Source organism: Diospyros lotus, chromosome 3 (genome assembly GCF_014633365.1).
Source record: "Diospyros lotus cultivar Yz01 chromosome 3, ASM1463336v1, whole genome shotgun sequence".
Lineage (NCBI taxonomy): Eukaryota > Viridiplantae > Streptophyta > Magnoliopsida > Ericales > Ebenaceae > Diospyros > Diospyros lotus.
Window position 1 is genome coordinate 13,333,638 of NC_068340.1, and position 72,089 is coordinate 13,405,726.

Below are 72,089 nucleotides of genomic sequence, written 5' to 3' on the forward strand. Positions count from 1 at the left end.
CCTTTATCGGTCACTTGTGCTAGTAGAGATCGAGTAAAGGTGATGAGAAAATGTCTATAATTTTTATGAGATTAGTGATAATTTTAATTGAAATTAGCTTAAATGTTTATTATTTGGTCTTTTTGAAAAAATTTAGAAACTAATTTGACGAAAAATATATAATCTGTTTATTTAACAATACTAGTAACAAAAGGGTGTTGTGCTTAATATTAAAAAAAATTCAAAAATTGATTAGCTGGATTTTTTATTTAACTTGTTCAAGTCAAATGGTCAAGATTCATAAGGTATATGGTTAATTTACCCCAAGAGAAAACATACACTGAAAAGACAGGGTAAGATGGCTATTTTATTTTTTTCTTTTTACATTAAAGGGATTCTTTGTAATTCTTAAAAATAAAAGAACAATCCTTGTAATTAGACCGTACTCAAGGTAGGTAGTGTAATTTGTCTCAAATTGTAAGAACTATCAACGAAAGAGAAGAAGCAAAATAAAAGACATAAGGGGGCATTCCGAGAATTGAACTCGGGACCTCTTGCACCCTAAGCGAGAATCATACCACTAGACCAAATGCCCTTCGGCTATTTCTTACTATATAATAGTTTCTATCTTAATCTTTCATTCAGTTACCTTATAAACCCTCGGTTTTCCGTCTTCATCTTCACAATCCCGCCTCCTCGTCGCCTGCTGTCATCATCGGATTTCTGAAACTTGAGGAAATGGCTCTACTTCACATGGTTCGATCGCAGGCCTCTCGTCATCTCAAATCCACAAGCTACAGCTCAGGTTTTTCCTCTATACCGACACAAACTTGCGCATGCATTTGGATCTCTTGATCTTTCAAGTTATGCCAAACCTCCCACCTTGCTCTATTCCAACTAAATGGATTATTTCTTTATTCAATTTGAGTATGCTTATGCTTACTTTGCTTGGAATTAGTTGCTCCATGATTTCGTTCAAACCTAGTTCTTTTTGGCTCTGCTGCCTGTATGTTTGACGTGAATGTATCGGAAACTGTTGGTTTACTACAATTGCACTGATCAAGAACATCTAAGTGTTGCAAATGTGATTTTGCATGATTGTTTGGTCTTTTTTTAGCTCTTCAACATTTTGTTTTACTATTTAAGTAAATTTGGATAAATTTAGGGTTTTAGAACATTGCTTCAAATTTCAATCTTTTATTTCAGCGACATGGGTTACTATGATTGGCTTCAGCTGTGCTTCCCCTCCTTGCATTTTGGCCAATTTCAAGCCAAGGATTTTCCGAGTGAGAAATAATTAATAAAAGCAGGCCCTCAATTTTACAGGCAATGTTATTAAATAAATATGTATTCTAGATAGACGAACAGTTGGGGATCATGTCTTTTCCTCATCACTTGTTAGTAATCATGTTTGAACAGATAGTTAGATTTGTCTGAAAACATTTCTCCACTTTCAAGTATTGCTTTGCATGTGTTGCAATGGTATGGTATGTAGTTTTTACAACTGGTCTTATTGTGTTATCACAGTTCTGGAAGTTCTTACTTTATTCTCCAAGAACTTCAAGCCATTTTTCTTTCCTTTAATGAATTGGACTACAAAAATTATATCGTAAGAAATAAGTCTTTCGTCTATGATACTTTATAACTTACAAGGGCATTTGATAAAACTTCAGTTTTAGTTCTTTTATTTATTTGTTTTTTTTTTTGTGTGTTCACGTCTTGTTAGAATAGTGTATATAATGTAGTTTAGCTATTGTACTACATTAGTACTAACTGTACTACACTTGTACTGCATGGCCCATTACTTGTTATTTCTTGTATATAATTGACTCAATAGTATCAATAAGAGAAAATATAAATCATTCACCCATAGGGCTTTTTCCCCTAATTTATCATAGTATCAGAGCCTAAACCCTAGAGTCCCGCTATGTTTCTCTCTCTAGCGGCTTCCATATCCTATCTTCTCTCTCTCTCCCTGCACTTGTCTAGACTTGTTCACCCACTTCCTAGTGTTGTTTGAGAAATCCAACCACACCATTGTGTTAGAAAGTTCCAATTGGCCTGACCTTGGAAGCTCGTTGCAGGAATTGTCGCCACGCACTGCTATGTGCTACCTCTTCTGCTACTGGTGTCGCAACTTCCCACCTTCGATCTCGCTTTTTCGGTGGTTGTTTCAAGACACCAACCACACCACCGGGACTAGCACCTTCCGATCTGCCTAACCCCAGAAGTCCACTGCCAGAAACTGCTGTGCCCCATGTGTCGCCGTGACTGTTCTAGGGAGGTTTCTACACTGTTTTGGGTCCTTTTCGACCTCATTTCACTCAAATTTTGAGAATTGAGAGTTGCCTTCCATCCAAATCATGTATAGCACTGGTTCCTCTATTGATGTGGGCTCCAAATTTGGTATTTTCTCTCAAATTATCACTCCTTCTCCAGTCATTACCTTTGAAAACCTGATTGGTAGTGCCAACTATATGTCTTGGGCTGCATCTATTGAATTATGGCTTTTGGGTCAAGGATGTGAGGATCATTTGACTAAGAAGGTAGATGATATTCCTACAGTTGAACAGGCTACTTGGAGGAAAGTTGACGCTCTCCTTTGCAATTTAGTATGGCAATCTATTGATCCTAAACTTTATGTTATGTATAAAGCTTATAGGACTTGTTGTCAGTTATGGAACAAAGTTAAAACTCTTTACCTAATGATACCCAACGGCTCTATAATATTGTGTTTAACATGGTTCATTGGAAGCAGCATGATCTCGACATGTTTGATTTTATTAGCAGACTTGAATCACTTAAAGAGGAGTTTCATTCCCTCATGCTCATTGGGACTAATGTTGAGGAACAACTACAACAGAGAGACAAGTTCTTTATGGTATTGACATGCATTATACCTGAACTCTCTCTAGTTAGTCCCACCATTCCCTCTCTAGAGGATGTTCTTGCTCGACTACTTCATGTTTCTTCTTCGATCATAGTGCTTGAGGCCCTTCAATAGACTCTTTAGTTTTGGCCTCTCAAATTAGTGTTAGAGGAGAGCAAGAAGGAGGATGAAGTGGTAATTCAAACAGAGGAAACTGCCCCAAATGCAATTATTGTCACTGGTGGGGTCACACTAGATAGAATTGTCATAAATTACATGGCCGACCTTCTCGTGTTACTAATGTGGTTCAAGCCGTTAATCTTGACTCTCAATCTGAAGTATCAGAGGGTTAGTCATCGCCATTTCTTCTCTTGACTGGAGTTGATTATGAGGAATACCTCTAGTATCAAGCCACTAAGTAGTCCACATCCTCTGTTGCTTCAGTAGCTCCTACTGGTAATTCTATTGCTTGCCTTACTCAGTTTTCCTACTTGACTCTTGGGTTTTCGATTCTGGTGCATCTGACCATATCTCTTGTAATCAACATCTTTTCTCACATTTTAATTATTCCACATGTCTTCCTTGTGACATTTTAATCAATGTTTAAAGCAGTTGCCAAGGGTATTGGTTAAGCTCAACCCTTTCTTTAATTAATTATGGATTCTGTTCTTTATGTTTTTGGATGTTCTTATAATCTTGTATCTATTAGTAAATTAATCCGTGCTCTTAATTGTTTTGTTACTTTTGTTGATAATTCTGTTTTTGTGCAAGACTAGGGTACGGGACGGATGATTGGTGTAGGCGTGAGTCACAAGGACTTTACCATCTTTCATGCCTCCATCATCAATTGCCTGCACTTTTATTGAGTCTCTAGCCCTTATCCACAATTGCTTAGGGCATCTTAGCCTTTCCAAACTCCAAAAGATATTTTCAGGCCTTTCTAGTTTGCCTTCTTTAGAGTGTGAGTCGTGTCAGCTTGGTAAATATTGTCATACTTTCTTTTCCAAGCGTCGTCAATAATTGGGTTGCATCCCTCTTTGAATTGGTTCATACCGATGTTTGGGGTCCTAGTCGTGTCATTTTTGTTTTAGGATTTCAATATTTTATAACCTTCATTTATGACTATTCTCCATACACTTGGTTATTTTTAATGAAAAATTGTTTTGAGTTATTCTCTATTTTTCAAGATTTTTGTGCTGAAATTAAGACCCAATTTGTGCTGTGATAATGCCCGTGAATATTTTTCTACTCATTTCACTACATTTATGTCTTCTTAGGGTATTATTCATTAGTCTTCTTGTGCTCACACACCTCAACAAAATGGAGTTATGGAGTGTAAATTGCCATCTCATTGAAATTGTTTGCATTCTTTTGCTCCATAATAATGTCTCTTTTCGCTTTTGGGCTGATACTGTTCTTACTGCTTGTTATTTGATTAATCGTATGTCTTCATATATCTTGCAGCACAAAACTCCACATTCCATTTTTTTCTTGCTTAAACCCCCTATCTTCTTCCCTTTTGTGTCTTTGGTTGTACTTGTTTTATTCATGATCTGATCCCTAGGCGAGACAAACTTTCTGTCAAGTCCATCAAGTGCATCTTCTTTGGTTACGCTTACCTTTAGAAAAGGTATAGGTGTTATTCTCCTGACAGTCAGCATTACTTCATCTCCGTTGATGTTACGTTTTTCGAGTCTTCTCCTTTCTTCCCATCATCTGTGTCTATTTCTAAAACAACTAGTGAGGCATTTTCAGATCCAGGGTGGCACCAAGCAATGGTTGATGAAATGATTGCTTTACATTCTAATGGCACTTGGGAATTTGTTCCCTAACCTCTTGGTAAGTCTATTGTTGGTTGTTGCTGGATTTATAGCGTGAAAATTGGTCTTGATGGACAAATTGATCGCTTTAAAGCTCGTTTAGTTGCAAAAGACTACGCTGAAATTTATGGATGCAGACAACGATGATAGACCTGTAGGGGAGGACCAAGATAAGGAATAGGGAGAACCTCAAAAATGGCATTGCCCTCAATTGTAGAACACAACAGCTGGCATATCTAAGAATGTGAAGCACAGTGTTAGGACCCAATGGTTTACTAGGGCTAAAATAGTAATTAGTTTATTTTACATTTTACGTGTAATTTCCTTTGGTTGTATTTTTCCATTAGTTCGTTATTTTCTGAAGAGTAGCTATATAAAGCTACTCAAATTTGTTGGTAGGCATGTTTTGAATGATAATTGAATTATCTCATTTCCCTCTCATCAATTCTCTCTCAATCTCCCTCTCTCGATCTCCTCTGATTTCTCTAGTCTCTCCCTTTCTCTATTTTGTCCATTATCTCCTCTTTCTGTCCAATTCTCTCCCGATCCTTTCTGTTCTTGATCCTAATTCCCTCATATTCTCCCTAAGTTCCAATCCAAACTCTAGGCTAAACCCTAAGTACATGACACAAAGAATCCCAATGATTGTCACCTGGAGGTAGCAGGAACTAGCTAATTACACCCACAACGAAAGAAATATCTGGCCAAGTGATAGTGAGATAGTTTAGCTTTCCAACAAGTCTTCAGTATCTTCCAAAATCTGCTAAAGGCTCCTTTTGTCCTAGTAAGATTTTAACATTTAGGTCCATGAACGTATCAACAGGTTTGCAATCTAACATTCTAGTTTCTTCAAGAATATCTAAAGCATATTTTCTCTGCGAGATAACAACACCATTATTAGATTGAGCTACCTCAATACCAACAAAATACTAAAGTCTACCCAAATCTTTAATTTGGAAATGATTAAAGATATGCTTATTTAATTACAAAATACCATCCTAATCACTTCCGGTGGTGATGATATCATCTACATACACAACAAAATTGATGCATTTGCCATGTGATGAGTGGCGAAAGAAAACAGAATAGTCTGCCTCATTTTGAATCATGCCAAACTCCCATATAATGGCACTAAATCACCCAAACCAAGCTAATGGAGATTGTTTCAATGCATAAATGGAGCGACAGAGTTGGCGTATCGAACCAGACTCCTCCTGAGCCATAAAGCTTGGCGATTGCTCCATATAGATCTCTTCCTGAAGATCGCTATGAAAAAAAGCAGTTTTGATGTTCAGCTGATAGAGAGGCCAATGACACATAGCAGCCATGGAAAGAAGCAACTGAACATAAGCAATCTTGGCCACATGAGAGAAAGTGTGTCCATAATCCAATTCATAAATTTGAGTGTAGCTTTTTGCAACTAGACGAGCTTTAAGGCAATCAATCTGTTTGTTAGGACTGACTTTCACGATATAAATCTAGCAACAACAAATAGTAGATTTGCTAGGAGGTAAGGGAACCAATTCCCAAGTGCTATTAAAATGTAAAGCAGTTATTTCATCATCAATTGCTTGGCACCACCCTGGATCTAAAAGTGTCTCACTAGTTGTTTAAGGAATAGACACAGAGGATAAAGAAGACACAAATGCATAATAGGGTGAAGACAAATGATGATAACTGAGGAAAGTGTAAATGGGATTAGGATTTCATGTAGAACGATTACCTTTCCTAATGGCATCGGGTTGAGTGTCAATTAGTGGTAGGCCCGTGGTAGGTGAAGATGTTGGAGCAGGAGATGAGCTATCTGGAACATCAATAGTACTTGCAAGAGGGTTAGGATGCAGATAACGATGATAAACTTGTAGTGGAGGACCAAGATAAGGAATAGGGAGAATCTCAGAAATAGCATTGTCGTTAGTAGTAGAAGAGGTGAAGAAGGGAGAAGACTCGAAGAATGTAATAGTGACGGAGATGAAGTAACACTAACTGTCGGGAGAATAACACCTATACCCTTTCTGAAGGCAAGAGTAACCTAAGAAGATGCACTTGATGGACTTGGTGAAAAGTTTTTCTCGCTCGAGGGTTAGATCATGAACGAAACAAGTGCAATCAAAGACATGAAGGGGAAGAAGATATGGGGTTTGAGCAGAAAATAAAATGGAATGTGGAGCTTTATGTTGTAAGATAGATGATGGCATATGATTAATCAAATAACAAATAGTAAGAACTGCATTAGCCCAAAAACAAGAAGGGACATTATTATGGAGTAAAAAGGTATGGGCAGTTTCAATGAGATGACGATTTTTACGCTCTGCAACTCCATTTTGTTAAGGTGTATGAGCAGAAGAAGACTGATGAAAAAAACCCTAAGAAGACATAAACTTAGTGAAATGAGCAGAAAAATATTCACGGGCATTAACACTTTGCAACACACGTATAGAAGCTTGAAATTGGCTCTTGATTTTAGCACAAAAAGCTTGAAAAATAAAGAATAACTCAGAATTATTTTTCATTAAAAATAACTAAGTGCATTAAGATAGTCATCAATGAAGGTTACAAAATATTGAAATCTTAAAATAGAAATGACATGACTAGGACCCCAAATATCGGTATGAACCAATTCAAAGAGGGATGCAGCCTGATTATTGACTTGCTTAGGAAACGAAGTTTGACAATGCTTACCAAGTTGACATGACTCACAGTCTAAAAAAGGCAAACTAGAGAGACTTGAAATCATCTTCTGGAGTTTGGAAAGGTTAGGATGTCCCAAGCGATTGTGGATAAGGGAGACTCAGTAAAAGTGCAGGGAATTAGTGATGGAGGCATGAAAAGATGGTAAAGTCCTTTTGACTTATCCCCTACGACAATCATCCGTCCCATACCCCAATCTTGCATAAGAATAGAATTATCAACAAAAGTAACTTTACAATTAAGAGCATGGGTTAATTTACTAATAGATACAAGGTTAAAAGGACATTTAGAGACAAAGAATAGAATCTAAAGTTAATGAAGGAAGGGGTTGAGCTTAACCAATGCTCTTGGCAACTGCTTTAGAACCATTAACAAGAATGACACAAGGAAGACGTGGAATTATTAAGATGTGAGAAAAGACTTTGATTACCAAAGATATGGTCAGATGCACCAAAATTGAGAACCTAAGGGCCAAGTGAGGAAGGCTGAGTAAGGTAAGCAACAAAATTACTAGTGTGAGCTACTGAAACAACAGAGGATGTCAACTGCTTAGTGACTTGAGGTATTTCTCATAATTAGCTCCAGTCAGGAGAACAAACGGCTATGACTAACCTTTTGATGCTTCAGATCAAGAGTCAAGATTAATGGCTTGAACCACATTAGCAGCATGAGGAGGTCGGCCATGCAATTTATGACAATTCTCTCTGGTGTGACCCCACTGGTGACAATAATTGCATTTGGGGTGGTTTTCTCTGTTTGAATTGCCACTTAGTCCTTTTCCTTGCTCTCCTCCAGCACTAGTTTGATAGGCCAAAACTGAAGAGTCTGTAGAAGGGCTCTCAGGCACTGTGATCAGAGAAGAGACATGAAGCAGTTGAGCAAAAACATCCTCTAGAGAGGGAATGATGGGATCGGCTAGGATCTGATCTTGAATTAGAGAGAGTTCAGGTCTAATGCCTGTCAACCCCATACCATCAAGAACTTGTCTCTTTGTTGCTGTTGTTCCTCAACATTAGTCCCAACGGGCATGCGATAATTAAACTCCTCTTTTAAGTGATTCAAGTTTACCAATAAACTCAAACATGTTGAGATTGTGCTGCTTTAAGTGAACCATGTTGTTGTCAAATTACAACAATTAAATTTATTTGTCTTGGAACAACCACATATAGAACATCTTCTAGAACTACGTGTGGAGTAAGTTTAACACTACCAATAGATTGAACTGAAATCCGAGTATGATCAAGAAGAGTAATATAGGTATTCTGAATAGGCCTCATCTCAACAAAAGAGGAATGGTTAAAGCAGACATGACTTGTGACTCCAGAAGTCCAATATCCATTATCTAGGATAACTAAGTAATGGACTGATAGAAATAGAAAGGTAGGTACCTGACGCTTGATCAGAGGAGGCGGCATTAGGAGATTTTGCACTGTTCTTGGCACTTGTAAAATGGGAGCTCAATATATTCAACAAATGTTGATATTGTAGTGGGTTTAGTGACCGCACAGAACCTTCTACCCCTTAGTTTTGAGGAAGACAAGCACTTAAACTAGACACCTAACTCACAACAACAGATTTTATGTGATTAGAATTAATCTGAGCTTGACTAGGGTTATTGTTCCGCTGTTTAGGTTTATAACTTGGGGGATAACCATGGAGCTTATAATACTTGTTGACCGTCCATCCATTATACCCACGATTAGTGCATATAAGCTTCTCCCTCTTTTGAAATCTACCCTGATTAAGCCTATTTGTATCATGCTTAACAAAGAAAATAATCGCAATAGCAGAATTATGAACATTCCTTTGATTCTCTTCCTGAGTAACTAGGGCAAAAACTTTATTGATTAGTGGTATCGGATCCATTAACAACAACTGGCCCATAACTTGTGCATAGGAGCAGTGTTCGAAAATTCGGCCTAGGTGGCGCGCTTAGGCGCCGCCAAGGCGCTGAGCGGCAACCGGCCGCAACGATTTAGGGCTACTCGATAGCCCTATGCGCCATGGCCGACTAATCGGGCCGCGGCGCCGCCTAGGCGGACCAGGCGGCGCCTAACCGCCTGGGCGGCCGCCTGGGTCACGCACGACCTGGGCCACCTAGGTCGTGCGCGTCTTGGGCCGACCTTTTTTCCCCCTCCCTTTCTCTATTTCCCGATCCCCTTTCCCTTTCTCTCTCTGGTTGTGTTCATTGTGGCTCCTCTCTCTCTCTCGCCTTCGATCTCCTCTTGGTTGTTCGCCGCTGCCATTGATCTCTTCTGTTGGTCTTGCTATCTCGTTGCTGCCGACCTCACCTGTTGCCTGTTGGTCGTTCTCTCTCGTCGCCGATCGCGTCTTGCTGCGGTATGTATCCAACTATCCATCTTCCTCCGCCAACGCAAGCTTGCCTTTCTGCAGCAACTCAGCAACAAGCAGCAACGCAAAGCTGCTCGTTGCTCGCTTGCGTATTGCTTGCTTGCTGCTTCAACGAGCAGCAAGCGGCAGCAACTTGCTGTTTGCTTGCTGCTTGTTGAAGCAACGCGCAGCAGAGCAATGCAAGCAGCAAAGCAACGCAAGCTTGCTGCTTCAACAAGTAGCAAGCAAGCAATACGCAAGCTTGCTGCGTCAGCTTGCTGCTTCAAGCAACAGCTGTTGATTTCATTAAATGAGTTTTAATTAAATTTCAATGTATATTATTCAATACTCAGGGAAAAACAGGAAGTGAAATGAATGATTCGGATAGGACTGCAAGTACGGGAGCATCGTCCGAGGCCTCCTCAATTCTTAAAAGGAAGTCAAATGATGTCGGATGGGAGTATGGAATGTTAATTGATCCGAAGAATATTGATAAAATTAAATGTAAGTTGTGTGATAAAATTATGTCTGGAGGTGTTTATAGAGTAAAAGAACACATTGGCCACATTTCTGGAAATGTTTCTGCATGTCCAAAATCTTCTCCAACTGATCAAGCCAAATGTAAGAATGCTATTGTCGAGGCAAAGAATAAGAGGAAAAATAAGAAGAAGGAGGAAGATTTGATGAGATCAACTGTTAATATCTCTGAAAGAGTGGAAGGGGATGATGAAGATGAATTGCAAGAGTTAGGTAGCAGAAAAACGTCCCGTACTCTTGGCCCTATGGATAAGTTTGCAAGCTCCATCAGCCTTGAAACTTGTTTGAGTGCGAGAATGACCCAAAGGCAACAAACTATTAGTGAAGCACTATTTAAAGAGAGAACACAGTCTGTTCGTGAATATTGTGCTAGATGGGTGTATGAAGCTGGTATACCTTTCAATGCAATTGACAATGATAGCTTCAAATTGTTTGTTGAGGCGGTTGGTCAATTTGGGCCGGGTTTCAAACCTCCCAGTCAATATCAATTGAAGGAACTGCTATTAAAGGGGGAAGTTGACAGAATAAAAGAGTTATTGAAGAAGCATGAAGAAGAGTGGGCGCGAACTGGGTGCTCCATTATGACAGATGCTTGGACAGATAGAAAAAGAAGGAGCATCATGAACCTATGTGTTAATTCTAATGCAGATACTGCTTTCCTTTCTTCTAGAGAGTCTTCAGAATGAAGCACATACAAGTGAACTTATCTTTGAGTATGTGGATAAATGCATTGAGCAAGTTGGGCCACAAAACGTCATCCAAGTAGTAACCGACAATGCTGCCAATAATATGGGAGCGGCAAAATTATTGAAGGTGAAGAGGCCAAATATCTTTTGGATCTCATGTGCTACTCACACCATCAATTTGATGCTTGAAAGTATTGGAAAATTGCCGAAGTATAAGAAAGTCATTGATCAGGCCAAGAGTTTCACAATCTTCATTTATGCACACCATAAGACCTTGTCCTTAATGAGGTCATTTACGAAGAAGAGGGATATAGTAAGACCAGGAGTCACTAGATTCGCTTCTGCTTTCTTGACTTGACAGAGTTTGATGGAGAAAAAAGCCCAACTGAGGGCAATGTTTACCGGCTCTGAATGGGAGGAGTGCAAATGGTCAAAGATTGTTAAAGGGAAAGTAGCCTATGCTACTGTGATGAGCATTGCTTTTTGGAATGGTGTGACTATATGCTTTAAAGTTTTTGCACCTTTGGTGAAGGTGCTTCGAATTGTTGATGCGGATAGAAAGCCTTCTATGGGCTTTTTATGTGGAGAGATTAAGCAAGCAAAGGAAGATATTAAGGAGGCCTTAAATAATCTTGAAAAGAACTATAAGCCTATTATGGAGATTATTGAAGCAAGGGTAAAAGATAGGCTAGATAGTCCACTACATTTTGCAGCTTATCTTTTGAATCCCTACTACTTTTTCAAGGATATGGATATACAACTTGATAATGAAGTGATGGATGGGCTTTTTAACTGTGTGGAGATGTTTTATCATTATGATGGTGAATTGCAAGGCCATGTTATAAATGTTGAGTTGCCAAAGTATACTCGTAAAGATGGAGCTTTTGGAAAATCGTGGGCAACTCAAGGGTGTGCGAAAAATGATGACAATTATAATCCAGGTATAAAATTCCTTTAATCTTTTCTATTGTGTATTAGTGTATAAATTAAATTTGTTTACTTTATACTTGTTTGACCTATGTAGTTACATGGTGGATGACTTATGGAAATCAAACTCCAAACTTGCAACGAATGGCAAGAAAGATTCTCTCGTTAACTACTAGTTCATCCGGTTGTGAAAGAAATTGGAGCACTTTTGAAGGGGTTAGTGTATATATGAATTATATTTATTTACTATCAATTAGTTATCTTTATTCAGTTATCATTTATATTGATATTGCTTTTATTTTATTCATGTAGATACATACGAAGAAAAGAAATAGATTAAACGTGAGTCGATTGAACAATCTAATCTATGTTCAATTTAATGCGAAATTGATGAACAAGTACAAAAGGGAGAAGGAAATGAATGTTGATGTGCTACTTGCTAGTGATGCTAGTAATGCACAAGGATGGATCGTTGATGGAGAAGATGATGAAGAAGTTGAGCCTGGTACGGGCTCACTTGGGAAGTGGTTGGTGAAGCATTGGGAGCAGACGAGATGCTTCAAGCTCGAAGAAGTTCTAGAATGAGAGAGCTTCATGAAGATGATTTTCAATCAGAAGAAGAAGATGAGCAAGAAATCAATGAATTTGATTTTGAGTTCGATGAAGATCGTGTATTAGAAGAATATGGAGAGGAAGAAGACCAATTAGATAGTTAGACTTAGATTCTTCGGATATGGTTTATGTTGTATTATTGCTACTTCTACCTTCTTGAACTTATAACTAATATAATAGTTTATTTTCTGAGTTTTAATTCCATTATTTCACTTGTTTTTTCAATTTTGATTTACTTGAAAATAATATCAAATTACATCAAAAGGTTTTTAGAAAAAAAAAAAAAATCATTTTTCCTAGTCGTTGCCTAGGCCCCGCCTAGGCGCCCTAGGCGCTAGGCCCCAGCCTGGCGCCCGACTAGTGCCTAGCGCGTTTTTGAACACTGCATAGGAGTCATTTAATCCCATCAAAAGGGACATTACGTACTCAGTGTGATAATGACCAGCTAGTGCCTTTGTACCGCCACAAGAACACCTACCATATGAACATGTAGGCCTATAGTTGCTAAGTTCTTTCCAGATGATCTTAAGTTTGGTGAAATATGCCCTTGTGTTAAATTCATCAATTCTTTCCTAAGTTGGAAAATTCGAGGGCCATTACTTTGTTGATATCTCTCCTTAAGGTCAATCCATATATCATGAGCAGAATCAAAAAATATCACACTTGCGAAAATCTCTTTAGAAATAGAATTCAATATCCAAGATATCACGATATTATTGTTTCTGATCTAAGCATTGAGAAGAGGATCATCACTTGATAGCCGAGAAATCGAACCATTAACAAACCCTAGTTTATTCTTTATCCGAGAAGGCAATCAACATCGCACGGCTCCATGAGGCATAGTTGTCTCCCGTCAACAGTTGATTAACGAGCAGCAGCCCCGAGTTATCAGAATGATGCAGAAAGTAAGGGCTTGAGCCGTCATCAATGGCGGAATTGCTCATTGACGAGGAAGACAGATCTGGTGTTATCATCGCCATAGAACAAATATGGATGATTGATTGAAGTAGAAGGAAAGAAATTGATCGCAGTCTTTGAACGAAGAAGAGGGTGAGAAAACGAAATCGCCGGTCACCAGAAAAGGTCGGAACACGATGATGAGAATCGAAGAGAAGAAGGCAAGCCCTAGTGCTCTGATACCATATTGCAATAGGGAGAGAAAAAATAATACCTTGAATATTATTGCAAATGCTGAGAACAGCAGCTTAAATACAAGGAATGCAAAGACCCTGCTTCCTAACTAAACTGTCCTTAATTACATAAATGCCACTACTAATTAACCGACGAGGCAAAATAACAGTAAACAACAACAACAACAACATATTCAGCCTTTGTGGGGTCGGTTGCATAAATTCTAGACTTCCATGTAGCTTCTATAAATTGCAATGTTCCCAAATCCAGATAGATATGCAGCTTCAACCAGAATGCCTAAACCTTTTGGAGGACATGGAGAAGCACCAGTATTATGGAGGGGAGAACCACTTATATTGAACCGAGATGAGGACAGATGAAGCAGGAATAAAAAATAAGAGGGCTTGTAATGGTTTAGGAATTAGGGCTAGATTATGTGGAAATGGAAGAAGAAGATGAAGGAAATAGGGGAAAAAACACAGGAAAGCAGAGAAGCGGACAGGGCAAAGGGATTCATAGAGGAAGATGAGTTGCAACCAAGACTGATTGCAGGGGCAAATCACTGGGGGAAGACTGCACCAGGAGGGTTCCAAAATTCTCTCTACCTAGGGGAAGAGAGAATTTTCTTAATTACTTAAAGAATGCCAATAGTCATTTCCTCTATAGCAAACTCAACTATCTTTTTTCCAACTGCTTGGGTGGGATAGTTTTTCTCAATTTTCTTCACCAAGGAGTACATTTTTGTTATTCCACAATGTGTCAAGCTTTTCTTTATTATCTTAAGCTAAATTTTGGCCTTCTGTGATAGTTAGCCTCCATAAGTATATTCTTGTTTCTCCAACTTTGGCCATTCATTTGTTTACATTGTACACAACCAGACCTTCCACATTCAGTAAATGCTATCCCTGTCGGCTCATGAGTTTATTGGTTTCTAATCCTATATTTCCTTTTCCTTTTTCACATGTCCACCTTAATAGGCTTGCAGATGCTGTCTAATATTATGGCTTAGGGAAAGGAAAGATAGCAGAGGGTGATAACGTGAAGTCATTTTGTATATTTTTTAGATTACCCAACTTCCACGTCTTTGCTTACTTATTCTGGATTATTAAGAGAAAATGGCTAAACAAAGTTACCACAGAACTTTGATGCTTGTGTCCTGTGTCCAAACTGATACCAATTGGATTGTAATTCTTTGGCACCGAACCCAATCCCTTTACCAGTTATCATTGAAGCTTTTAGAAGAACCATTGTCATTCTTCTTCTTCTTCTTCTTTCCCTGTTTTCCCGACTTTTAATTCCATCTTGCTTTGGTACTCCCTTTGTGTATTTGGAGTGCATACACTATTTTGGTTGTTAACAGCTCTTTTTTGTTTTTTTTTTTTTTTCTGCAGGTTATAATTGTCATAGGTTTCAAACATGGTTACAGTCCCCGGCTGTCAAAACCAACCTCACCTCTGCTACACCACTTGCCATTGCACAGAAAAGATGGGCGTCTCAGTCCGCTGCAGCAGAAGATGATGGCAAGATCAGCATAGGACCTCGTGGAGGGGGAGAAGCTGGGGATGATGATAAGGACTCGGGGGTTGTTTACTATGGTCCAATATCAAATACCATAAAGAAAGTGAAACTTCTCTCTCTGTCCACCTGCTGCCTATCTGTTTCTTTAGGCCCCGTCATAACATTCATGACATCTCCAGACATGAATGTGATCCTGAAGGGCGCAGTGGCTTCTTCGGTTATATTTGTAAGTGCTTCTACTACTGCTGCACTTCACTGGTTTGTGAGCCCTTATATTCACAAGCTCAGATGGAAACCTGGTTCAGACAGCTTTGAGGTAGAGATGATGTCGTGGCTGGCAACATATATTCCTAAAACCATAAAGTTCGCCGATATCAGGCCGCCTCAGACGAATAGGCCCTTTGTGACATTTAAAGCTAATGGGAACTTCTATTTTGTCGACAGTGAGCACTGTCATAACAAGGCTTTGTTAGCGAGGCTCAATCCACAGAAATTAAATCAGGGGTCGGCGTTTAAGAATTTATGATGGGAAAATTTTTGACGGGAAAGTGGCTGAACTATATTATGCACCATAGTTTTTCCTTAATTTTGACAATCCTATGTTTATGTTTGTGTTGACAAGATGAACTCAACCCTGTGAGGAAGAGGCTCTCCTGCATGTTATCTTGTTGAGCTTAGTTTCTGCCTTGGCTTTTCAGGTATTTTTTTGTTATATATGCATACTTGTTTCTGTTCTTTCATTTTAGAAATTTGCTAAGCATGACAAATTTTTTTTTATCTTCAAATGCCTCTCTCTCTCTTCCTCTTCTGGGTGGATGGGGAAGTAATTTAAATTGGATTCAAGGAACAAACCCTAAGCACTACAGGTGCTCGTAAGTTTGAGTAGACAGGATCAATCCAAAACAAAGTGATTTGAGTTGGGTGGGGTTTCTTGTGAAGTTGGTTTAGATTTAGGTTTAGAATGATGGGACCCACGATAGAATGATGATGGGTTTGGACCCTTCGGTTATGAAGCTAGCTGAACCCAATGAACTTATGAAAAAGCATGACCAAACTCCCCCCCCCCCCCCCCCCCCCCCCCCCCCGCCCCCACTCTTTTAACGGTAATGATAATCTTTACTATTGTTTGCGTTGTATTCTTTAAGAGCAACGGTTTTTTTTTTTTATGATTTTTTGTTTAAAAAAATGGTGTTTGGTAAAATATAACTTTGCGGCTCACAAACATTAATAATTTACTTTTATAACTATTATTTCTTTTTTCTTTTCATAATTATGTCACTTTTTAAAATAGTTATTTGATATTTTGGTGCTTTTTTGTTTATTTAATAATAAATTTACAATGCAACAATAAAAAAATATTAATCAAACAAGAAACAATAAGTTATAATATAACACAAAACATCAAGAATAACAAACAAACCCTAAGCCAAATTTATCCAGTAAATTGCTGTTAAGAGTTTGATTTTTATGTTTATTCTTTTGCTCTGCAATTATTATGGTACGTTTGGTAGGACATTAATTTTGACTTGTTAGATTTTGTTCACTATTTTGATGACAAAAGTAGAAAATGTTAATTTGGTACGTTTTCATTTTTAAATTTTTTTAAAAACAATAAAAAGGTATTTTCACAATTTTTATTTCGTTTTTTTAAATTTAAAATTCCACCTAAACATTTATTGTGTACGATACAATTAAAAAAAAGAAACCCCTTGAATGTGGGGATGAGGCGCCGACCCTCCATTCTTTAACTAAACCTCATCTTTTGCTCATCTCTATGCGCATGTGGAGTCCCGACATCTATTCTGCTTAGAGATGAGTGAAGAGGTTTATGTCCTTTTAATTTTGCATTATAATTGAGTTTGAGTTGATCGCTCATCTCTGCTTAGAGATATGGTTCAATCACACCATTAACACAATTTGGTCTGATACTCTTATCAAACCATGTCTGTATGTATGTGTTAATATACCAATGAAAACATCTTCTTATTACGTTTCATAATTGCAATTATTAGCAATAGTACGTATCAACACAAATCACATGTATTAAGTAATAATATCCCTCTTATTACTTGTTGGTCCAACCCAATATCTTTTTTTTTTTAACTAAAATCACTCTAAAAACAAGCGACGAGAAAACATCTTTGAATGCACAAGATTGTCTCTTAACAATTGTTTCATGCATGCCTCTAGAAACCAAATGACCCACCACAAAACTAGCAACCATTGGAGACATAAAATTTTGTCGCATCTCTAGGAATCGAATGAGATATGATGATGAGTTTGCATGTCTCTCTAGCAACCAAATGAAACTTGACAAGCATGAAATCTCTCTCACAAAGAGAGAGAGAGAGACAGAGCCATGACATGAAGTGACAAAATAATATCACAAATGCACATGAAGTAATAATTGAATGATAACTTCAGGAATGTAAAACGTCCGGCGTTACCAAATGCCAGGACGTGGGGGGTCGGGTTGGGTTGGGTTGGGTTGACCTTATCTAACGACCTGGACGTAAAAAGCTGGGGAACTCTGAAGCACCTCCACAAACCTCTTCGCCTAGCCATCCTCCTCTTTTCCCCTCTCCATTTTCTCTCCTTCTCCAGGCAACTGCCAGCCAGATTTCTGGTGATTCGATCGTTGGACTGATGATCTGACACCAAAATTACGTGAAATCTATCCCAATCTCACCAACTGCGGTCTTGAATTCCACGTCCAGCAAGCCCCAAACGCCAATGATTGTCCATTGGAGAATTCCCATGGCTAGGTAAGCTGTTTTTGACCAATTTTTTGGTGTTTTACAGCGGTTTTCATGTGATGTATATATATATATTATATATGCATATATGTAAAATTTTGTTAGCTTAGGAGAGGCGATGAATCAAGCTTTCACTCTTTAAAAAAAATTGAAAAACTTAAAAGTTGAAAGCAAAGACAAATTGAAAGATAGCACACATGATATATTTTAGTTCAGCTACGGCTACTCCACTATCTTGCTCCTCACTAAGGATTTAATCAAACCAATTTACTTGAGTAATTTTTAAAACAGGTTCAATTACAAACCTTTATAACTAATGACTTTTAAACATAATCAATCACAATCAATGCCTTTTATTGGGGTAAGATTTAACCTTTATAATATCATAATAGAAATGTGAATAAAGAATGTAAGAAAAGGTATAGGATGGACAAAATTACATACTCTTCTCTTGGGTTTACAAAAACATAGAAGAATAAAAAAAGTAAACTCAATATCTCTTCTCTTTTTGATGGATGTAAACAGCAAGGCACTTCTTTGAAAGCTCTTTGAACTCTTGAGAGTTTTTCCTTCTTTTCAAGTTTTTCAACATTCTTTTCTTCAGACTTTTTAACTCTTTATATAGGGTTTTGTTCTTTAATACATTTGTTGACTTGCCTTTCAAACAGAAAATATTCTTTGTCTTAATTGTCATTTTTTGTCTCTACAACATCTTAAAATTTAGTTAGAACATCAAAATTTATGTACAATTTATCTAAAGATCATTTAATGTTATGAAAAGTAGAGATTGGTTGCATTTAACGCAATGTAATGGCTATAAATTTCAAATTCTACCAAACATTACTCGAGTACAAAATATTATTTAATCAACTAAGTTGTATCTTTTTACTCGAGTACAAATATTTTTGTAATCGACTATTTTTCTGACTTACTCGATTATAAATTGTTTTTACTCAATTAAATTTTCAAAATAGAAAATTTCATAACATACTCCATTGAAAAACTATATTTACTTGCGTACAAATAAACCTTTACTTGATTAACATTTCAAGTACTCGATTACACTAAGGTTCAGAGACTTAATACAATTTTGGAAGTAATATACTCAATTACAAAGAGAGTTTACTCGAGTTCACTTCGATCATTACTTAATTACAAAATCTAAATACTCAATTAATTTTGTATAGTCAGAAACTTTCACTATCTACTCGAGTATAAAGCTTAGTCAAGCACACTTGGCCTTTACTCGAATTCATTATGACTTGTAATCGATTATTTTTTACACAACTTTTTCTTACTTGATTACAAACATAATTTATTCGGTTGAAATAACATGCCTTATTTGATTTGGTTCTAAGGCTTATCTACTAAGAACATTACTCAAGTATATAAGATTTTTATTCGAATAAAGGAATTAAGATAAGAGGATTACTCGATTATATGAGACATTTTACTCGATTATAAGAACTATTTTTTTTACCTAATGAGATATCACTACATTATTTGAGTAACACATATTTGTACTTGATTAAGAAACTCGATTTATTTGATTATTTTCGCTATCATATATTAATTTTAACACACTGTTTTGATCATCATCATTCATACAAATTATCTTATTTTCTCATCAATTCAAAACTCTAACAAATTAACAAATTACTCAACAATATATAAACAAATTGGACTTTATTTAGGAAAAAAATTAAAACCTAAATCAAATGAAATCTAGTGGTTGGATCATGTTAATTTTTGGGTATGTGGGTCACAATATCAAAGTGATTCCAATGGTAAGTTCCAATCATTGGAATTTGCTATAGATGGTGATTGGTGGTGCCCTTCCAAAAATGTGAGTAGTTTTGACAAAAAATTAATTTTCAAATTTATTAAGATCTAAATGTTGGATCACGTTAATTTTTGGGTATGTAGGTCGAAAAGCCAAGGCGATTTTGATGGTTAGTTTCGATCATCGAAATCTACCAATGGCGGTGATCGACGATACCTTTCTAAAAACACGACGATTTTGATAAAAAAATAATTTTTAAATCTAGTAAAATCTAATTGCTCATGTTAATTTTTGGGTTTGTGGGTCACCAAGACAATTTTGATGCTGAATTGCAATCATTGAAATATGCCATGGACAGTGTCCAGTGATGCCTTTCCGAAAGCAAGAACATTTGGAATCTATCAAAAAAATAATTTTTAGATCTGGTAAGATTTAGTCGTGGATCATGTTCATTTTTGAGTATGGGTCACAAGACCAAGACAATTTCAATTCCATGGACAGTGTTAAGTTATGTTTTGATGGTGAAATCTTAGGAAAATTGTAATAATTTTAATAATGTGTTGTTAATCAAGTAAAGCCTAGTTTCAATTGAGTAACACATTACTTACTCAAGTAAACTTTATTATTAATTGAGTATATGTTTTTGGGAAAGTTAGTTTTAACGAACTTTCAAAATATTACTTAAATACTCAATATTGTTAATTGTGCAAGACAAGTTATTGGCTTAATGGCATTTGAGTAAAGAAAGTAATAATTGAGTAATAAGTAATCATACTCGACTAACTTATTTGCTTAATAATACTTGAATACTCTAAGGATGAATCAAGTATATGCTTAACATATTCGAGTATTGAACTAAAAAAAGGTTTAATTGAGAAATCAGAATGCTAATTAACTAACTATGATATTAGTCAAATAACTAGATTCATTAATCGAGTAAGAATTAAGCCTAAAATAACAAGTCTCTGTAATTGTAACATTAATCAACTAAAAAAAGAATAGCAATAAAGTAATTCTTATCTTAGTTGAGTAATTCTATGCCTTAGTGTAATACCCTAAAACGTTGTGAATAATAATCATAATTTTGGTATTTCGGACCCTAGTGAAATTATTAGAATTTTAGTGTTTATCAGTAAATTTAATAGGGTTAGGTATGTATAATTTTATTTATATTGTATAAAGTATATAATTTAATCATAGTAAAAAATACCATAAATTATAAGGTTTAGGTATTAAAATTAGAATTTTCTTTCAATATTTTAAGTGTTATATAAATTCGTATATATGTATATTATATATAAAAAAAAATCAAGAGAAAATCGAAGCAAGCACAATGGCCATGCTCTGGCCGCGCCTGTAACAAGCTATCAGAGGGAGAGGGGCGGCATTAATGTCGCAATGGCTGACGGGATGGTCTTCTAGGACACGTGGGTGCCGTGATGGGACAAGACACGTCAGTTTTGGGCTATAAATAGCCGCGTTCGGGCGACTCATTTTCATCCAACTTTTGCTTCAAAGATTGGGAGATTAGGGCAGTGTTTGAGAGAGTGGTGAGTGGGATTTGGATCCTTGCGTCGTGGGCAAGATTTCTGGAGCATTTGGGGATTGTCAGAGCAGGAGAAAGCGAGAAATCGAGGTTCGCCAGAAAAGCCGCACATTGTCGGAGCTGAGGCTTCAACCAGCAAATTGAGGTACTTCTTGATGTTTTTTTTTTTTTTAAATTCTAAGGTGATATTGAGGTCAAAAGGTCGGGTTTAGGGGGGGGGGGGAGAGAAGGTCGTTTTGAAGCTCGGAGGCTCGGGGGGGTCGCCGGCGGCAAAGCAGTCGTCGGAGAAGATGACCTAGGGGTTCGGGCGCATGGCCGCACGTGCCAGTGCGTGGGGAGGCGGCGCGTTGCCTGCATGCGGGCGCCAAGTGGAAAATAAAAGAAAAGAAAATAAAAAATAAAATAAAATAACAAAAGTTTTGAAAAAATTTTGAAAAATTTCCAGAAAATCTAGAAACTAATTTATGTTTTGTTTTGAGAAAAATTTCCTGGAAAATGCTAAATTAATTATTTATTTAGTGATTTTTTTATTATGGAAATAAAGGAAAAAATAGGAATTTAACCTGAAAAATTACAAGAAAATTCCAGAAGGCTAGAAATGTTATTTTAAGAATATTAGTGAAGAAAAAATTGGGTTAAATGAGGGTTTAGATATTTGTTATGAATATTTGAGGAAATAAGACTTAGAAAATAAGGAGAAATTGTGGAAATTATGAGAATTATGAGAAAATTAGGAAATTGATATTCTGGAATAAATTTAATGTTTTAGGAACCCTTGAGGCCCGAAGATTGGGAAATAGCTCGTTTGACACATTTATCGAAGTCGTCATGCTTATCGAGGTAGCTTAATTGTGAAACGTAAGTGTATTGTTACAAGTTTGGTACGGTTATAAATGTTTATATTTAAACTCCGATCTTCGGGAATGCTTTCATCATATTAACATGCTCTGATATGTATCCATCATGTAGACTACATACATGACATGCTATAAAATGCATATGTACACGTTGATATCATTGATCACGCGCATTGTGGCCGTAGGGAGTACGAACTGGCACCGCTACTTTACTAAGGGTACCCCCATACACTCTGGCTTCGAAAGAGGTAGCCGTAAAAATGGTAGGTAGCATGAAGGGTGCAGTTGATACCTACGATGAGTAAGACATTACATACACATATGATAAAACATTTTGTACCCTTACTTAGATGGTTCACCATCTAATTTGGGTTTTCGCCCCTGGAATATTCAAACGTTCCAGTTGGGACTTGTAGTGATGGTACAAAAATCAAAGATGCGTAATGACACGAGTTGTCAAAGAATGAGCAAGTTGTACCACGTTTTGTTGTAGCATGAATATTTCAAATATTATGAATAGCAAGAATGTATGTTTTAAAAGCTTTTGTATTGTACTGAGAATTTGGTATTATGAACTATGTTCAGTTATCAATGTATGAGATGCTATGATCAGGTTCGATTTCAGCTTCTGCTTTATAAGATTTTATTTAAATCTAGTGTATGAAATGTTTCGCCTGGCACTAGATAGATCTAGGGGAATTTCAGGAATAATTAATGTAATTCAACATGAAAAAAAAATAAGTCCCAAATTTTCTAAGTTATAACACGCCCTGAGAAAGTGGGGTGTTATAGTTGGTATCAAAGCCCAACTAAGTAGGGTACCTAGAAAGGAGAATTTAGACTGAACATTAGCACTTATATCGAGAATCCGAAAGGTTTAGAAGTATCAACTCGAGATCAATTAGGGGTACTAACGGGGATTATGATGGCAGGATGGAAGGAAACTTCTCAGAACATGTATTAGTTAATCATTGGGCGCATCATCTTAACAACCGGAACCCGGAACAGGACGAAGGCATCATGGACCATCTGGTCCAAATAGAAGAAATCATTGACGACGTACCCCCTAGTTACCAACTCTGGCCTAACTTAGTTCAGTTCCAAATAAATATGTTTGTTGGTGTTTTGGAAGGCGATTTGCAAGACTTCGCCGATTGGGTCCAGTAGGGCAAGGAATTTCTTGAATTCCCTCTTTATTATGAGCGAATTCGCGAACAACTGGCGGAGCTATATGTGCCGGTGCTGGTGGAGGAGTCTGACAAAGAAGTGGAAGACCCGATCGAGGTGGAAGAGGAAGAAGAAGTACCCATGCTCTAGGTCGAGAATAACCCTCTTAAGTTCGAGGACACTGACTCTGAGGACGAGGAGGAAATCGAGGAGGTTAGAGATGATCTTGAGGGACCATCGTATGAGTCTGAGGACGAGGAAAACACCTAGATATGGAAGTCGTCTGGACCAAAGTAGATATAGCTAGAAAATGCTCTAACTATCTCCATGACTTATGTAGTGTGTTACTTATAACATTTTGTAGTCAGATGTATAATATCTGTAAAAATTAATGAAGGGTAAACTTTAACGAATGGTAAGACTTTGTGAACTAATCAAGGATGTTATTTTCTTTCTAGATGGTGAACACCCAAAGGGAGATAGCTGTAGGACCTAGGACACCCAATTAGCGAGTTAACGATGCAGAGGGGAATACAAGTGACAACCCGGGAGACAGCTCTAGCCAGGAGAATGGGAGCAGTCGACTTGACCAAATGGAGCGAATAATGGGAAGTATGATAGGATTTATGCAAGGAACTCACTCCCGAGACGGCCATGCAGTCAACATGCTCGACCTCTACCATCGACAGAATCCTCCCGTCTTTCAAGGGAAACTTGGCGCGGACCCCAGCGAAGGGGATTCTGGATTGAACAAATGGAGAAGTTGCTAAACCACTTACACTGTGGAAAAGAGGAGAAAGTCAACTGTGCCACCTTCATGCTTCAAGACGAGGCAGACAGATGGTGGAAGGGAGTTAAGCGAGCAATGACCCCTCGAGCTAGGGCACCATACGTCACCTGGGATCGATTCAAAGAACTATTCGATGAGAGGTATTTTCCTCTAAGTTTGAGAGTGAAGAAGGAGAGAGAATTTATGGAGTTAAGGCAAATTGGGGACATGACCGTAGCCTAGTATGAAGATGCTTTCAACCGATTGATCAGGTACATGCCCATTTATGAAGGAGATGAAAGGATCAAAGCCCAAAAGTTCTTGGGGGGACTAAATCTGAGGTTTCAGCGAGCCTTGAGCAGCGTAAGTACTCAGTCCTAGGTAGAAATGGTACTACAAGCTGTCACAACTGAGGCTAATCTGAGCTGGATCGAAGCCATTCAGGTAGAAAGTCAGCAAGCAAGTAACCATAGAGCGGGCAAGAAGCTGGATCTCAAGAGGCCTAAGTTCAAGCCTAGTAATCCATGCACCAAATGCCAGAAGCAACACCCCATAAAGCCGTGCCGACTAGGAACAAAAGGTTGCTTCAACTGTGGAGAAAAAGGACATATCAATCTAAACTGCCCCAAGAAAGGAATCACTTGTTTTAACTATCAGTAGACAGGACAATTTGCAAAGGACTGCCCCAAGCCGCGGCAGATGAGTCAACCTCAGGGGTCATCAGGAAATGCTAGGGTGCAATAGGGAAGGGTATTTCATCTGACTCGACAAGATACGGCAGGAGACCCAGCCATAATTGAAGGTACCATGTTTATATCTGGTATTCCTGTGCATGTTTTGATAGATTTAGGAGCAACTCATTCATTCATTTCACATGCATTTACTGAAGTATTAGGAGAAAAATCAAAAAACTTGAACTGTTGTATGATCGTGGCAACCCCGATGGGGAAGTCTCTAGAAACCTCTTCAGGATATAAAAATAGGAAGATTCAGATAGGAGAAGTCGAGTTCCTGGTAGATTTAATCCTTCTGAAATTTCAATATTTTAACGTGATTCTAAGAATGGATTTCCTAATCAAATACAACGCTTCATTGGATTGTAAAGCTAAGACAGTCAGTCTCAAGAGCGGAGACTCGAATGTCAAGTTTCGAGGGAAAAAGAGGGCAAATGAAAGGAAATGGATCTCGACTCTAAAGGCTGAGAAACTATTACGAAAAGGGGCTCAGGGGTACTTGGCTTGTGTCCAAGGGAAGAAAGAGGAACTGTTAAAAATAGAAGAAGTGCAAATCGTTAGGGAATTCGGGGATGAGTTTCCCGAAGAGTTGCCTGGATTTACCACCACAGAGAGAGATTGAGTTTTCAATAGAAATTGTGCCAGGGGCAAGTCCGGTTTCCATACCCCCGTATAAAATGGCTCCCGCAGAATTAAGAGAATTAAATGCCTAACTTCAAGAGCTATTAGATAAAGGATTCATCAGACCGAGCATGTCGCCATGGGGCGCACCAGTGCTCTTTGTTAAGAAAAAGGATGGGAGTTTGAGGATGTGTATAGATTATCGGCAGCTGAACAAGATAACTGTTAAGAATAAGTACCCATTCCCCAGAATAGAGGAGTTGTTTGACCAGTTACAATGAGCCAAAGTCTTCTTGAAGATTGACCTAAGATCAGGATACTACCAATTGAGGATCAAGGCAGAGAACGTGCCTAAGACAACTTTTAGTTGTCAATATGGGCACTACGAATTTATGGTGATGTCGTTCAGGCTAACCAATGCCCCAACAACTTTTATGGATACCATGAATCAAATTTTCGGACCATTTCTGGACAAGTTTGTGATCGTATTTATAGACGACATACTGATATACTCACCATTGGAGAAAGAGCACGAGTCGCATTTAAGAGTGGTATTGCAAACGTTGCAAGAGCATAAGCTGTATGCTAAGTTCTCTAAATGTGAATTTTGGTTAAATTAAGTAGCGTTTTTAGGACATGTCATATAGGCCGAAGGAATATCGGTCGACCCGGCAAAGATAGCGGCCGTGAAGAGTTGGAAACAACCTCAGTCTGTTACAGAAGTTAAAAGCTTCATGGGATTAACTACTTATTATAGAAAATTCGTGGAAGGATTCTCTAGAATCACAATACCCCTCACCAAGTTAACCCAGAAGGGGGTGAAGTTCGATTGGAATGAGCGGTGCGAAGAAAGTTTTCAGATGCTTAAGGATAAACTCACGACCGCTCCAATATTGGCTATGCCAAACGGATCAGGAGGATTTATGGTGTATACCGACGCCTCAAGAAACGGGTTGGGATGTGTGCTGATGCAGCATGGTAAGGTCATTGCCTATGGGTCCCAACAGCTTAAGAACCATGAGCGAAATTACCTGACCCATGATTTGGAGTTGGCAGTGGTAGTGTTTGCCTTAAAGATTTGGAGGCACTATTTATATGGTAAGAGGTTTGAAATTTTTACGGATCACAAGAGCCTACAATACGTATTCTCATAGAAAGATTTGAACATGAGGCAATGGAGATGGATGGAGCTGTTAAAAGATTACGATTGCACTATCCAATACCATCCAGGTAAAGCTAACGTTGTGACTGATGCCCTAAGCAGAAAAGCAACCACGGGTGTGGCTGGAATAATGGTATTCGAGTGGAAGCTAGTTGAGGCTTTTAGTCTGATGACAGTGGGAGTAGTTTCCCGAGGTAACTCTACTTACGCAGCTAGTCTCACTCTACAACCAGAATTAATGGAACAAATACGACATACCTATTCAGAAGATTCCCGAATTAAGTCATGGGTTGACAAGTACGAACGAGCAAAGAGACCAGAATTTGAGGTAAGAGAAAACATTCTTCAGTTTCAAGGAAGAATATACGTGCCTCGCGTAAAGGAGTTACGATAAGAAATTTTGGGAGAATACCACTGATCCAGATACTCGATACACCCTGGTGCCACTAAGATGTACAAAGATTTGAAGGTTGTGTATTGGTGGCTCGGAATGAAGAAAAGTGTGGCAAGGTACGTTAGTCAATATGATACATGCCAGAGGATCAAGATCGAGCACCAAAAACCGGGTGGAAGTCTGCAACCATTAGAAATCCCGGAATGGAAGTGGGAACATGTTACGATGGATTTTGTTACAGGATTACCAAGAAGTATTAAAGGGAATGATGTTATTTGGGCGATTGTTGATAGATTGTCTAAGTCTGCTCATTTTCTGGCTATGAAAGTAAGCTAACTAATCAGCAAGCTAGCTCAGCAGTATCTTAACGAGATTATCAGATTGCATGGAGTACTTGTAAGTATTGTGTCGGACTGCGACCCGAGGTTCACTTCTAGGTTTTGGGGAAGCTTGTAAAAGTGTTTAGGTACTCAGCTTAGGCTAAGTACAACCTATCATCCCTAGACTGATGGTCAATCAGAAAGGACCATTCAGACCTTAGAAGATATGTTGTGAGCCTGTGCTATTGACTTTCCTGGAAGTTGGGAGGAACATTTACCATTGGTAGAATTCGCTTACAATAACAGCTATCACAACAGCATTGGAATGGCTCCATATGAGGCTTTATACGAATGGAAATGTAGGTCCCCGATATGTACGTGAACGCCAAATCTTGGGACCCGAGATAGTTCAGGAGACGTCAGAAAAGATAAAGATAATTCGAGAAAGAATCAAAGAGGCCCAGAATCGTCAAAAATCCTACGCGGATACTAGAAGAAGGAATTTAGAATTCCAAGTTGATGACAAAGTGTATCTAAAGATATCTCCACTAAGAATGGTAACTTGAAGCAACAAGAAAAAGGGTAAGTTAAGTCCTAGGTATATAGGTCCGTATGATATAGTGGAAAGAATTGGACCAGTCGCTTATCGACTCGCTCTACCCATGGCTCTATCCAACCTCCATGATGTATTTCATGTATCGCAACTTCGTAAGCATGAGCCAGATCCCTCCCAGGTAATGCCAATCGAAGCTATCGAGATTCAAGAAAATATTTCGTACTTTGAGAAACTGGTCAAAATTTTGGATCATAGAGATCAAATTTTGAGAACAAGTCAATTCCCTTCGTGTAAGTTCTGTGGAGAAACCCGGTAAGTGAAGAGATAACTTGGGAGCGAGAAGAAGACATGAAGATTAATTTTCCATACCTATTTGAGGACCCTATAATCAGAATGAGCGAAGAATGATCAAATTTCGAGAACGAAATTTTTGTAAGGAGGGGAGAATGTAATACCCTAAAACATCGTGAATAATAATCGTAATTTTGGTATTTCGGACCCTAGTGAAATTATTAGAATTTTAGTGTTTATAAGTAAATTTAATAGGATTAGGTATGTATAAATTTATTTATATTGTATAAAGTATATAGTTTAATCATAGTAAAAAATACCATAAATTATAAGGTTTAGGTATTAAAATTAGAATTTTCTTTCAATATTGTAAGTGTTATATAAATTCGTATATATGTATAATATATATAAAAAAAAAATCAAGAGAAAATCGGAGCAGGTGCAATGGCCATGCTCTGGCTGCGCCTGCAACAAGCTATCAGAGGGAGAGGGGCAGCATTAATGCTGCAATGGTCAACGAGATGGTCTTCTAGGACACATGGGTGCCCTGATGGGACAAGACACGTCCGTTTTGGGCTATAAATAGCCGCATTTGGACGACTCATTTTCATCCAACTTTTACTTCAAAGATTGGGAGATTAGGGCAATGTTTGAGAGAGTGGTGAGTGAGATTTGGATCCTTGCGTCGTGGGCAAGATTTCTGGAGTGTTTGGGGATCGTCGGAGCAGGAGAAAGCGAGAAATCGAGGCTCGCCGGAAAAGCCACACATCGCCGGAGCCGAGGCTTCAACCAGCAAATCAAGGTACTTCTTGATGTTTTTTTTTTTTTTTTTTTTAAATTCTAAGGTGATATTTGAGGTTGGAAGGTCGGGTTTAGGGGGAGAGAAGGTCGTTTCGAAGCTCGGAGGCTCGGGGGGGGGGGGGGGGGGGGGGGGGGTCGCCGGAGAAGACGACCTAGGGGGTCGGGCACGTGGCCGCACGAGCCAGTGTGTGGGGAGGTGGGGCATGGCCTGCACGCGTGCGCCAAGTGGAAAATAAAAAAAAAGAAGAAAAAATAAAATAAAATAGGAAAAGTTTTGAAAAAAATCTGGAAAAATTTCAGAAAATCTAGAAATTAATTTATGGTTTATTTTGAGAAAAAATTCCTGGAAAATGATAAATTAATTATTTATTTAGTGATTTCGTTATTATGGAAATAAAGGAAAAAATAGGAATTTAACTTGAAAAATTACAAGAAAATTTCAGAGAGCTAGAAATGTTATTTTAAGAATATTAGTGAAGAAAAATTGGGTTAAATGAGGGTTTAGATATTTGTTATGAATATTTGAGGAAATAAGACTTAGAAAATAAGGAGAAATTGTGGAAATTATGAGAATTATGAGAAAATTAGGAAATTGATATTCTAGAATAAATTTAATGTTTTAGAAACCCTTGAGGCCCGAGGATTGGGAAATAGCTCGTTTGACACATTTATCGAGGTCGTCACGCTTATCGAGGCAGCTTAATTGTGAAACATAAGTGTATTGTTACAAGTTTGGTATAGTTATAAATATTTATATTTAAACTCCGATCTTCGGAAATGCTTTCATCATATTGACATGATCTGATATGTATCCATCACGTAGACTACATACATGACATGCTATAAAATGCATATGTACACGTTGATATCATTGATCACGCGCATTGTGGCTGTAGGGAGTACGAACTGGCATCGCTATTTTACCAAGAGTGCCCTCATACACCCCGACTTCGAAAGACGTGGTCGTAAAAAGTGATAGGTAGCATGAAGGGTGTAGTTGACACCTACGATAAGTAAGATATTGCATACACACATGAAGAAATATCTCACAAGCCACAATCCACCCAATCGAGCCATCATCCCAAGGCTTGCACTACAAAAAAATTGATTTTTTGCTGTAATTTTAAAAATCGCAACAAAACATGATATTTTGCGACGGTTTCATAAAACCACCGCAAAATTCAGTAAAACATGTTTTTTTGGAACGGTTTCCAAAAAACCATCGCTAAATTTAAAAAATAATTAAATAATAAAAAAATTAAATTCAATTTCACGGCAATTTTTGAGAAACCGCCACTAAATTCAAAAAATTAAATAATTAAAAATTAAAAATAAAATAATATTTACGGCAATTTTTGGAAACCGTTGCTAAATTTAAAAAGAAATAATTTAAAATTAAAATTAAATTAACATTTGCGGTTGTGGCAGTTTTCAAAAATTGTCTCAAAATTAAAAAAAAATTTAAATTTAGCAACAGTTTTTCAAGAACCGCCGGTAAATTTAAAAAAAATTAAATAATTCAAAATTAAAATTAAATTAACATTTGCGGCGGTTTTTGAAAATCGCCGCAAAATTCATTAAAAAATTAAATTTAGTAACGATTTTTGAAAAAATCGTCGCTAAATTCAAAAAATGAAATAATTCAAAATTAAAAATAAAATAATATTTGTGGCGGTTTTCAAAAGTCGTTGCAAAATTCATTAAAAAATTAAATTTAGCGGCGATTTTTAAATCGCCGCTAAATTCAAAAAAAATTTTTAAATTAAAATTAAATAAAAATCTTAAATATTAAAATTCATTATTTTCATTAAAAAAAATTAAATTTTTCTTAAGAAAATAATTAAAAATTAAATTAATAAAAATAAATATAAAATCTTAAAAATAAATTTAAAATTGCATTTAAATTAATAGCAAAATTCATTAAAAATCTAATTTAAAAAAAATAAAAATAAATTTAACAAAATTTTAATATATAAAATTCTAATAATTTTTTAAAATATATATAAAATCTTCTTTTTTATTTTTAATCAGTTAATTTATTTAATTTAACTCAATTAATTTATTTTTAATTTATTTTATTATTCTTTTAAGAAATAATGAATTAATAAATGTTTTTAATATATATTAAAAAATGTAAAATATAATTCTGAAAATTAGTTGTTAGATTAGTATATAATATATATATGTGCATATATGTTAAGGGGTTTTTTGCAGATCAAGCGGTTTGCGTGTGCTCGCGCGCAGTTGGGGTTCTGGGTTTGAAACTTGGGCAAGGCGCGCTGGGATTTAATTTTTAGCATTGCCACGTGGCGTGCAAGGGCAGGGCGGCCGGGCATGGGCTAGGTGGGTCGGGCGCTGGCCGAGCCTACGCCGGCAATAAAAAAAATAAATTTTTAATTTTAGCGGCGATTTTGAAACCGCAGCTAAAATTAAAAATTTATTTATTTTTATTAATTTTCGCGGCAGTTTTGAATCGCCGCTAAAATTAAAATTTTAATTTTTTTATTAATTTTCACGACAGTTTCGAAACTGCCGCTAAAATTAAAAATTTATTTTTTTTAAATTTTTAGCGGCGACTTCAAAACTGCCGCTAAATATTATAGAAACTGCTACTAAATCAGTTATTTAGTGGAAACCGCCGCTAAACGCTCCGCGACGGCTGATTTAGCGGCAATTTTCAAAACCGCCGCTAAATGCAAAAAAAATCACCGCTAAATGTCGATTTTTTTGTAGTGTTGAAACATGCATTCCTTTCTTCAAGGGACCATTCTCCCAAGGGGGTTTCACACAAAAGCCCTTTTCCATGAAACTCTGGGACAACCGTGTGTTACTGGGACAATGCCACGCCTTGCAGTCAAGAGAGCATTGTGTCCTTCGTGCATGCGTGCCACATGTCCTAGTACCTAGGTTGTACAAAAACTGAAATGAGAAACGTTTCCGATAGGAAACAAAAACACGGGATAAACTGTAAATTTTAAAAATATAGGAATTTTTTTTTGCAAATATAATTTTATATATAAAAAATTCTAAAAAATAGTTCAAACATAATACAACCAAACATAAACAATAAACATAAATTCCATAATGCATTCAAACATAACTAAATTGATTTTATACTGTAACAATCACCTCCTAATAATGCAGTGTACTCCTGTTGTTGCCAAAATATAACAATCTATTTTTAATTGTGGGTAGATGTAAAAGTCTTGGGAGTCGTACTTTCAATGATGTGGCAAAAGGCAGAAAAGGAAAGTGGAGTCCCATCTCAAACGAAGCAAAATGAATACCAATGGAACCTTCATCCATTTGGGAGGGGTCCGATTCATCAAGGCGAGGATACCTCACCATATATCCTGAAGGAGTGGCATCGTAAACCTTTTCGAAATCCCCGTAACGGAGCCGAGAGCTTGAATTGATAGGAATGTGGGTGGGGCCGGGGGGTGATGCCGGTCTTCTCCTTGAAATACTAAAAAGATTTGAGAGCGTTACTTTGTTATGTTGAAGACATGGAAAAAGATGGATGATCACAGTAAACAAATACTTGTAGGCAAAGTAAAAACATCAGTACAAGACGAAGAAGAACGAAGCAGCGTAAGGAAGCAATAAACGACCGGGAGCAGATGAAGACGTCGCACGATCATGACTACTTGGTCATGACCGATTAGGTGCCCACTCGATCATAACCAAGTGGGCCTTAGCCGCAAAATAAGGCCACTCGGTCATGACTGAGTGGCCCCCTAGTCGCACAATCATGGCCACTCGGTGACCGAGTGGCCAAATGCCTCGCGCCGAGGGTTGGGAATGTGATGAGGCCTGAAAATACGCCGAGACCTGAGAGAATTTGAGCTCTAAAGACACCCACGACCAATCCTTATGTGGGACAAATGAAGACCTTGAGCCCTATTTATAGGGGCTCAAAAGACAAAAAGCGTCAAAACTATCGGACGAATGCAGAAAATAAAGAGCAAACATGCACAAATGATCTTCTGAAGATAAGTAAAATACGGCATGAGGGGTGCTAAAATTTCATGGTACTGTATGCTCTTCCACTCGACTCCTAGGCTAAAAAAGTAGGGAGCAATTGATGTACCCGGGAAAGTCAAGCCAATACCTGATCAAAGGTGGGCCCCAATATGGCTGAAGAAAGAGAGGGTAAAGCATCATTAGGAAGAAAAAGAAGACCCACTTGGCACAACCGAGTGGGGGGCCACTTGGTTATGCCAAGAGATCCCACTCGGAGCATAATCGAGTGGGGGGCCACTCGGTTATGCCGAGTGACTCCTTAGTTCAGCCATTTTCATAGCCCACTCGATTGTAGCCGAGTGGGCCCCCTCTTGTCATCAGGCACCCAGTCGAATGGGCTTTGGAATCCTTGAAATGGGTAGCGAGATCTCTGGAGCAGGCCGCGAGATCCTCGCCGATATTATCATGAGGCCTCCTTCACCCTCCACTATAAATACAAGGTCATGTCTCCATCACAAGGTACGCACTTTTGAGCTATTCAAGTACAATGTCACACTCTTTCTTGAGATTTGACTTAAGCATCGGAAGGTTTGCACGGGGACCCCCACCCGCGTCCTAACGGTGCTCTTGTTTTGTAGGCGACTCGGTTGCCCCAGGTCACTCGGTTATTGAAGGCCACTCAGTTGCCCCAGGTCACTCAATTGCCCCAGGCCACTCGGTTACCCCAGACCACTCGGTTATCCAAGGGCACTTAGTTATCCAAGATTACTCGGTTATCCAAGGCCACTCAGTTATCTTGGGCCACCTGATCATCAGCTCACCAGATCACCAGATCTACCAGATCCACTAAGTCATTAGCCTACCAGATCATCAGCCCTACCAGACCATCAGCTCTGTTGGATCACCAGATCTGCTTGATTTCCAGATCCAGTTGCTCGTCAAGACTCTCATCATTGAAGGCATGACTCCCAAGACTTTTACATCTGCCTATAATTAAAAATAGATTGTTGTATTTTGGCAACAACAATCGAGCATTGAGGAAAAAGAAGTAGCATGTTTTGAAACATGAATAGATTGGCGAACGCCCTTCTACCGTTACCTAACCAGCAATGAATTACCCTATGATCCACAAGAAGCAGGAAGACTTAAGATACAGTCCGCAAGGTTTACTATTATAGACGGGGTATTATATAAGCGAGCTTACACTACACCCCTTCTTAAGTGTTTAGGCCCCTAAGAGGCCGAATATACTCTCACAGAAACCCATAGCGGAATAAGTGGAGAACATTTGGGAGCAAGAGCCATGGCAACTAAAGTTTTGAGGGCCGGTTTCTTTTGGCCCATGCTACGATCAGACACGTTAAAGAAAGTCAAATCGTGTGACAAATGCCAGCAACATGCCCCAATCCAATCTGCCTCGATATCTCAGCTACAACTTGGGTTCCAGCCGATACCATTCACCAAGTGGGGTTTAGATATTCTGGGTTCGTTCCCACAAGCACCTGGGCAGAGAAAATTTCTAATAGTAGCCACTGACTATTTCACCAAATGGATTGAAGCTAAGGTATTGGCCACCATTACAACAAGAGAAGTAGAAGCAATGGTATGGAAAGACATCGTGTGTCGATTTGGGATACCAAGAATTATCGTTACGGACCATGGAAAGCAGTTTGATTGTGACTCCTTTAGAAAATTCTGTGACAACCTAGGGATTCAACTACGATTTGCTTCAGTGGCGTACCCGCAAGCTAATGGACAAGCTGAGGTTAGCAACCAAACCATACTGCATAGCCTAAAAACCCGACTTGAAAGGGCCAAGGGAACATGGGATGACAAGCTACCCTCGATTTTATGAGCTTACCGAACGACTAGCCGAATTGCTACTGGTGAAACTCCGTTCAATTTGGTATATGGAACAGAGGCCTTAATTCCGATTGAACTTTCAGCTAAGTCCCCAAGGCTGATGGCATATGAGGAAGAGAACGGTGCAAGGAATTCTGAAGCATTGCGAGAGAATTTGGATTTGATTGAAGAGTAGAGGGATAATGCTGCCCATGCGGATAGCTTCTTATCAGAGAAGATCACAAGTTATTTCAATTCTCGAGTAAAGAATAGGCCCATGGAAGAGGGAGATCTAGTACTCCAGAAATCTGTTATGACCAACGAGCTAAAGGATGATGGAAAATTACGAGCAAATTGGGAGGGGCCATACTGCGTTTTAAAGTTGATTGGTCCCAACACGTGCATTTTACAAACCCTTATGGGAGACACCCTGGGAAAAACATGGAATTTGAATTATCTCAAGTTGTATATGAACGTTATACCTGGCCAAGTATCTGCAATAATATAAGCCCTAATTGGGACCGTGGACGTAGGCACATTTGGCTGAACCACGTAAAAATGCTTGTGTGTTCATGGCTTTTATTTTATTTGCATATAGAAAGGAAACTCTAGCCTGTTGCCCCGCTCATGGCCCGGTAACTCGGTAAAATACGCTCACAACTGTTGCCCCGCTCATGGCCCAGCAACAAGGTAAAATGCGCATTAGCCCATTGCCCTGCTCTTAGCCCAACAACGAGGTAAAAAATGCTCTAACTCATTGCCCTGCTTATGGCTCGACAACGAGGTAGAATGCGCTCTAGCCCGTCGCCCTGCTCTTGGCCCGGCAACGCGGTAAAATACGTTCACACCTGTTGCCCCGCTCATGACCTGGTAAAGAGGTAAAATGCGCACTAGCTCGTTGCCTCGCTCATGGCCCCGCAACGCGGTAAAATACGCTCACACCTGTTGCCCTGCTCTTAGCCCGGCAACGAAGTAAAAAATGCTTTAGCCTGTTGCCCCGCTTATGGCCCGACAATGAGGTAAAATGCGCTCTAGCCCGTTGCCCCGCTCATGGCCTGGCAACGAGGTAAAATACACTCAAGCCTGCCATTCCGCACGCGGCCCAACAACGAAAGAAAAGCCCTGACCTTGTATCACTAAGATCAACATTAAAAGAATAAGTCAAATAATAAGGAGCAGAGCATGTTGAGTAGAACAAAGAAGATGAATACCCAGAGATAAAGCGATAACTCTCATTGTAGCAGGAACAACAGGGAGTACTTAAAAAAAAAAAAAACAAACAACAACGAGAAGAAAACAACAATGAGGATCTACTCGCGGGAGCGAGACTTGCGAGATGAGCGCCTAGTAGACCCGAATGATGTAACAGGAATCTCAGGGGACACTGTTGGAAGTTCCTCTTCCTCAGCCTCGTCCGTATGTGGCACATCTTCAACAGCTGTGCCAGGATCCTCTTCAATTGCTTCGGGGTCGTCCACTACGCCTTCCCCCCCGCAGTTGAAAGGAAACGAATTCCATGGGCCCGTCAGATTTTCCAAGTCATCCACCATAAAAGAATCCAAGTAAGAAGAAGGACTCATAGGAGCATTCAGCTCATACTGACGCTAGTCCACTTGAGTAGATTCCTCAACTTCAAGAGTAAGTAGAAGTTCCAAAAAAGTCTCTCCCGGATGCTGAGATTCTAGATAGGTGCGTGCCAGATAAAATCCATACTTCAAAAAGCCTGAAGCATACCTCCCCTTCCTATCTTGGCAGTCGGTCGAAAGACGATATTCCTTCACTGCATCAACCCGAATGGTACTAGCATCCCTACAACTTATCTTCAATTCCGTCAGGCATAGAGAGTGTTCTTGCAAAAGTGCTTCATGCTTCATCATGAACCCAACGTTCTTTCGCTCTTTAGCCTCTAGCTTAGAACCTAAATCTTGGATTTCCCCCTGAAGGCCCGAGGTACCAACAACAACCTCGGACAACTGAGCACGCATACTCTCAATCTCTGCCTCTACATTTCTCTTCCCGACCTCCGCCTGACAAGCGCGACACTTTAGCTCTTGGCGTTCTTCGTTCCAAGAAGATTGGCGATTCCTCCAGTCTGACATCTGTGCATCCACTTGCTCACGATATGCCCTTTCCCTGGCATTTGAAGCAACGATTCCTTGAATCCCTTGCACCAGGAACTGCTTCTCTTCATCCCTAGCCTGGGCATGATTACTTCCAATAAATCACCGTTCATCTTGAGGGAGAATGGTGGAATAGATGAGACGGGCACCAATCCCGGGTTCAGAAACAGAGTCTGTCTCTAGTACCTTAGGGGAAACTTGAAAGTCCCAACCACTAAGCTTCGTACCATCCCTAAGAATCAAAGTATGTCTCACCTCGCCAGGAACGGGAAGTATAGGACGCGGTTTCATTGATTTCTCGCCCTCAAGACGACGGCGGTCCTTCCTGTTGGGAATCACAGGGCAGCGATACTCTTCTTCCACCCGAGCCATGTCACCAGCAAATCGAGAAAATGAACTTCTCCCCTCTCGAGAACTAGGAGTAGGAGATGGAACGTTAATGGTCTCTTCACGGGAGAGAGGGGTCGATGTTGGGCTTTCCATAGGAGAAGGAACTTCTACACTCAAATGGTCAGCTCTCGGGTGACGACGTCTTTCCACCCCGGTAGGAGAAACTCTGGCAGGTCTGCGTGACCGAGGAGGATGAGAATTGGTAGATCCCTCGGCACCACGAGCAGAAACCCTGGTCGTTGATGCAATGCATGCCTCCTCTTCACGATGACATCTACGCAATTCCACCAGTCTACCTAATCCAACCATTGCTGAAAAAATCAATATAAATGTAACGCCCCGCTCCCACTTACGGGTGTTACTCGTGAACAATTACCCGAATTGTCCACCTGCCCGGTCTTTGATGAAGGGCGGACTATGTTTCAAGAAGAAACGCCCTGGGTGGGAACTAGGCTCGTCCTTCCCTTCCCTTAAACCCCAGGATCTACTAGCAGAATTGGGCTTTAAACCACACCGCGTTTGGTTAAAAAGAAATCTCGCGAAGACGCCCAATCATTATTTTCTCATTTGAATTTAATTCTTTTCCGACCAAAATTTTACCGGGCTCCAAAAATCACCATTTAAACCAATCCATTGATGGATCACCAATTTTGGAGGAAAAACTCATCATTTTCAAATTTCCAAAATTTTGGCATTTTCTCCAAAAATACCCGAAAAATCCCTTTATTTTGAAAATTCCTCTGGGCCCAAATTTAATTAAGAAACGCCCCAAAATTTCCCAATTTTTCAAAAAATTTGGCCGGCGGGGCCCACGGCGCGCCCTGGGGCCTCGCTGGGCGCTGGCCGCGCTTGCCTGCGCGCGCGCCCCTGCCCGCGCGAGCAGTCGCGACAGTCCCCGCGCGCGCAGTTGCCCATGCGGCCCTGCCCGCGCGCAAGCTGCAGCCTGCTGCTTCCAACAGCCTCCTGCTGCTCCTTCACTCCTTTTCTCCTTTTTTTTTTCTTTGGGTTATAAAACCCCAAATTTTCCAGAAAAATAGCTTAAATAAAACACTTCACTTTCCATAAAAATTTATCCTCTTTTTCTCCAAAATTAAGGCTTAAATCATCTCTTGAATATTACACAACATACACCAAATACCCACTATTTTTCCAACAAACCCATATGATTTAACTTCTTGGTGTTTCTCACAACACACACCAAAATGAGACCTCACTCAACCTAGGCACCAATGTGCCATAAGCCACTATCTCATTGTAAAAATACAACATACACTTCAACTAGCAACACATTTACATTACATAAATCAAACACATAACTTCCATAAGACAAAATATACACTTGAATCTTCTTCCATGCTTTCCCATGCCATTTCACTTGGCCTTGACTTTATCATGCTTTCACAACCTACATGTGAGGGTAAAAACCTCATGAGCTATTTAGCTCAATAAGGGTGCTTATGCAATAAGTATGAACATAAACATAAATCATGTAATGGTATGTGCATGCAAATGTAGTTAGGTCTTCCATGCTCTCACAACCTTTCAAGGTTTGAAGCCTTAACCTACCCCTTTCCACCATGTATCTTAACAATCCCTATGGCCATAGCTATTATGTACATGAAGAGCATGCTTAATACAACATGAAAAGTTTATAAACATATTTACAACCATGCAAGGCCATCATCCCATGGGGCCATCCCTTACCTTTATTTATTTATTTTTTTTTTAGCTTCCTTCAAGGTTCTTCAAGCTCCATCAAGCTTCCATGGCCACTCTCCCATTTTTCCCAAACCTTCTTAAAGAAAATAAAGAGTGGATTACTCAAAACCCCTTAGAAAGATGAAGAGAATAAGATAAATTCACACCTTACCTCTAGGCTTCTTCTCATTCCTCTCTTCTTCTTCTTCTTCTTCTTCTTCTTCTTCTTCCTTTCTCTCTCTTCATTTGCAATCCATTCAAAATGAAAAATGAAGACTTAGCATCTTCCAAATACCCTTTTATCTCTAACAACTTCAAGGTTAGATCTTAACCCTTGGATCTTCCTTCACTTTATGAGAATAAATCCCCACCTTCCAAACTAGCACAATCCATGTGCTTTTGTCTTCTTTAATCTCCACCATTAGATTTCTTTTACTTTTGAAGACTAGATCTCAACCATTCAAATCCCTTTACATGTGGCAATCCATGTCACTTCTCTTGAATCATCTCAACCATTAGATTTTCAAGACTTAATCTCCTCCCTTGGATCAAGTCTTCCATGCCAAAATAGCTATTTTTCTCATTTATTTTTAAGGGGACTAATTTCATGCCATCACTTGAAAGACCACTTGAGAGACATAATTCATTTCCATAATGAATTAATTAAATGCCACCATTTTCCAACCATTAATGCATGACTATTTTATTTTCCTTTTGCATTTTCTTTTTAAGTAACATTATCATTGCCTTCATTAAATGCTAGAATGACTAATATCATTTCTTTTACATTTATTTGACTCTTCATTTAACTTGGATCACCACTTGCCAAGTGTCACTCCATGACACCATTCTTGGCTTCCAAGCTTTAATCTCATCCATCCATGTGGCATCCCCACATTTATTCACCAAATTTAGGGAAAATTAATTATTTTCTCACATAATTCAATATTCACCATTTTCCCTATTTCCATAATTAAATTCCTATATGGAATTAAATTCCAAATTCCAAAATACCCTTTGTGAATTTATTAATCCCTTATCTCCACATAATTACAAAATTGGGATTTAATTCACCTACTCACCTAATTCCACATAGGAATTATTTCCAATTTACCAAAATACCCTTTATATTGGATTTCACTATCCAAATTACCAAAATACCCCTCTCATAGGGCACCCTCAATCTCAAGGATCCAACACCTTCTCAAGGGCATTTTTGAAATTTTCTTACTTTCTTTCTCATTCTTTTAACACCTGTAACACCGGGTGTTACAATAAAGCATTTAGTATGGAAAATAATGCAATAATGGATTAAAGAAGGAAATAACAAAAGATAATCTACCCCTAAGAGTGATTTCCTCTCGAGGATTGAAAAGAGGATGTGAAGATGGCCCAAGCATTTCCATCTCCTCCTTCTCGACTCCTTCCATTTCTCGGTTGGACAGCATAGAAGATTGAGGAGGAACAGTTGGCATCACAACCCCCCAACTTGCGACTCTGAAATTTTCTAAATTCAAGAGGCTCAGCAAATCAACAGGACCCTGTGCCGTTAGTATCCCCACAAGACGACGATATACGCCCCGAACGTCTTTACAGGGAGGGAACCCTTGGCTGGCATCATGATGATTTCAATGCATGGGAGCATCCCAACCGGGTGGAGGCTCTATCACCAACCATCGCTCTTCGAATCAGTTGATCTTGTTAGGAAGGGCACTAAACAGTTCGAAGCCCGATACCTTTTGGAGCGTATAAAGATGGCGGTCTTTATTAGCCTTTCGTAACCGATAGAAGCAATTGAAAAGCATCAAGGAAGGGACTACATCTCGCTGATGACAAAGTACGGAAAAACCCACCAACTAGGCCCAGCCATTAGGATGAAGCTGAGTCGCCGAGATTATCGCGAGGCCTCCCTCACCCTCCACTATAAATACAAGGTCCTGTCTCTATTCAAGTACAATTTCGCACTTTTTCTCGAGATCTGACTTAAGAATCGGAGGGTTTGCTCGGGGACCCCCACTCGCGTCCTAACAGTGCTCTCGTTTTGTAGGCCACTCGGTTGCCCCAGGTCACTCGGTTATTCAAGGCCACTCGGTTGCCCCAGGTCATTCGGTTGCCCTAGGTCATTCGGTTGCCCCCAAGCCATTCGGTTGCCCTAGGCTACTCGGTTGCCCCAGGCCACTCGGTTATCCAAGGTCACTTGGTTATCTTGGGCCACCTAATCATCAGCTCACCAGATCACCAAATCTACCAGATCCACCAAGTCATCAGCCCGCCAGATCATCAGCCCTACCAGACCATCAGCTCTGTTGGATCACCAGATTTACTTGACTGCCAGATCTAGTTGCTCGTCAAGACTCTCATCATTGAAGGCACGACTCCCAAGACTTTTACATCTGCCCATAATTAAAAATAGATTGTTTTATTTTGGCAACAACAACTCCAAATATTTAGCATCTTGATTAATAGGGTTTTAAATGATAGCTAAATTCATTCTTTTTCAGGCTTCATCTAGTCAAAATGAAAAATAAAATAAATTCATTCTTTTCCATATCTTCTTCTAGATACACTACATGTAAGGCAGTGAAATGAGGGGTTTACTTAGTGTCACCAGTGACGAGGGAGTTGGAAACAGAAGCGAAATGGGTGAGAATAAGAAGCTTGGTTGCATAAAAATGGATCAGAAATGGAAATGTGAAAACAGATTTTTTTCCAAAAAAGTTGCAACCGAAAACGCAGGGTAATCTGTAAATTTAAAAAATATAGGTTTTTTTTTTTTTTTTGCAAATATAATTATATATATAAAAAATAGTTCAAACATAATACAAACAAACATAAACAATAAACATAAATTCCATAATGCATTCAAGCATAACTAAATTGATTTTATACTGTAACAATCACCTCCCAATAATGCAGTGTACTCCAAAAATTTAACATCTTGATTAACATACAATTTTAAATGATAGCTAAGTTCATTCTTTTCCAGACTTCATCTAGTCAAAATAAAAACAAAATAAATTCATTCTTTTCGATATCTTTTTCTAGATACAATGCATGTAAGGCAGTGAGAGGGGGGTTTACTTAGAATGACCGACAACAAGGAAACTGGAAACGAAAGTGAGAAGGGTGAGAAGGAACGACCACGACGAGGGAATTGGAAATTGAAGCATGGGGCCTGATCTTCAGCGAACGACAGCTAGGGAGCACCTGAGTAGTAAGAGGGGATGTGGGATTTGAAAAGTAATCGTTGGAAGAAGAAGAAGACTGAAGAAAGGGAAAAAACATATTGAAAAAGAAGACTGGAAAGAAAAAAGGGAAAAGATGGAAAGTAATTGCTGGGATTCGTGCTTGAGTTGTGCAACACTCGCCGAAAATGCATTTCTGAAAATTTTATATAAATTCTAAAATGGCCCAAAACTTTTTATAAATTACAGAAATAGCCCCAAAAGTGTTTTGGGTCGTTTTCCAATTTTTGAAATGTGAAACAGTTTAAAAACATCAAAAATAGTGTCTCTGGGCCATTTCTGTGCTTTATAACTAGTCACAAAGGCTGTAAATACCCCTTGACTTTTCATGTGAAGGAACTTTTTCCTATTCCAAACACCCTCACAACTCTAGTTTTCCCCAAGAAATCCCTTTCTTTGGGGCCACTCACAATAATAAATAATGCTTGGAAGCATCCTATGATAACTCAAAACTCTATCGGGATAGGCCCTCTAGAGGTTAAGAACTTGCTTCGACAGCTCGCCGTGAGGCCCACCTTCTCCCGGATGACTCCCTAGGCTGTTCAGTCCTTCGGGGAGGATTCCTCTTAAGCCGATCCGAGTGCTTCTGACACACATGTTTTCCCCCGAGCTAGATAATTGGAGACCCCAGCTAGATAATCGGAGACCGGAGCTACCCAACCTACATTTCCACAAGCAGACACCTGTCAGCTGTCCGCCTTGCCCTACCGCGACTTCGGCATTCCTGCAACACAAATTCTAATTGTTGTATTTTTTGCAACAACAAATGCATTGAAGAGCGGTTTAGTAACCATTGAGCTATATTTAATCTTGAAAAACTAGAAATTTTAATTTGTCAGACAAGAAACTGTCGACATATATTAAAATCGATCAACTATTTCTATCAAAACATTCAAAATTTCAAATTAGCTTTTAAAAAACTTTTGACATTTTGGAAAAGAAGTTGACTCATTGAAATAAACAGTCTATAGTTTGAACACAAAGTTGACATTTTGAGATAAAATTCGACACGATATAGTCATTGTTGACTTAATTTGAACTAAAAACACTTGGATCGAGAACTTGAAATTTACTTGTTGACAAATATGGGAATTGTCGACTATTTTTGGCCAAAGACCAAAAGTATTTGACTATTTCTTTAAGAAATTTGACATTTTTTTAACTTTGAGAAAACCCATATTTCAAAAGCATAAAACAGTTGATAGAATACTCTAAGAAGTCAACAGTTTTTCCTTGATCATTTAAAAAAAGTGTATGATTTAAAAAGATTTCCTTGGAATTTTGGCATACACCAAGTTAGTTTATTTTAAAAGAATATATCATGAATTTCATATGATGATTATTCAAGAAATTGTCATTAAAAAGTTTTACATAAATTTAAAATTATTGAGACAAGAATAATTTTCCATTTTCAAGCATATATGTTTATACATTTTGAAAATCCAAATGATATTGAAATATTTTACATTAACAAAACACAATGAAGTTTTTCATCATCAAAATAATATAAAAAACATAACAACAATCTATGGCAGTAGGGCAATTTGAACTGCAATAACAAAATCTTTAGACTTTGGCACCCCATTGAGACCTCCTAATTGCGATAACAATATGGAACCTAGGGCTTTCATCCACTTTGCTAACACCTCATGTGGACATAGGGTTGTTTCCATCGAAGCACAACATCAAAAGCTTACCATGGATGTAGGTTAAGGTGGCCTAATTGCACACCAAAATTTCACTCCACATTAGAATAAACCTCCTCATGGAAGTAGGCACCACACGCCGAACCTCTTGAACAAAACTCTAGTACTCTAGTTGCAGAAGTAGGCATCACATTCCAAATTGCTTGAACAAAACTTTGATATTTTGGTTATGAAAGTAGGCACTACATGTTGAACCACTTGAACAAAACTTTGACATTATGGTTATAAAAGTAGGCACGGAGCCAAATTGCCTCAACAAAACTTGGTTGCAAAAGTAAGCATTATACATTGAACTATCAGACAAAATATTTGGCACTTTCCTTGTGGATGTAAATTGAGTGGAACTACGGAATCAAAAATCTCCTTACGACATTTTGGTTGCAGAGGTAGGCACTGTGTGTTAAATAGCCTTAACAAAACCTCTTCTAGAATTCTATTACAAATGTAGGGAAACCCGAACCATAGAAACAAAATCTTAGAGCTCTCGTAGCATTAACCTCAAAGGTATGCCTGCAAGGCATAATAAATACTTTCTTCTTTCCCTTACATTATGGCAACTAACCTTTTTTTCGCAAAGCAACCGTCGACTTCCCCTAACTCACACTAGGGAATTGTGGTATTTTTGTTTGTTGTTATTGTTGTCATAACAGGGAAAGAATAACAGATGCACCTTCCTACGAATCATGCCCTACCTCGAGGTAAGGCATCGCTCAAACTTGATTCTTCCATTCCTTTTTTCTCTAATCTCTATGGTTTGATAGGATTTGGGAGGATTAAATAGAAAATCATCTGCTAGGTACTCACAACCTTGTCACTTGCATCTTGCATACATGCATACATCAATAGAGCACTAGGGAGCAATTCCTTAACAAAAAAAATCCTATATTCATTAGTTGTGTATTGTTTCAGTATAGTTTACAAAAAGATTTCCCTATCTAAGTCAAAAACTCACCCTCAAGGGGTACCTATTTTAAGTTGTAAAGAGCCCACCAAAGAAATCGACAAGCTCCTTAGGAATTCCAAACTGATTCCTAGACTAGTCTGCTCCGAAAGGTCCCAGCAGTTCTCGAGAAGGGTTAGGCTCTTGCAAGTGCAAAGCCTAGGACCTCGATAGATTTGTTTGGTTATCTTGGGTATCCATCGCCAAAACCTACTCTGGGGGGTGGGGTTCTAGATCGTATCCTTTCCAATCCAGGACCTCCATCCTTGGGACCTCATTGAAATATATCAACTCGAGGAATACCTTCCTACGACGCATAATCTCCAATATACTTTGAGCCTTGTAAAACTTCATTTCTCAAAGCTTTAAGCATATTACTCTTTTCTTCTATGGCATTCCCAGGAAAGCCGATATTCTTTAACAGCTTGAGCATGGGTGCTGGTCATATTCGTCTCCTAGAAAGGGCATTTTGCCTCTCAAAGCCAAGTATATAGATATGCATTTTTCGTCCGTGACTGCTTCAGCTCCTCTAAAATCCAACTATGGTCCTTGGCGAGAGTCAAGTAAGCCTCCCACACCTCTCCCATCACCATTTGTTATGTCTCTTCGACGCCCCTCAATCTTTTCAACTCATCCTCCATGGACAAAATATTTATTTTTAAGTCTTCATTTTTTACCCTAAGGCCTTGGAGTTGGTTCCTATCCTCCTCCAAATTACTGATGTAGGTCTTGAATCGACAATGCTCATGCTTCCAAAATTCCACCTCGTGCTCCCTCGTCCTAATTACAAAGGCTCATTCCTTGAGGCGAGCATGGTTAACCACAGTCGCCACTACCATGACCTGAACCCCCCATAAAATGTAAGCAATAGTGTCAAAACTAGCCTTTAAAAAAGAATCTGAAAAGAAAAACCAAGGAGCATGGAGCTCTTTCCTCAATCAATAGGTGTTCGACTTAGTCCATGTCTTTAGGAGATTGCTTGAAAAATTTTGTTTCATCTCCAGGTAGAATGGTCGAATAAATCAGCCTTGCCTCGACCCCTAGGTCAGTTATCAAATCCGTGTTTAGTAACGCGGGGCTAGTGCGAAAGCTCTCGCCCTGAAAACGATGGCCACTGGATAGAGTTATTTCCCCTACATGAGGGGCAATTCCAATAAAATTAGCAGTAGGTTTGGATCTTCTGACTGCAAAGTCTTCCTCTCGTGACGTTTTGGTTGCCGAGAATGACCCCTCATAGTCTAGAGGAGTCCGTGTTTGCCTAACATTTTAGGGTTGGGTTGCATCCACAGTTCGACAATATTAGCTTCCAATTGCTCTGCAAAGGCAACAATACCCTACGATGATCCCTATGGCTCTCCCTTACTGACTCATAAACCTTATATGCTGGCTGTGGGATCATTGATGGAGGGATTGATGTTGGTTAGTGTGAGGAACCAGCCTTCATCTTCAACAGCTTTTGCTCGTTGCTCATGTGAGCACGTTTTTTTGTAATATGCTCTTTCATAGCATTCTTCAATTGATTCATCTTCCCCTAGTGAAGGACGGTGTGTTATTCGCCAGTTGAGTTAATTTCTTCTTGGAGGAATCGCACTGGATGGCTACTACTCCAGGGAAAAACTTAAGCTCTGTTCAGGGACTGAGGTTTTTCGGGATGAGTCTTATGCATGAAATCTTTATCAGAGTAAAGGGATAGTAAGGAATGATGTTCTACCCTTGTGGTTTAGTTTTGATGATGAAAAACAATACCTTGTTTTATCCCCTAAGTCATGAGTCAAGTCTATGGTTTTCAACAAAAATCAATTTCAAATGCCTTGTTAAAATGAAAACCAAAAAGATTTATCATTTTCTATATTAGTTGGAGATTTGCAAAGTCAAGTATTTAGTCTTAAAAGAATCTCCTAAAATGATTTTCAAATTAGCTTTGAAGTCGTTGGTCAACATAGAGCTAAAATTGTTCTAAGGCAAAAGACCAACTTGAACATAAATGTGTTTGATGAAAATCCAATCTTAAGTATGAAAAATCATTTATGTTAATCTCATTCTTCAGAATAAGCTTTCATATTTTGAAGCATGCATGAAAGGTTTTGGTTTGAAACTTAATCGTATGAAAAATCCTTTAGTTCATGCATTATGTCTTGAAACTCGTTTTGATAACGCTTCAATATTTTTCTAAGTTTGGAAGCCTAGCACCTTATAAGGAGACATATATGAAAATGTTTTCTTTTTAGAAAACTAACTCATGGTAATTCAATAACTAACATTCATTAGTGATAAAATGATTTTTAATGAATTTTTCAAGAAATGAAAAGTGTATATCTTGGAGGTGATAAAATCGCAAAATCCTAAGTTCCTACTAAAATCCAAATTCTACTTTTTTATTCTTATGGATTTTGATTTTTTAGATATTTTTATTGAATTCAAATGGGGGGTATTTTCTTATTTACATTTATGTATTAAAGTAAATGGAAGGTAAAATATGTGGTGATGTTTTGTATTAATCAAGTGTCCTTCTACATGTTATCTGTTAAGTTTCCAGATTTTCCAAGAAGATAGTCGACTATGCTGTTTAGTGCTGTCGACTATGCATAAGGATAGTCGACTATGCTTGTTTAGTCTGTCGACTATTTTTACATCTGTCGACTATTGTGAAAGGATAGTCGACTATGCTATTTCATCTGTCGACTATGTTTGTTCATAAATTTCAAAATTTTCTTTGTAAATTTTGATCTGTCGACTATGTAAAAGGATCTGTCGACTATGGGATTTTTTGTGTTATAAGATAGTCGACTATGCTTTTCTGTCTGTCGACTATGGCTAGTTTTATTTGATAAAATAGTCGACTAACCTATTTTCTCTATCGACTATGTGTTTCGCAGAAAGCTTCCAACGGCTATTTTTTCAAATTCCAACGACTCCAAACGGCTATATTTCTCTTCAACTTTGTGGGACACTTATATATACATGTCATGGATGATCAAGAGAAGAATAATGGACGGAAACGAGATGATCTAAATATTACAAATCATTTTATTTGTGCTTACAATGTTCTCTGTGCTTTCATTGTTATATTTTTCTATGCAAGGCTTTGTTCTATCATTGTAAATCTATTCTTAAGCCTAGTTTTCATAGTGAGAGAACTTGTAACTAAGAATGTTAACTCTTAGCTTCTCTCTTTCATTTGTTTCGTTGTTATTTTCCTAGCTTGTGTAGCTAGAGGGCCCATTTGAATGGGAGGTTGTAATTCCTAATCTCGGACTAGAGGACCTACTCGGGTTGAGTAGGGGGTTAATAGTGGATGGTTTGAAAAATCCTTAGTGAGGAGCTAAGGTAGTGGATTAGGCTTGGGTTAAGCCGAACCACTATAAATTTTTGTGTTCTCTCTTGCTTATGTTTCTTTTTATTTGTTTATCACTGCTAGCATTTCATTATCCTCATGTGCATTGAGTTATTTATTTTCAATCAAAAGGATTTCAAAGTTCTATCAATTAAGTTTTTTTTTTTAAAATAACCAATTCACCCCCCCCTCTTGGTGTGTGCCATAGAACCTACTGTTCTAACAAGGACCTTTAGGGACCACTGGCTATTTATAGACCCCTGTATCCAAAAATCAAATCCACACATTATCATTGCATGCATGCCCCTTCTGGTTCTTCTTCATGCCATTTTCAAAAAGCTATTTGCATTCCCTTTCCCAAGCAATCGCCTTGCATTCTTCTCCCACATAACGCCCATTTCTTCTTCCTTCCTAGTTGAGGTGTGCACTTAGAGTGAGTTCTACTTTGTTTGAAATGACTCCCCTATCTTATCTACTCTTCCGTTTGACTTTCAATCAAAGTAAGTAATAGAGACTCATTATTGTGGCATAGCCTCCTAGGAGAGTCCTTCCAAAGTAGCCAGTGCAATAGAAATCTTGGAGGAAGCCATCCCTTCTATAAAGACCTTATAAAGGTTAGAGCATTCTTCCCCATGTGAAGCCCTTATTCACCCATCATTTCTTCAAGACCAGCTTCCCAAACCTACATAGTTTCCCTTGGTCGAGTCGTGCTCCCAGAGGAACCTAGGGAGACACATCTAATGCCTGCATTACCCTGCAGTAATGCAACTTGCTGTTTTAAGCCCACTTCCTTCTGGGTGGTCTTTCCCCACTAGGGGAGGGGGGGGGGGAGTTTCTCTCGAAGTCCCTTCTTAGCTTAACCCCAGGACAACACCACTAATGAGGGATATGCACTACCGTTTCTCGAGAAAAAGCATCGCACCCTTGCACACTCATGTTACTTGTCTCTATCCTTCCTTGATACCTATAAATAGCCACCAACTCTTCCATTTCAAGGACAATGGAAGATAGGAAATAGAAGCGACACACAACAAAGAACAAGCCCAATACATCTCAATCCAAGCCAATACTGCTAGGAATAGCTAACATCCATGATGCACGACATTTCTACACTTCTACTATTGTGTATCATACATTACATTAAGAACTCATTTGAATTAAGATTTGGAGGGCCCATGCAAGAGGAATCCTTGCGTGCCTCTGATTGCTTTATGTCTTGCAGATTTATCCACAAGGTGAAGGATTTCCCAACACCTCATCGCAACCTCAATTCTTTTGATTCTATAATTCTCCCAACTGTTGGATCAAACCTTTTCTAGGCTAGTAGATTGAGTCCACCTCGAACGACTTCCTTTTCCCTAGGTCTTATAGTCAGGGCAGGAAAGCCAGGGGATGCCTCTCGTTCTTCTGGCTACTCGTTGAGTTTGTTCACAAAAAATAAATTTTAATTGTTGTATTCTAGCAACAACACAAACTACTTCAACAAGAGGGGATAGCTTATGGATTGCCAAGAATTGAGGAGAATCATGAAGTTTGTGAATGACGTGCTCTTGGAAAGCAACATCGACAACCATTTCCAAAAGCAGGTGCATGCGAGCCAAAGAGATTCTAGAGCTTGTCCATGTCGGTGTTCGTCAACCTACGAGGATAGCATCTCATGGAGGTAATAAGTATTTTGTCCTCCTCATTGATGATTTTTCAAGAATGACTTGAGTTTATTTCATGAAAGAAAGGTCACAAGTGTTCTCTGTTTTCAAGAAGTTTAAAAGTTTGGTTGAAAACAAAGTGGTCATTATATAAATATCACTACAAAAAATAGCTATTTAGAGACGAATTTTTGGTTTGAGACGGATTTCGGCCATTGTAAAAATGCTCATCGTAAGACTTGAAACAGATTTTGAGACTAATTTGAGATGAATTTTTCTGTCTCAAATTTGAGAGGGATTTTGAGCATGGTATTTTCATCTCAAATTTGAGACAAATTTTTTCGTCTCAAATTTGAGATGGATTTTTTCGTCTCGAAATCCGTCTCAAATTTGAAAGGGATTTTGAGATGGATTTTCCATATTAAATTTGAGATGGATTTGTTTTGTCTCAAATTTGAGACGGATGTTTCTGTCTCGAAATCCGTCTCAATTTTGAGAGAGGTTTTGAGATGGATTTTTTCATTTTAAATTTGAGAGGGATTTAGAGACAGATTTTTCCGTTTCAAATTTGAGAGGGATTTTTTCGTCTCAAATTTGAGAGAGATTCTGAGACAAATTTTTTCTATTTCAAATTTGAGAGGGATTTTTCGGTCTCTAAATCTGTCTAGAATTTAGAGACAGAAAAATTCCTCTCAAATTTGAGACGAATTTTTTCATTCTGTTAATTTTTAAGAGGGATTTTGAAATAGATTTTTCCATCTCTAAATCTGTCTCAAATTTAAATATAATTAAAAAATTAATTTAATTTTTTAAAAAAAATTTCAAAATTCAACCTGATAAACACATATACGAACTGAAAAAAATCATCCATATCATACAATAAATCTATAGAGTAATACACATTATCCATAAATATTAGAAATACATCGTAAAATCTATCATTCATACTAATAACACGTCCATAAATAGTAAAAATACATAATAAATTCTATCATGCATACAAATAACGGATCTTTTTAATGATCCGAAGGATCCGAGGGTGGTGATGATGAAGACGTCGGCGCGGGAAGCAACCTATTTTCAAGGGCTGACAGGCAATCGTGAAAGTGTTCAATAGCTGTCCTAACAGCTTCTTGAATATGCTCTGCTAATGAGCTCAACGATGGCGGCGACAGCAGTGGTAGGAACCAGGGATGACATATGCCTCTGACCCCATCCCATGTACGCGACCATTTTTCTTGCCACCCGTAACCTCTAACCATATTAATCTCTCGTCAATAGCTGGCTACGAAGGCTAGACATTATCATTATCTTCTGATTGGCTAAATGCCGATGCCTGTGATAATGCCTCGTGTTGTTGCGTTTGAAAGTCAGCCTGCAAGCATCATAGATATATGAAATAAGTTGTATTATCAAAAGGTTAGTTAACCATAATTGAATAATATAAAAAGACACAAATAATGTATACTTACATAAGTATCCTTGGACCTTCTATCAACAAATCCCGAACTGTCTCTCTTTCTATGTGTCGCGAGAAACAACTCAGCTTGTGTGGGTGAGCGACCAAATTGCTTCGACTGCAAAGGAAAAAAAATGTGTTCATGCAAAAATTGTTGTTTCTTAAAAAATAATTAAGTAAAATAAAAATAATAAAAAGCATCAAATATTACTAATTTTTTCTTATGCTCCGACATATGAATGGAACCACAAGTATGCATACTGCCCCCGACATCTGAAGCTCGATTTTTCTTTTCCTTTTCAGACTTGTCTTTGAATTCTGCAGAATTCCAATACTCTTTTAGGTCTTCAAATACAGATGGACACATCCAACTTGGTTTTTTAGTCAAATCTTTATGGACACGAAACAATATGTCTGTCATACGGTCGGAGGCTATCTTTTCAAAATTAATCCTGATTTGATGTTCCAATTCACTATCCCAAGACCAGTTCTTTTGTAATGTTCAGATAAAATAAAAGTTACAAAAAAAAAAAAAAAATTAAAGCAAGAATATGTGACGGCCCGCCTCCCGGAGCTCCCGTTAGCCTAGGGGATCCATGAGAAGGTCATCACTCGTAATATATAGTAACAATCTATACGAGCACTTACCAACTCTTATTACAGGACTAAGTATGGAAACTATACTGCTTAGCTGAATACTTAAATCTCAATTTACGTCGCCACCATATACGGCCAACCAGGACATACATACATAACAGATAAGCATCCAATAAAGATAACATAATAAGCCGTGACCACAAAATATACACAAGTCCCCACAACACAATAGTCCAACCATCACTGGTCATACATACATAAGCCTCCCAAGACTCGGACCTTAGGTGAGCTCTGTACACGTTTAATCCCTCAAAGAACTACCTTTACTGAACCTGTCTTTAGCCTTAGCTTTGACTTTACCTAAAATGATGTAAAACAAGAGAATGAGCCACAAGGCCCAGCAAGTCCATGCATATCCAATAAACAGTAGAATAAGATTCATAACACTGATATAATCAATAGTGATGAGGGAATAACAAATAACTTACCTGTCAAGAGAGAATTAATAGGTAAAAAACTAATAACCCTTGCCTACTAATACTTGCCTCACGCATGGCATCTCATATCATACCGCAACCCATACCACGATTATACTATATCACATTCCCAAATCACTTGTACTTGCATTAGCAGAACACCATCACATGAATAAAGGAAGTGATACATGCACAAGTGCACACAAAACGACATAGCCCTTGGGTCCCCAATGACCTCGCTCAACCCTAGGCCTTTAAATACATATGAAAAAGACGTTGGCTCTTGGGGCCTGATATCTCACTCCAGGTCAACGCCTGAGGATGATCAGCTCCACCCAAGATCTCCGTACCTAACCACTCACACTTGGGGTTAGACAGCTCAACTCCAGGCTAACACCTGAGGCTAGTCAGCTCCACCCAAAGTTTAACGCTTGGGGACAAACAGCTCAACTCCAAGCTAACACCTGAGGCCAGTCAGTTCCACTCAAGGTCTACACCACGCTTATTCTCGGGTCATTGAGGCCAGATAGCTCAACACCTAGGGGCATACTCCCATATGCACCCCACCTTAGAGGCCAATCAGCTCCACTCAATGCCCCGATCCAGCTATATAGCATATCCAAATTATCATACACAAGTAAGTTATAATCTTCTACCGCATTACCCAATTTGTGACCCTCAACTCATACCCGAACCATACCCGAGAATGCCCAAATAATCCCCCAAGAGCATCTTACCATGCTTAGGGATTGTGAAGGAATCATCCCAGCTTAACCTCTCCTGAATCCCGACTCACATAGTGACATGCCAATGAACACATAACAATTTCCAAGAATAACTAGACATGGTGTAGACCCAAGAGGCAACCATTTAAAAACTTGACTAAGTATGCAGTTAACCCCAGATCCCACAAAACTTCCATTTAACCTAAAACTCGAGTAATGAAATGCTAAGAAACGCTCATTGTCACTCGAGGCCATAAATGCATGAGATGCGCCCCAAATATGCATCTCACAACCATCTCTCATAATGGTTATTCACGAGACCCCAAAACTCGAACCAAGTAATGCCATGGAACGTGGATTGACTCTCAATCCCAATAGGTATGACTTTAAACCCTAGGGAGACCCTTCAAATCTTGTCCAAATAATACCCATAATATGTCAAACCATAGAACTAATAATATTGTCGATGCTCAGTGACGACGATGGTTGCCAAACACGATGGGTCTTAGCTCATTGATGTCATCCCGGAGTGGCATCTGGCTACTACTAGTGTCATCAAGGTAAGGTAGAGAAGTGGTTTAAGGGAAAACTAGGGAGCGAGGCATTTTCTCGAATGATGGGAAGTTCAGGGCTCTAGTTTGGGTTTGTATCAAGTTGTGGAATAAGTTGAGGATGTGCAAAATAGTGTGCGAATAGTGAATCCTGCAATTGAGGGTAAGACAAGAGAATGAAGTATCCAAACTGGAATGAATATTATGTTTTGGGTACTTCATTCCCTTGAGTGACCCTCGATTGTATATTGATCATAAAATATCTCAGCCTCTTGCAGCTGTTAATTATTATATAACATTTGTAGCGTTTGTTTATTACCAATTGTGTGGGTAATTGTTTAAAAAAATAAATTAAATTTTTAATAATAAAATAAAAAATAATGGAATAAATTAGAATAAATTAATTGATTAAAAATAAAAGAAGAGTTAATATATATATTTTTTAAATTTTTTATACATTTTGTATTGTAATGATCACAATTGGTAGCCCATCCCCTCACTTGCCTTTCTCATTCTTTTATCGATTGAAATTGTTAATTTTTTAATATTAAATTATCTTTATTAATCTTCAATTCCTCAAGGGGTGAAATGTTGAGGCCCAAGCATTAAGCCATTATTTGAAGTGTCTTTTAGGGTGTAAAGCCATCTAGCAGGCAGTGACCATGCATTGGAACGTGCCATGTGATCAACATAAATGTCAATTATCAACGCCAACCACTCACCTTCTTTTATTCATCATGCCATGTGCTCACTTAATTTCATTTTATATAGCATGTTGCGTGGATAGATGTTTATCAAGTAAATAATATCCTCGACCTGATTCAATTTAGCTTCACACACAATCCAATCCAAATCTATTTTTAAAAAATATCTCATTCCCTAGTTTTCTAAATGCTACTTCTCTACCTTACTTTGTTGATACTAACAGTACCCAAAGCCCACTCTAAGACGACAACCATCGTCGACACTGAGCATCGACAACATTATCAATTTCTATTGTTTGAGTTTTTTTTTTGGTACTACCTCATGGTTGATTTCTTGTAAATGTATTGAACATATGGAATGAATGTTATATTTTGGGTACTCTAACGTCTCATTCCCTTATCTTACCCTTAATTGCATATCAATCTTACTCTCAGGCGCAAAGCCATCTATATATATATATATATGACACTATGTATTACATCAATAATAAAAAAAATTGCACATTTTAATCTCAATTTTTGTCTCTATTTCACCTCTAAAATTCCCTAATTGCAAATTATACATTTAAACATCAAATTAATTTACATTACGATATCGAAAATTCAAAATTAATAACTCATGGTTTACTTGATAAGGACAATTTCGTCCATGCGCCATTACCGGACCTTTTTTTCGTCTCGAAACTATTTCAGGGTTGATTCTTATGAAAAATCGAAGCCCCCTTAGGATTCCGTTGATTTTCCAAGAGTCTCCTACAATGATTATATTTTTCAGCCTGAATCGAAGCGGTATTTTAGTTGTACCGAAAATCATCTCAATTCTGATTTCTTTTAATACCATAAATCTTATCTCAGGATGCCCGCTGAGACCATATTTGTTTTCTTAGACAATTACACTTTGGGGCATTCCCTACAGTCGATTCGGTACTTTATAGTTGTACAAAAATGTACCCAATTGTGCGTCTTTGCCTCTTACCTCTATCATGAAGGACCTACTGATTTTACAGCCATTCACACGATTTTTGGTGTCAGTAATGCCTCCAAGCTCCTGACTCAACTTCTAGTAAGTGACCGTTATGGGACTACCGCTACACTATTGTAAGAAGCTCAAGTTAGGCTTCAAGATCATATTTACGGCTGTGCATCCTACATTTTTTCCCTCCAACAGCTGGTCATCGATCTTCAATTTCTTGTAGATTTATTAGAGGAATTACTATTTACAAACTCTTTTGCAAACCCCCTCAATGTTCACAATTGGTTTCACCCAAAAACTAATTCAAACACATATTATGACAATGGATCTTTCCTCGTGAATGATCCAAACCCTAATTGGAATTTTGAAAATCCAGTCATCCAACAAGAAAATATGTCGTTTCCTTATTTTCAAGAGACTAGTTTGCAACCTTATCCAGTGGAAACTAGCAGCAGCCAGTGGCCATTTCCGGATGATCTTTTAGAATTTCATCATACACCCGATCTTATAGTTAATTATTATATAACATTTATAGTGTTTATTTATTACCAATTGTGTGGGTAATTGTTTAAAAAATTAAATTAAAATTTTAATAATAAAATAAAAAATAATAGAATAAATTAATTGATTTAAAAATAAAAAGAAGAGTTAATATATATATTTTTAATTTTTTTATACATTTTCTAAAATTTTGCCATGGCAAAATTTATTTTTTATTATTAAATGAATAAATTTTGCGATAATTAAGAATGTTAATAACTATAAAAAAATGTTGCGATTATTTTGTATATATTTAATAACTATTACAAATAGTTAATTATTATACATTTAATATATTTTTTAATTTATAAATTTTTATATATATATTAGTTTACATGTATATATACTTTATTTTATATTTTATGCACATGAAATATATTAATTTATATGTTTAGAATTTAATTTCTATATCTATAAATACAAGTTTTACATTTTATAAAATAATATTTTAATATTTTACATTTTATTAATTTGAGAGGGAAAAAAAATTCTTTCTCAAAATCTGTCTCAATTTGAGAGGATTTTTGAGATAAAAAAATATCCGTCACAAATTGAGATGGATTAATTTCCGTCTCCAAAATCCCTCTCAAATTAAGACGGATTTTGAGACAAAAAAAATCCTTCTCTAATTTGAGACGAACAAATTTTCAATTTCAAAATCCCTTTCAAGTTGAGACGGATTTAGAGACGGAAAAAAATCTGTTCCTACATCCGTCTCAAATTGAGACAGATTAGTTTCCGTCTCCAAAATTTGTCTCAAATTGAGACAAATTTTGAGATAAAAAAATTCTGTCCCTAATTTGAGACAAAAAAATTTTCATCTCAAAATTTCTCTCAATTTGAGATAGATTTAGAGATGGAAAAAAATTCATCTCTAATTTGAGACGGATTAATTTTCGTCTTGAAATTCGTCTCAAATTTGAGACGAATTTTTTTCTATCTCTAAATCCGTCTCAATTTGAGAGGGATTAGCTTCAGTCTCTAAATTCGTCTTAAATTAGAGAGGGATTATTTTTCGTCTCTAAATCTATCTGAAAAAGATTCGTCTCTAAATCCTTCTCTAATTTGAGACAGAAAAATCCATCTCAAAAAATCTGTCTCTAAACTTCTGTTTTCTTGTAGTGTATCTTGAGGAGTGATAGAGACAAGGAGTATGCATCAAATGCATTCCAAGAATTTGTGAATAGGAAGGCATGGAAAGACAACTAATTGTTGGTTATACACCACAGCAAAATGGAGTTTTCAGGAAGAAAAATCATACAGTGATAGAGATGATAAAGTCTATGCTACATGATAAAGGCTTACCCAAAGACTTTTGAGCTAAAGCTATTTATATAGTTGTGTATTTGATCAATAGAAGTCCCACAAAGGTCATGTGGAATCAAAATCCAATTGAAGCGTGAAGTGGAAAGAAACCATCGGTGAAGCACTTGAAAGTGTTTGGAAGCATTTGCTACTCTTAGATTCCAAAAGAGAAGAGGTATAAGCTTGATGGAGTAAGTGAAAAGTGCATTTTTGTTACGATTCAAAGTTTAAAGGCTATAGATTGTTTAGCTTGAAGACTAACAAGATTATTATTAGATGTGATGTTTTGGTTGATGAAAATGCCTCTTAGAATTGAAATGAAGGCAAAATTGAAAAAGCTACTATTTTGCGAGTTGAGGTAGAAGAAAATATAGCCAATGATGATGAAAATGAGGAAGGTCCCATTCCACCAAATAATCCAATATAATCTCAAAGTCCAAGTTCAGGTCAGAGTTCTCCAACCTCAACTCCAAGAAAAATGAAAAGCTTAAGTGATTTCTATGCAAGGTATAACTTTTGTGTCCTTGAACTAGAAAACGTTGAAGAAGCTTATGGAGAAAAAGATTGGAGAAAGGTTATGGAAGAAGAGATCAAATCCATTGAGAATGACAATACTTGGAGCCTTCTTGACAAACCTCAAAACATAGAGATCGTTGGAGTAAAATGGGTTTACAAAGTCAGGCTGAATCTAGATGGTTCAATCCAAAGAAATAAGGCAAGATTAGTAACCAAATGTTATTCACAACATCCTAGAATTGACTACAATTAAACATTTGCATCAGTTGCAAGACTTGATACTATTTGAGCTCTTATTTCCATGGTAGCACAAAAAGGTTGGAATCTTTACCAACTTTATGTTAAATTTATGTTTTTGAATGTGAATTAAAGGAAGAGGTGTATGTTCAACAATCTCAAGATTTTTGTCAAAGAAGGAGAAGAAAACAAGATGTATAAGTTGAGGAAAGCCTTGTACAAGCTCAAGTAAGCTCCAAGGGCATGGTATAACTCGATTCATATTTCATGGAGCAAGGATTCAAGAAGAGCAAAAGTGAGCCAACCTTTATGTAAAGACTCAAGGTAAATCAAACACTCTTATTGTTGCCTTATATGTGGATGATTTACTTTGTACCCATAACAAAGAAAGAATGATTGCTGATTTTAAGAAAGACATGATGCAAAAATATGAGATGGGACTACTACATTTTCTTGGGATGGAAATTTGTCAACAAGCTGATGGAGTTTTTATTTCCCAAAAGAAGTTTGGGATGATTGATTGCAAACCTATGACTACACCACTTGTTGTGAATGAAAATCTTGTTAAAGAAGATGGAGAAAAGAAGGTTGATGCTACTTTGTATTGAAGTCTAGTTGGAAATTTATTATATCTCATAGCTACTAGGCTGGATATTATGTACGCTTCAAGTTTATTATCTAAGTTTATGGACAATCCGAGCCAATTGCATCTTGGGACAACTAAGAGAGTCTTGAGATACATCAAAGGTACATTGAACTTTGGGATCAAATTAAGCAAAGGAGTTGATGCACAGTTGTTTGGGTATTGTGATAGTGATTGGGGAGGATGCCTTAATGATATGAGGAGTATCTCTGGATATTGTTTTTCAATTGGTTTTGGAGTATTTTCTTGGTCATCAAAGAAGCAACAAAGCACGACACAATCATTTGTTGAAGCTGTATATGTGGCAGCTAGCTTGGCAACTTCACAAGTGATTTGGCTTAGAAGAATTCTTGAAGACATTAGCGAAAAGTAAAATGAAGCTATAGTGATGTTTTAGGACAATATATTAGCCATTGATATTGCCAAGAATCTAGTTTATCATAGTAGAACTTGTCACATTGATATAAAGCACTATTTCATTCGAGATGCAATAGAGGATGGAGAAGTGGAGCTAAGATTCTGCAATACTCAAGATAAAGTAGCGGACATTTTCACAAAGGCACTTTCAGGAGACAAGTTCAACTATCTTTGAGAAAAGTTAGGAGTTCAAGAACAGCACATTAAGTGGGAGTATGTTAAGTAATTTGCAAGTAATCCAAAGAGTCATCTTGAGTAGACCAAAAGTCAAATTTAATTTAATGTATTCATTCAACTCCTATGTACTCAAACGATTATATATACTAAATAAGAAGAATGATTTCTGTGTGCGCTCCACAAAAATCCTCTGCCTCCCAATATTCTCCAACAATTTTTTCTATTTGCAGAAACTTAACAATATTGTAATGATTTCTTTTCATGGTCAACAAGTTTTTGTGTTTATTATGCTTAAATGCTATCAGTGAACACAACCTGATAAGACAAACAAGACTCGTAGCTTTGTGAAAACTGGAAATAGAGATGAAGAAAAGAAACCCATAGTTGTAGATCGTTGTTTGCCGTAGAGAAGAAGCTTTGTCGCCACCAATTTTGCTGAAAAAGAAAATTCTAATTCTGTACTTTGCTGTCCACTGTAGCTTGCAGAGGGAAAGAAGATACAAAAGCAAAAGAGAGAAGTAAATTGTGTTTCTGAGGCGGTATAAGTCCTCGTGTGGCATTGTGAAGTTTTCTTTACACGTGATAAACTTCAATTACTTCGGGGCACCAACATTTGAAGCTTATTTGGTGCCTTCGAGGCAACAAATTTTTTTTTTTTTTGTGTGTATAAATTGACTTGATTTGATTTACTGAACTACTAAAATAGAGAACAAGACCCTAGATGAAAAGATGACGCTTATTCTAACTCATTTCAATAGCTCATAATCCCAATTATCTTATACTAATGAATGCTTTTAAGTACTTAAATTTTGGGTTCTAAATGCATGAATGATGGGCTCTAATACCATATCTGTCGACGTTTGGAATCAGTCGATCGTGATTCGTAGGTCCGCAATGAGAAAATTAGCACAAATACAATGAAGATGAACAAATGGAACGAGGGACAAACCAAACAGTAAGCGAGAAAGTTTTTACGTGGTTCAGGCAGAACGATGCCTACTTCACGACTGTTTTCTGGTTATTCTGGCAGAATAATAATATATCATTATTGTCCCCCCTTTGCAAGGGTGTTTTTGACCCCTATTTATAGTTCGGGGCGTTTACAACTTACATAAAATACAAAAGTAGAAAGATGATATTATGGGAAACAATGTGTCCTTATCATTTACATAAAATCGGGAGTGGATTCCGCATTACCAGGGATCTGATTTGCCTCAGACAAAGTATGTAGGTCCTTGCCTTCGGTTGTTCCGTGGTCTTGCTGTTATGCGAACTGAATGGTTAGGTCAACGAGGTAAAAGTATCATTAAGAGCTCGCTTAGTTTGATCAGTGAACTAGAAACATCGCTAGGAGCTCCCCTGGTCCTGTAGTCTGAGCTCAGGTCTCAGTGACATGTGATCTTATTCTAACGAGCTCGACCTTTGGCCCATTAGGCTTCTGAAAATTGGGTTGGCTTGCTGGGTCGAGTCCAGCCCATAAGAAATGGTCCGAAAAATACCCATAACAATATATAAGATAATTTTGATAAACATAAATGAATAATATAACAAAACTTAATTAATCATAGTTTACTCACTCAATTGAGGATTGGCTTATACTCATGATATATCTACATCTTTAATTCAATATTTGGTATCATAGGTTTATTAAATTACTGGATCATTTTTATCAAAAACCTATTTATATTTGACTAAAACTATATTTAAACTGACTGTCTTATCTCATTGAGGATAATTAATGATACCTCACTTAGGATATAAGTTAAATTTCTAACATTTTCTTCTTCTGTGGCAACAACAAATAATGCTTTAACATGTAAAATCACCTCGTTCATTTGGGGAGTAGGCAACATTCGGTTCAATTGAGTCATTAAATTCATTTGGAAGGGACCTCTTATACTCTCTTTAAACCCCCAACAAAGCAGTTTTCTCTATAAGAACACAAATTTAAGAAATTGTTTTCTAATTGGGGAGGTTGTTGGTTAATCATAAGACAAAAGTAATAACTTCAATGCTCATGTATTTTCATTACTTATAGCAAAATAACTCATTCCAGCGTCCCATCACTAACTCTACAGCTAGAGAATAAAACCTAAGAAAGCAAATTGCCAGCAATTCCTAGTGCAGTTTTATCTTACTTGAAACCCCAATATCTAGATAACACAAGAAAATGGGAGGAGAAACTCTTTGAGTTGCATATGGGAAGCTTAAAGAACGTCTAAGTATAAAATCAAAATAAATAAGTTGGGGGAAGATATCGACTTACAACCCTGCCACTGTCAATCAACCAACCACCTAGTTCTGTAAACCAATGCCAGACAAAAGCAAAGGCAGAAGGCTAAAAATTAAATCTATTACAAATAAATAAAATAATTGAAGTTCAATACTGATAAAAGATGCCTAGTCTTCATATTAAGGTCCTCCAACTGAAGTAAATCCATCTTGCGTGATTCACTCACCCCCTTCCTTTCTTAGCAACAAATTTTGTGACCTTGGTGATGTAGGAAAAGAAGTCTAGATATTAGGAATCAATATGGTTAATTTATTTTATTTTATTTATTTATTTCCTATTTTAGTTTGTTTCCTAATTTCTTTTTATTTCTTTTGTTTCCTTTCGATAGTAGAATCCCTTAGAATCTTAATTGGAGCGAGATTATGAAATCCTAATTTGAGTAGAATTTGATCTATTAGTTGCCTATAAATGACTAGATTATTGTAATTGGACCATTTATAAGCAACTAATAGATCAAATTCTACTCAAATTAAAATTCAATAATATCACTCTAATTAGGATTCTAAGGGATACTACTTATTAAAAGAAATAAAAGAAATAAAAATAAATTAGGAAAAACTAAAATAGGAAATAAATAAGGAAAAATAAAATAAACCATATTAATTCTTAAAATATACTCTTCTTGTCCTACATTGGCTCGGTTCCTTCTTCTCCATGCTCTAGATAACTTCAATACCACTATTTGTACATATCCCTCATAGAAAAGCGCCCAAGTGGAGGACACTTTGAGACGGTCTCAACAACCATGGGCTTTGTGGGGATCATCTTAATAAACCCAGTATCACCCTTATTCAAAAACTTTGGCCCTTTCTTGAGCTCCTTACTAAATTGTCTGTCAATCTTGGTTAAAAACTCAAAGAACTTAATAACAATGTGGGAAGTGTGGCATTCAAGAACAGGGGCCTGTCCATTTCCAATGTGGGCAAGGTGGTTTACGATAAAAACTTGAGATGTGAAGTTGGAGAATTCTTCGGCTAGATCTTCCTTGCAATTTGATGCAACATACCCATTTTGAGATCCTTAATAGCAAAATATTTTGCACTGTCACTAGGCACGACCTCCTAGAGAGCCTCATGGTGCATCTCCAAAGACTTGACTTTAATGATTAGGATAGAGGGACCAAAACTTACAACCATGACAGGCTTGAAGATATCTATCTCAAAGATGACCCACTGGAATAGTTCCAGTATCTCCAATCTTGTGCACATCCTAAAGTGGGAGGCGGAAAGGCTTCCTTGAAAGTATCTTGGGCTTTTGCATCATGTCAACGCCTACCAGTCAAGCTACATAATACAAACACATAAATAAATTAATTCAAATATTTTTCAGGGAAAAGCAACAAATAGAAGAAACACAAATAAATCTACAACTCAAAACGTGCAAAGACCACAATTCGAAAGGATGAAAGAAAGAATTAAGATCCAAAATGCAAAATCAATCATAAATTCTAAAGAAACAATCAATCAACTCATAGAACAATGGTATATCTTCGTATTCAGTGATAAATGAAAGCATAAATTATGAAAAACATAGAGTGAACTTACGAGACTTCTTCGCCGCAAAACCCTAGATTGAAAGGAATGCTAGTGTAGAAGAGATTCAAAGAGTGATGGGTAGGGCTTTCGAAGACAACACTCTCTCTTCTATTTATAGAAGCTTGGTATGTGCATTTTTACTTAAATAGCCTTTTAGAATTAGAATGACCATAATGCTCTTCTCAAAGTGTACGTGTTAAGAGAAACGGTGTTGATTTTGTATTGGATGTGTATTGAATTTGTTTTATGGGTTATTTGAGTTAGCTAGCCTCATTTAAAAATAAAACTTTTGAGTGAATTATAATAACTATTTTTCAGATATGCCTTAATAATAAAGGTTATTTCCACATTTTAGAAACGACAATAGCTTCCTTTGTTGTTTAAAATAAGGGCTAAAATGACTAAAATACCTCTATTTTTTTCTCATTTTTTTTCAATAAGTTAGTTCCTCTCTCCTCACTCTCTTTCTCTTTCCTCTTTTGTTCCTTTCAAGAAAAAATATAAAAAAGACTGAAAGTATAGGACTGTACACCCAGAAAAGGGTAAATTGAGTGTTTCGAAATTTTTCGATTTGATAAAAGATTTATACAAAAACTGTTTTTTGTTTTTTAATAGCTTTGAAAATAATGCTGTGAGTATATATTGAAAAAGCTTAAACTTTTATGGCTTCAAAATCAATACTGAAAATGTAAGATGAATAATCACAAGATATGAAAATCAAATGTAAAAGGGATAAAATAGACAGCACATGAAATTTATAGTGGTTTGTCACAACCCGGCTTACTCCACTACCTTAGCTCATTACCAAGGATTTTCTCAAATCTACTAGGGAGTGCCTATATAGAGAGGCACGCACTATCCTCTATAATTTTTATAAGGCTCAACTATAACGTTTTACACAATTTTTCACAGCCCAGCTAGAACTTTTCAGTAGCTTTTAATAGCCTTACCTACAACATTTGCACTAGCTTTTATAAGGATCAGCTATACCTTTTCGTAAATTCAGAGAGAAAAAAACGAGAGCATAAGCTCACAGGAATATCAATTCTCAAAGACTATGAGCAAAAGCTCATCGAGCAAATAACCCTCTACAAGAATAAGAAAGAAAACTCATGAAGGATTTTACAAATACACACATAGAATATAAAAGATAGAAAAGGAAAGCTCTCCACTTTCTCCAGAAATAAAAGAATTTATAGACAAATGAATTCAGAGGATGATGGCTTTCAACTCAATTTTTTTTTCTCTCTCTCTCTCTTCTTTCTCATTCTCTTCTAGAGAATATTTCTTATAGCTCAAGTGACCTCAACTTCGTGCATGTCATAGGTATGTATAGTTTTTGCTTCTTCAATGCACTTGTTGAATTGTTTAGAGGATAAAAGCATGCAAATTTGTGACCTACAAAATAATTCTAATTCTTCAGTTTCCAATGGTTAGATATGTATTTTGGAATAAATTTCATACCAATTGTACGAAAGAATGATCAGAATACATTAAATGAAGTTGAGATGTCTAAAAAAGTAAAAACTACGTGTATATAATGCTTTTTGTAACCACTAGTTTTTTTAACATTAGTCGAGTAAAATTTGGTATTACTCGAGTAAGATATGTAGTTACTCGAGTAAATTTAATAGTTAGTCAATTAATAATTTAAATACAAAGACTCACTCTCTATCAAATAATTCTTACTCGACTAAAGTATTTAGTTACTCAATTAAGTACGAAGTTACTCAATTAAAATCAACTTTTTAGTTTACTAAATGTTCAAGTAGAAAGATTTGACATTTTGGTTACAAATTATTACTTGATTACAAAATTTGGTTACTCGATTAAGGTCTGAAGTTACTCGATTAATATTTCTTCTTTGTCGATTAAATGCTTAAGTATACAGACTTGTTATTTTGTCCTAGATTTATTACTTGATTAAAAGATATAGTTATTCGACTAATATATCATTGTTGTTTTGCCTTCGATGATGAAAAACTTTATATGTTTGGTGGATCGTCCGGGCCCAATCTCAGCCCTCTCTTTAGGCCCAATCTCAGGCCTCTCCTTGGGCCCAATCTTGGCCTTCTCCTTTGGCCCAATGTAACACCCCATTTTTCGGGGCATTAATATATGCTAGGAATTTTTTTTTTTTTTAAACATCAAACATAAATTGGCAACAAATCCTCAACATAACTTTTATTTAATAACACTCCCAAACATAGTAAAGGAATGATACACTTTAAACATAAGCGGAAGCAAGATCATAACCTATAAGAAACCTTGAAAACATAACATATGTGGGTACATACATATCATTCACCCAACATAACATTACCAACAATATTAAAATCTAAACAATACATCCGTATAAAATAGATAGTCCCAGTCCCACATGAGACCCACAAAATTTCCATCACAATCATGTCTCGATCACTTCCTTGCCCTTCCGGCTGCTTGCCTCGCCTGGAACGTGGAATATTCCAGGGACATAATCCAATATTAGAAGATAAAATCTTCTAAATGAGAGTTAGATAAATATGAATGAATGATGCACGATGCATGGACATTTATAAACATATACCCATAATATAACTTCCTAGGCCCACCAGCCCGGCACGAAACCCTAGGCAAAATCCCGAACCTCTGCAGGATAAGCCTAACGTTATTCCATTAATTGCCCTAGAGGAATTACGGCTACACTCTTAAGGTAACATCCCAATCCCATGCACGAGTTTCAATATGACAAAAATATCGTGTCGTGCATATATCACGTTTTCCCATGCAACAATATATGAACGAAAATGATCATAACATATGAAAATATCATGCATAGAAAGGAAATCACATCATATATGGGTTATAGGGACAAAACCACTCACTTTTCACAGTTATCGGGATACCTCAAAAAATGTGCAAACTGCCTTGATTTGCGTGCCAACCTTGAAATTCGCACCAAATGTTTCACCTCACTCCCCAAAGCACCCTAGGCAAGATATTTATTTAAATAATCAATAAAACCTATTTTTCCTCAATTTTCTTGCCTTTTTCACTATTTTCCCTCAATTTTTCCTTACTAATATTCCAAAATAAATATCTACACCTATTTTTCTCCAAATTTTTTTACATAGGAAATTCTAAAATATTTTTCTAAGCCATTTAAAAAAAATTGCACAAAAACCCAAGCCTGCACGTGCCCACACGTGCTGGCGCGTGCTATGGCGAGTGAGACTAGCGCGTGGGGCCCATGCGCCAATCATCTTCTTCGGCCACGGCTTGCCGAAAAATTGTAAAATTTATACCATGATGAAGCCCATGCTTAATCGATCACAATGGTACCTGAATGGGCTCGAAAAGAGGTCCGAAAATCGGTCAACGGAGGCCTTGAAGTCTCGGCCAAGCAGTCTGCCTAGGGTTCCGGGAGGCTTCGATTTGCCTTCGTTTCTGCTCCGTTGCTCACCAAATGCTCCAGATATGATCTCCAACCTATGGGCAACAAAAGCCCTCTATCCTTGCCTTCAATTCGTTTGAAATAGCCTTCGATTTGAGCCTCCAACTTCTAAAAATTTTGGCCATCAAGAGTTCTATTTATAGGCGAATGTCGAGCTTTGAAATGGCCTTGGATAGCTTACCCACTGACTTAGGCATTTTCCCCTCCCCCAGATCGACTCGAAATCGACCTCACCCGACCAAAATGTTGAGTTGCAGGTCGCACCATTGCCGCCTGCAATTTGGCCAAAATTTTTCAAAATTCTGGCCACCTTGGTGCCCGATGGCGGCTCATGATGACTCCTACGAGATGCCCGACCATCCATCGTGCTTGTCCATTGCCTGAAACGGCCGGTCAGAGATCGTGCGTGACACTGTCAGAAGCCATGGCTGGATTTTTCTATTTTTTTGCACTATAGCCCTTCAGTTCCGGTTTTCCCATTTTGGCCACTTTTTCTCATACCCTTGGACTTTTAATTAATACCACCAAGTCCCGCAAGTTCCAATCTTTCAATTTTCTTTTTGTAACTTTTGGAAAAAATGTCGTTTTGACCCTCCTTGGGTAACTTTGGAAAATTGTACTTAGGCCCGTTTCTCCGCTTTGGCTTTAAACCTACCCGTTTCTTTCTGAAACTTCTGAAGGGTTGCTCTACTCGACAAACCAAAGCTTCCCAAGGCGTCCGTTATCATTTCGGGAGTCTCCTACGAGAATTCGGTTTTATAGCCTAAATGGCAGCTACATTTTAGCTGTACCGAAAACCGTTTCTGATCCATTTTCTTTCAGTCCTAAAAATCATGCCTCGAGATGCTCGCTAGAGGTGTTTCTATTTTCTTAGACATTTAAGCCTTAGGGTACTCCCTTCGGTTGATTCGGTAAATTTTTTGGGCTTTTTAGATGCCTAACTTTCCTGAATTTCCAATTTTCCTTTAAAATAATAACCTAAAGTTCTTGGGTATTACATTCTCCCCTCCTTAAAGAAATTTTGTCCTTGAAATTTTCATATTCTTACCTACTAAGACATCAATATTAGGCTAACAACTCATAAAAGCAACGACTTTTATCTCTTAGTCGAGCATTATCATTAATCATTTTGTAAACACATCAATTGCATCACTTACACAAATAAGGCCTATCGGGTATATTGGGTTTTTGCACAGAATATCCCATTGTAGCTCTCTACCGTCAGCCACATACATCAAGAATAGTTGATAATATCACAAATACAAACGTACTATTCATAATCATCTCTTTATTTCACGCATTTTTGATAACCTTACATAGAAAATCACAAACATTTGCTATTTTCACTAAATTTCCTCGAACAACAGGGGATATTTGTCCCTAATCGTATCCTCGAGTTCCCACGTAGCTTCTTCCTCAGTGTGATTTCTCCACTAAATTTTTACCAGCGGGATGACTTTGTTCCTCAGAGCTTGGTCGCGCCAATCTAAGATTCGCTCTGGCGACTTTGGATAAGTCAAATGATCTCTTAACTTGATTACTTCCACTCGAATTTCCTGGGTTGGATCCTGAATATGCCTTCAAAGCTGAGACATGTGGAAGACATCATTGATGTTGGACAGGCTAATAGGAAGTTCTAGACGATAAGCCAAAGGTCCAACTCGTTCTTTGATTGGATAAGGTCCAATAAATCGAGGTCTTAGCTTACCTTTCTTCTTTCCTCGCGTTGCCAAATGCTGAGGCGATACCTTTAGGTATACATAATCTCCTACCTCGAATTCCAAATCTCGCATCCTGTTGTCCGCATAAGACTTTTGACGACTTTGTGCGGTTCGGATTCTTTCTTGGATCTTTCGAATCTTTTCTGTAGTTTGCTGAACCAGCTCGGGTCCCAATATTTGTCTCTCTCCTACCTCAGTCCAACAGATAGGTGATCGACATTTTCTTCCATATAGAGCCTCATAGGGTGCCATTCCTATACTGCTATGGTAACTATTGTTATAAGCGAACTCTACCAAGGGCATATGCTCTTCCCAGTTACCCTCAAAATCCAAGGCACATGATCTTAGCATATCTTCTAATGTTTGAATGCTCTGTTCAGACTGTCCATCGGTCTGTGGGTGATAAGCCGTACTAAGGTTTAATTGCATCCCCATGCATTCTTGCAAGCTTCCCCAAAATCTTGAGGTAAACCTCGGATCTCGATCTAAGATTATGCTTACTGGTGTGCCATGAAGCCTAATTATCTCTCCAATATACTGCTCTGTAAATTTTCGTACTGGCTTATCCATCCTCGTAGGCAAGAAGTGTGCTGACTTCGTTAGCCTATCTATGATGACCCAAATTGCATCATTGCCTTTCTGACCCCTGGGAAACCCTGTCACAAAATCCATCGTGACATGCTCCCATTTCCACTCTGGGATATCTAAGGGTCTCATGAGTCCAGCCGGTCTCTGGTGCTCGATCTTTACCCTCTGGCACATATCGCACTACGCCACCTTCCTTACCACACTTGTCTTCATTCCCGGCCACTAATAGACCTTTCGGAGATCTCTATACATTTTTGTGGCTCTCGGGTGTACTGTGTAACGAGTTGTGTGGGCTTCATTCAAAACTCTTTGTCTCAAATCTTTCAAATATGGCACGTAAATCCTTCCCTGAAACCTCAGTATGCCATCATGCATTTCAAAATCAGATCTCTTAGGCTGGCCATGCTTGTCCACCCATAGATGTATCCGTTTATCATCCACATATGCCTCTCGTATTCCGTTCACCAAATCTAGCTGAACTTCCATGCCAGCGATAAGGATGGTCAATTCCTTCGGCACTACACTCACTGTCAGATGGCTAAAAGCCTTTAACATTTACACTCATAGGCCATCATTCCGGCTATAGAGATAGGCACATTCCTACTTAGTGCGTCAGCCACCACATTGGCATGCCTTGGGTGATATCATATGGTGCAGTCATAGTCCTTTAGAAATTCCATCCACCGTCGTTGTCTAAGGTTCAGCTCCTTTTGCTAGAACACGTACTTCAGGCTCTTGTGGTCTGTGAACACCTCAAAGGTCTCACCATACAAGTAATGTCTCCATAGCTTCAGAGCATAAATCACGGCCGCTAGTTCCAAATCATGCGTTGGGTAGTTTACTTCGTGCCTCTTCAACTATCGTGATCCATATGCGATCACTTGGCCGTGTTGTAATAACACACAACCCAGACCTATTTTAGAGGCATCCGTATACACAACGAATCCCTTGTGCCCATCTGGCATTGCTAAAATAGGTGCTGTGGTTAATCTGTCTTTGAGCTCTTGAAAACTTTCCTCACACTTGACAGTCCATTCGAACTTAACATCCTTTCGAATAAGCTTCGTTATTGACGAGGCTATTTTTGAAAATCCCTTCACGAATCTTCAATAATAGCCTGCTAATCCTAAAAAGCTTCTCACCTCTGTTACATTCGTTGGCTGCTTCCATCCCTTGATAGCCTCAATTTTTACCGGATCTACCGAGATTCCTTCGGCAGAGATTACGTGTCCGAGAAAGGCGACTTGGGGTAGCCAGAACTCGCACTTCGAGAACTTGGCGTACAACTGGTGTTTCCTGAGAGTTCCTAGCACCACCCTTAAGTGCTCTTCATTATCATTCTCATTTGAGGAATATATCAATATATCATCTATAAACACGATCACGAACTGATCTAGATAGGTTCATGAGATCCATAAATGCCGCTGGAGCATTTGTTAACCCAAATGGCATCACGAAATACTCAAAATGGCCGTACCTTGACTGAAAGGCTATTTTCGAAATATCTTCAGGCTTAATCCTTAATTGGTAGTATCCCGACCTTAAGTCAATCTTTGAAAATATCTTTGCTCCTTGCAATTTATTGAACAGCTCATCGATTCTCAGAAGTGGATACTTATTCTTTACCATAGCTTTATTCAATTGACGGTAATCAATACACATTCTCAAGCTTCCATCATTCTTCTTTACAAATAGCACTGGCGCACCCCACGGCGATGTGCTCGGCCTAATGAATCCCTTATTGGTCAATTCTTATAGCTGGCTCTGTAATTCCCTCATTTCTGTCGGGGCCATTCGATATGGAGGAATAGATATCGGTTTAGTTCCTGGTACTAGCTCGACTGAGAACTCGATCTCTCGAGGTGGCGGCAGTCCTGATAGATCTTATGGAAATACATCCTCATACTCTCGTACTATCCGCACCTCCTTGAGCTTTGGTACTTCTTTCTCTTCCGCACGAGCATTGGCTATACATCCATGAGATCCTTGGCTTATCAACTTTTTTGCCTTCCTGGTCGAAATCATTTTTTCATTCCTAGGGTCACCCTGTCCCCGAAATTTGACCCATTCCCCTTCGGGTTTCTTTATGGTCATTACCTATTGTCGTTGTATCTGGACAAGAAATCCATTCCTAAGATTATGTCGAAGTCATACACTTCTAGAAAAATTAGATCAACTTGAAATTGAGCATCACTTAAACTAATTTCGCATTCTTCTATCACCTTTGAGGACCTTGTACTTTTACCCATGGGCGTCGAAATTATTATTGGAGATTCCATAGGTTTAGTTTCTACCCCTAAACTTGTAGCCAAAGCATATGACATAAATGAATGCGTTGACCTAGGGTCTATCAATGCATGAACATGGGTATCCGATATGAAGAACGTACCTTGCACGACTGCCGGATCTGTCCCCATATCTTCCTTGGTGAGGTTGTAGACACGTCATTGACGAGTCCCACAAGCCTCTCCTGCTTTTTCAGCTGGCCCATTTGCTTGTCCGAGTTTTGGCTTCTTCGGGCAGTTACTTGAATAGTGCCCTGGTTGATTGCACTGGAAACACACCACTTTCACAGGTCTTTTACTGGAGGTGTTTCCTTTCTCTTGCGACAATTTCTACTTATATGCCCTTTCTTTCCACAGGAGTAACAGATAGACGTTCCTACTAAGCATTTCCTCCCAGGATGGCTCTTTTTGCATTTGAAGCATTGCTTGGTGCCCTGGGGATTTTCATTTCCCGATTTCTGCTCTGAGTCCCCTTTTGTTTCCCCAGACCTAATCTACTTCACTTGTAGAAGGTTCCTCTCTATCGTTAAATCTTTGCTTAAAGCTTCTTCATATGATTCAATCGACCATGTGCTCAAGGCTTGGAGTAGATCCACTTGAAGTCTTGACATAAATTTATGTGCCTTCTGCCATTCATCGGCATCATACATTGGCACGTACTTAATGAGCTGGTTGAATTTGGTGTCATATTGAGCCACCTACATTTCTCCAGTTTGCTTCAGGTTCACAAACTCCCAGCTCTTCTCTTGCCTCCAGCTAAGGGGGAAATACTTATCATTGAAGGGCTCCCAAATTGATATTGGGGTCTCATCAGTTTCAGATCCTTGCCTCGAGCGGGATTTTTGCAAAGCTCGCTCTGCAGCCTGCCACCACTTCCCAGCTTCTTCCTCCAACATGAAAGTGGCACAATTTAATTTGTCCTCGTCATTGTACTGGAGATGTCGAAGCAACTTTTCTGACTGCTCTAACCAGTACTCGGCCATGCTGGGGTCATCATGGGGCTTCCCCTTAAACGTTGGTGATCGCTGCCATCGGTACTGTTCTAGCACGTTTTCAGTGTGCTTGGTTGGTCCTTCTCTGGTTGTGTGAGTCAAAAGATTCTCTATAACCCTCTCGATGCGATTCAAGCGTCCTTCAAGAACTGATGACTCCATCTCTGGTTCTCCCGT

General features: G+C 38.0%; 3 protein-coding genes, 1 non-coding gene and 1 pseudogene across 4 annotated transcripts; 3 read left to right on the forward strand and 2 right to left on the reverse strand.

The window, feature by feature from the left end:
- Positions 1-502: 502 nt before the first annotated feature.
- TRNAP-AGG (transfer RNA proline (anticodon AGG)) lies at positions 503-574 on the reverse strand. Its single transcript has one exon. It is a non-coding gene; the product is annotated as a tRNA-Pro (tRNA).
- A 51-nt stretch (positions 575-625) lies between these two features.
- Positions 626-15,850, forward strand: LOC127798214 (uncharacterized). The gene is made up of 2 exons (XM_052331603.1): positions 626-784; positions 14,975-15,850. Exons 1-2 carry the CDS (start codon positions 718-720, stop codon positions 15,625-15,627), a joined length of 720 nt encoding a protein of 239 aa, XP_052187563.1. The 5' UTR covers positions 626-717; the 3' UTR covers positions 15,628-15,850.
- On the forward strand, positions 10,038-12,440 carry LOC127798211 (uncharacterized). The gene is made up of 3 exons (XM_052331601.1): positions 10,038-11,854; positions 11,938-12,056; positions 12,153-12,440. The coding sequence occupies exons 1-3, from the start codon at positions 11,281-11,283 to the stop codon at positions 12,423-12,425; spliced, it is 966 nt and encodes a 321-aa protein (XP_052187561.1). The 5' UTR covers positions 10,038-11,280; the 3' UTR covers positions 12,426-12,440.
- On the forward strand, positions 10,062-10,913 carry LOC127798212 (uncharacterized). Its single transcript, XM_052331602.1, has one exon. It carries the CDS (start codon positions 10,062-10,064, stop codon positions 10,911-10,913), a length of 852 nt encoding a protein of 283 aa, XP_052187562.1.
- A 45,941-nt stretch (positions 15,851-61,791) lies between the features above and the next one.
- Positions 61,792-62,984, reverse strand: LOC127797876 (elongation factor 1-alpha-like; annotated as a pseudogene).
- Between the last annotated feature and the right edge of the window lie 9,105 nt (positions 62,985-72,089).

What these genes read in the sequence shown, in the direction of transcription:
- LOC127798214 (XM_052331603.1), top strand. Translation starts at nt 718, where the DNA reads ATGGCTCTACTTCACATGGTTCGATCGCAGGCCTCTCGTCATCTCAAA. An exon ending in ATCCACAAGCTACAGCTCAG is followed by an intron (nt 785 to 14,974) that starts GTTTTTCCTCTA and finishes TTTTTTCTGCAG; the next exon opens with GTTATAATTGTCATAGGTTT.
- LOC127798212 (XM_052331602.1), top strand. Translation starts at nt 10,062, where the DNA reads ATGAATGATTCGGATAGGACTGCAAGTACGGGAGCATCGTCCGAGGCC.
- LOC127798211 (XM_052331601.1), top strand. Translation starts at nt 11,281, where the DNA reads ATGGAGAAAAAAGCCCAACTGAGGGCAATGTTTACCGGCTCTGAATGG. An exon ending in TGATGACAATTATAATCCAG is followed by an intron (nt 11,855 to 11,937) that starts GTATAAAATTCC and finishes TGACCTATGTAG; the next exon opens with TTACATGGTGGATGACTTAT. An exon ending in ATTGGAGCACTTTTGAAGGG is followed by an intron (nt 12,057 to 12,152) that starts GTTAGTGTATAT and finishes TTATTCATGTAG; the next exon opens with ATACATACGAAGAAAAGAAA.